This window comes from Diospyros lotus, chromosome 1 (genome assembly GCF_014633365.1).
Source record: "Diospyros lotus cultivar Yz01 chromosome 1, ASM1463336v1, whole genome shotgun sequence".
Classification (NCBI taxonomy): Eukaryota; Viridiplantae; Streptophyta; class Magnoliopsida; order Ericales; family Ebenaceae; genus Diospyros; species Diospyros lotus.
In genome coordinates, this window is record NC_068338.1 from 728,317 (window position 1) to 800,405 (window position 72,089).

Here is a 72,089-nt window from a genome sequence, read left to right on the forward strand (position 1 = left end):
TTAAAAAACCCAACGGAAAATGGCGCGTGTGTATAGACTTCACTGGCCTCAACAAGGCGTGTCCTAAAGATTCCTACCCATTACCTCGGATTGATCGTCTGGTGGATGAAACATCTGGGTATCATCTAATGAGCTTCTTAGATGCTTTCTCAGGGTATCATCAGATAATGATGTATCCTCCAGATCAGGAGAAAACATCATTCATTAAAGAAAAAGGGACATATTGTTACCGAGTTATGCCATTCGGGCTCAAGAACGCGGGGGCCACTTATCAACGCATGGTGAATAAAGTTTTTAAGGAATTATTGGGTGATACAATGGAAGCATATGTCGATGATATGATCGTGAAAAGTCGGGAGAAGGAATCGCATGTTAAAAAGCTGGCACGAGTGCTTGAAGTCTTTAGGCAATACAAAATGCGCCTAAACCCAGCAAAATGTGCATTTGGCGTTCAGTCTGGAAAATTCTTAGGATATATGATCACACAAAGGGGCATCGAGGCGAACCCCGAAAAGATACAAGCGATACTGGATATGGAACCCCCAACATCAATTAAGGAAGTGCAGCGGCTGACAGGTCGAATGGCGGCTCTTGGGCGTTTCCTCTCCAAATCGGCCGAAAGGGAACTCCCGTTTCTTCAGACGTTAAGGACAGGAAAAAAGTTTGAGTGGACGGAGCAATGCCAAAAGTCATTTGAGGCATTAAAAGAGTACTTAAAGGAAGTCCCTTTATTGACTCGACCTGAAACTGGGGAAATGTTATATTTGTACTTGGGTGTAAGTGACAAAGCAGTAAGTGCAGTACTGATTAAAAAAGAAGGGCAGGTGGATCGACCAGTGTACTACGTCAGTAAGGTTCTACAAGGGCCGGAAACGCGTTATCCCTTCACAGAAAAGGTGGCACTGGCCCTATTGAACGCCTCCAGAAAGTTGAGGCCATATTTCCAAGCTCACTCCATTAGCGTACTAACAGACCAACCATTACGGAGCATTTTACAAAAGCCTGAGTGTTCCAGTCGTCTCACCAAATGGTCCATTGAGTTGAGTGAATATGACATACAATATCATCCTAGGCAGGCTATAAAAGGGCAAGCATTGGCAGACTTTATTGTCGAATGTACACCCTCCAAGGAGGCCAAGGAAAAGAGCATAACAGAGTGGTTACTGTTTGTTGATGGGGCTGCCAGTTCCCAAGGGAGTGGAGCGGGAATAGTGCTTATCCCACCAGAAGGAGAATCCCTTGAATACTCTCTAAGATTCGCTTTTCCAAGTTCGAATAATGTGGCCGAGTATGAGGCACTAATCGCTGGTTTGAGGTTAGCCCGAAAACTTGAGGTAGCACAATTGATAGCCCACAGTGATTCTCAACTGATCGTTCAGCAATACTACGGGCAGTACGAGACTAGAGAGCCGGCCATGGGACAGTATCTCCAGAAAGTCAAGGCACTCGCACAGTTGTTCGAAAGTTTCCGGCTAGTACAGATCAACAGATCCCTTAATGGCCATGCAGACGCTTTATCCAAATTAGCATCCACTAAAGAAACTACTGGGAGAACAGTATATGTGGAAGTCCTTCAATAACCAAGTATCGAAGAATCTGAAGTAGCATGTATTGAGAATAGTAACGACTGGAGAACCCCTTTCTACAAATATTTGACCACGGGAGAATTACCGGCAGACCCAAGAGAGGCTAAGAAAATTAAGTTTAGAGGAGCTCGTTTCACAATAATAGATGGGATGCTATACAAGCGAGCGCACACTATGCCACTCCTCAAATGCTTAGGCCCTCGAGAAACCAATTATGCTTTGACTGAGGTTCACAGTGGAGTATGCGGTGAGCATCTGGGAGGAAGGGCCCTTGCGGCCAAAATCCTAAGAGCAGGCTTTTTCTGGCCCACATTACAACATGATGCTCAAGCAAAGGTCAAAGAGTGTGATAAATGTCAGAGGCACGCCCCGATTCATTCTGCTCCGATATCGCAACTACAACCCACATTCCAGCCCATTCCATTCGCTCAATGGGGCTTGGATATTCTCGGCCCATTTCCGCAAGCTACAGGGCAAAGGAAATTCCTTTTAGTGGCAACAGATTATTTTACCAAGTGGATTGAAGCCGAAGCCCTAGCCACCATCAGTGCGAGGAAAGTAGAGGCCATGGTATGGAAAGACATTGTATGCCGATTTGGAATCCCACGAGTCATTAACACCGATCATGGAAAGCAGTTTAACTGTGATTCTTTCCGAAATTTTTGCAAAGGCTTGGACATTCAGCTAAGGATTTCTTCAGTAGCATATCCCCAAGCTAACGGACAAGCAGAAGTCAGCAACAGAACAATTTTACATGGCTTGAAAACTCGGCTAGAAGGCGCAAAGGGAGCATGGGTGGATGAATTGCCTACCGTCTTGTGGGCCTACCGAACAACCAGTCGGGTCTCAACAGGTGAAACGCCATTTAACCTAGTGTATGGAACAGAAGCTTTGATCCCTGTGGAAATATCGTGCAGATCACCCCGATTGGATGCTTTTGATAAATGTGACGGTTCGAAAAACTCTGATTCATTAAAAGAGAGTCTTGATCTCATCGAGGAACAGAGAGACAGGGCGGCTGTACGAATCGCTGCCTATCATAAAAGGGTCGCCAACTATTACAACTCTCGTGTAAGGAGCCGACCTCTCAAGAAGGGAGATTTGATCCTCAGGAAATCAACCATCACCAATGCACACCGAGAGGATGGAAAATTTCGAGCAAATTGGGAAGGGCCGTACCGCATTCAAGAAATGATAGGTCCTAGTACCTGTATCCTCCAAACGCTCCAGGGTGAAACCATGGGTAAAACTTGGAGCACAAACCACCTGAAATTATATTCCCCTTCGGACATGTAACGCAATAATAATATGAACCCGAAGAGGGACCGTGGACGTAGGCACATTTTGCCGAACCACGTAAAATGCTTGTGTTTTCCCTTTCTTTATTATTCAAGGCAAAGGAAAGAGAACGACCCGCTATGGGTCCCTTCTCGCACCAAAAAAAAAAAAAAAAAAGGCCTTTTTTGTTGCTTCCCCGCAGAATAATAAGACAAGTCTTGCCCGGAGGTGAAAAAATCAAATGGCATTAGCAAGCAAATTAATGTCCCGCTAGTAAGATATTTTACTAAGCCCGATAATAATGCAAAAGGCCCTGCCGCATAATACGCTATGAGAAAAGCACGGCTCAATAGGCCCGACGACTACGATAGCCGTCCTGCCTCAAAGCCAAGTGGCCCGGTCTAGCGAAGTGACAAATATGTCCACAGCACCCCCTCAACATTGAAATCAAAAGGTTATCCCGCTAGCCTACTCAACTGGCCTGGCTCGATAACAGGAAAAAGGAATGGCCAAAGGACCACTATGGGCTGAAGCGCCCATAGTCCACCTTGTGGCATGAAGAGTCTAAAACCCTAAGGTCGGAACCAGACTTTCGATGGGAGATAATAGTAAAAATCAGCAAGCTGTAACTACTGTTTAAGAAAAAAGACGAATCTTATTCATACAAATAAAAGATACTTCACTCAACAGAGAAAAAGCTACTACACTTAAAAAAAAAAAAAAAAAAAAAAAAAAGGGGTCTATTCTAAGTCCGCTTCCTCCTGCCAGAACTGGGAGCACCGCTACTCGGAGCAGATGGGGCCTCCCCTTCTCCTTGGCCCGAGGATGCAATAACTGTGTCATCAGCTGTGGGTAGGGCATCTGTCATCTCCACTTCCTCTGAGGCGAAGGCATACGGCTCCCACGGCCCCGACAAGTTCTCCAGATTATCAACCAAACGAGCATTCAAATAAGCCCTGGGACTAGTGGGGTCAGGATCATTATATCTTCGCCAGTCAGGAACATCAGACTCCTCAACCTCATCAGTATAGACCAATTCAGGGAACTGTTCTCCGGGGCGTTTTAATTCCAGATACGAGCGTGCGAGATAGAATCCATACTTCGTAAAGCAGCCCCCATAACTGATCTTTCTCTCTTGACAGTCCGTTGAAAGGCGATAGTCCCTCACAGCCTTCTCCTGTGCTGCTAAAATCTCTTCCTTCCTTCGGTCCTTGAGCGACCTATATTGCTTCTTCTGACGAGCAAGCTCGTCTACCCTCAAAGAATGCTCTTGCAAAAGGTTTTCATGAGTTTCCTTAACTCCTAAAAGCTCTCTCGTCAGCGATTCTTTGCTATTCCGGAGATCCACTATCTCCCCATTTATGCTTGACGATTCACCATCAGCTTCCGCCAGCTTGGAACGCATGTCTTCTACCTCTCGGTTCAGCTTTCTGATATCGGCTTGATAGCAACGCTCGTGATCCCTCCACTTTATCGCGTTTTCTCTTGCCTCCGCTTTCTCCTGTTCTGCTCGATGATGATAAGCTCTCCCGATGGCGTTGGATATCACCAACCCCTGAACCCCCTGGGTGCAAGCAATGTATTAGAAGACCAACAACCAAGTCAGACGGCAAATACAACATATAGGCACAATAAAGGCATCCTACCTCAATAATCTTTTGCTCAGGAGAGTTGGCAACGCTAGGCCAATTGCCAAAAAAATTCTGCTCATCTTGAGGGAGCACGGTAGCATACATCATCCTGGCGCCCACCCCCGGGTCCCTTATAGAGTCTGAATCAATCAGCCCGGGCTGCACCTGGAAGTGGTCACCCCTCACTCTAGTGCTGTTAGGAATTGGCACGGAATTCCGTCTAGGGTCAGCGATGGGAGGAAGAATAGGCCTAAAGTCTGGGAGCTCAGCCTTTAGCTTTCGTCGTTCCCTACGAAAAGGGACAAAAGGTTGGCGACTCTCCTCCCTGATTCTATCAAGCTCGCTGCCAAAAGAAGAGCGAGAGCTGCCGGTCCCCTTCCTTCGTGAGCCAGAGGCATCGGTTAGATGTGGTTCCCCGAGGGCGACTTCGGGGACAGAAAGGTCTGACATGGAAAGGCCTGAAGTGGGAACCGAGGGTTCCGGACAAGAAAGGCTGGGCAAGACACTCACCTCGGACCTCTTCACTTTTAGACGCCTTCGAGACGAGCTAGGAACTGGCGGAGGAAGAAGGCTAGGATCGGGAATGTCAGACGGAGGCCCCTGCGACAAGTCATGGAGCGCTTGAGGAGGAGGTTGTTGATCTTGCTCACCAGCCTGTTGAGAATTCCTACCACGTCGTCTGAGCGTTTGTTCCTTGAATATGTTCATATCGTCTGCAAAACAAGAGATAAAAGTCAACCACTTGCATGGATAATCTCTACAATTTTGGGGGTCTACCATCAGAAGAAGAATAACCAAGAAAGACCATACTCCCTAGAGATCTTCCCTCTTCCTCGGGGCCCTCGTCCTCTTCCTCGCCGCCCTCTTCCTCCTCAACTTGTAAGGCGTCCTCGGGCATAGCCAGTGGTGGCACAAAAGCGAGAGTAGAGGTCCCGGGCATGTCTTCAAGCCGAACACCCCACCCTGCGGCAGCAATATTCTCTGAGGTAAGCATGTCGGGTAGATTACAAGTGCCAAGGGCACATAATCTCTCAATTACTCAGCGATAGACAGCCCGGGAAATCCCGATGTCATCAAGCTTCTCCGACCAAAAGTCCCGCTCGTTATCCCAACACCAACGAAGCGGTGCTTTCCAGCTAGGAGGAGGCTCGACCACAATCCATCGGGACTCGAAGTCCACCTTATTTTGGAGCTTTTGAAAGAGAGGAGATAAACCCACAATCCTTTGAAGTGTGAAAAAGACGCCCCTCCGTTCGACCCTCCTCAACCTATAGAAGCAACCGAACAACTCTACGGAATGAGGCACTTGGATCATATGGCAAAGGATGGTGAATCCAACTAACTGACCCCAACCGTTAGGATGAAGTTGAGCAGGGACAATGCAATGATAATCGAGCCACTCCATGCCAAAGCTAGACAAGGGGAAACGAAGACCTGCCCTTAAAGAAGCTAAATATACCCCAAAGCCATGTCCCCCTACCATAGCGGTACTTGTCTCCTCAGGCGTAGGAAGTCTAATATGATGATCAATTGGGATATGAAAGCGAGACTGTATCCCAGCTAATTCTCTCCCCTTCACCGAAGACCGTCGTCCCAAAGATATATATACATTGGGAGCAGGAGGTGGAGGTGGTAAAGCATTCTTAAAACGGCCCATGTTAAGTGCTTAAATCCTAAGGCGCGGCTGCGAAAAGCAAATTTTTTGAGCGAGTTATGACTCCTGGGGGTCACAAAAGACTAAGGGCAGGACCCATGGATGAGGGTCACGCTTAGATGGTAAAGAGACCCATGAGAAGACTCGCGCATGGTTAAGGCCAATAATTAAAACCTATGGGTGAGGTCACGAAAGACTAGTAGTTTTCCCATGGGTGAGGGTCACGCTTAGATGGTAAAGGGACCCATGAGAAGACTCGCGCATGGTTAAGGTCAATAATTAAACCTATGGGTGAGGTCACGAAAGGCTAAGGGCAAGACCCATGGATGAGGTCACATAAGACTAAAAGCAAGACCCATGGGTGAGGGTCACGCTTAGATAATGAAGAAAACCACGAATAGACTCACGCATGGATGAGATAAATAACAAGACCCATGGATGAGGGTTACAAGAGGCTACGACCAGCAATTGGACCCATGGATGAAGAAGTATACCGTGTCAAAACCTGGAATGCTGAGAGAATTCTCACGGAAGAGTGGTTGAGTAATAAAGAAATGAAAGGCCAAATCTCCCCTTTTTTATAGCGGTCATGGGAGACATTGTAGAAAGGATAAAGCACGAGAAACCTGAAGATGAAGGAGATAGATGCAGAAAGAAAACATTTCAGAATGAAAACGGCCTCAAGAAAATGGAGTTACAGCATAAACAAAATACTCTTCCTCCCGGTACTCCCGACAGAAAGAGTAGGGAGCAATTGTTATGTATAAAATAAATAAAAGCAGAGTGAGTGCCGAAGAAATTGGGTCAAGAAAGCGCCCCATGGCCCCCCGAGAGAGCGCCACGTGGCACCCCAAGAGAGCGCCACGTGGCAGCCCCTGGGTGGCCAAAGAAGGCCACACAGGGGGAACCACCCCCGAGTGAGGTCACTCGGGGGTGGCAGGCGCGGCCCCCATGGGCAGCCGCGTGCGCTGCCAGGCAGCACGCGGCTGCCTGGTGGGGGCCGCGCCCCTGTGCCAGGGGGGAGCGCCCCCTCCCCCGAGTGGACGTCACTCGGGGGAACAGTACCCCCGAGTGACCCCACTCGGGGGAAGGCAACCGCGCGCACGGCTGTTCCCGCGCAGCCACGCGCGCAAGGCCTCGCGCGCAGCTAGCCGCGCGCGCGGCTGGCAGCATATGGCTGCCCGCGTAAGGCCGCGGCCGCGCGCCTGGCTGCCAACACGCGGCCGCCCGTGCACGGCCCCTCACGCTCTTTTTTCCATGCTAACAGATACCCCCGAGTGAGGGTCACCCAGGGATCCACACTCGCCTCCGCGGGCCTCCCATTCTTACTCAACCGCCTCCAAGAAAGTCGGCCTAAGGCTATTCCCGCGAAACCCGGTCAAAGCCCCTCCGAGATTCTTGCCACAAAACTCGGAGTAAGCGACACATGGATGCCCATCTTGTTGCTATAAATAGGAGGTCACTTTCTCTCATTCGGTATGCAATCTCTGGCTCTCGCATTTACTCTCTTATTTTCGAATACTCAATTTCTACGGTGATCTAACTTAAGCATCGGAGGGTCCGCGCGGGGATTTTCGCCCGCGCTCCTAACCGATTCTTTCTCTAATAGGTCATCCATTGCTCGGAAACACCTCCGGAGACTCATCCATCGCTCAGAAACGCCCTACGAGACTCACCCATCGCTGCCACATTACCCCGGGAGACTCATCCATCGCTCAGATAAGCCATACGAGGGTCATCCATCGGTGGTTTCCCATTTTATAAATTTTATTGTTGTAATCGTGTAACAACAATACTATTATTAAAATGAGACATCATTTAGTTTTCAATATGACATTCAGATTTTCTAATAGTCACACATTTTGGTATAATTAGCTAGACAATTTCTATACAATTATATTAATTATTCACTATCATTATTAATTAGATAATTAATAATTAATATTTTAAATTCCTACACTTATCTTAATATATAAAGTTGTAGACTTCCCACACATAGTTTTCCTCCAAAAAGTTGCCTCCAAAATTTACATTAAATTTACATAGATTTTCCAATACTATTAATTAATCAAAAATAAATATTTTATGTCATATATTCTCATCAATTAATCTCTCAATCAATCAAAAATAAATATTATTTCTGATAAATATGAATAGATAATTTAAACTATTAATTAAGTCATAAAAAATCGTCCATTTGTATAAAATCTTATATTTTTTATATAATATATTAAATAAATTATAATTGTTTACAAATATTTTTTTCCTTCCAAAAATTAATCTGCTAAACTATTTTTTATGTCTAAAATTTGTATTAAATTTGCAAGGGTTTTTCAATACTATTAATTAATTAAAAATAAATATTTTCTATTATATTATCTTATCAACCAATCCCTCATTCAATCAAAAATAAATATTATTTATGTAAAATATGAATAGACAACTTAAACTATTAATTAAATCATAGAAAATCATTCATTCGTATAAAATGTTATCTTTAAATCCTATATATTCTATATAATATATTAAAGTAGGATAGTCAGCCAAAGTATTTTGTCAAGGGGCAATCAATAGTGAATTTTTTCTTTCAAAAACTTGTATCAAATCAAAGGTAGTGATTAATTAATTATTAATTTTAATTTAATAACTATATTATAGTTTTAAAAATATAATACCTTGAGTTTTTTTTAATGCTAATTAATTAATATTTAAGGTATCACATTTTCAAGACTATGGAAGAAATCAAAATCTATATATCATATTTTCAATACTAATGCATGGGTTTTTCGATACTAAGAGCCTGTTTAATTGACCATATTTTTCATGAAAAATAGTCATTTTCTATATAAATTCCAATTTTTGTGGTGTTTGATAGACCATATTTTCTAGGTAATTCAAATTCCCACTTTTGCTCACGTGATGCCCAATTCTAACTTTTGTTGGAAAATCAATTCTTAGGGGGGGTTGGAAAAGAAATTTCAGACATTTGGAGAAGAAGAAGAATAAGCACGAAGGAGAAGAAGTGGGGAAGCGCTTGCGAGCTCGCCACTTGCTGCAGTGCCAATCAACTCTCATCCCTCGCCTCTGCTTGAGAAATCTCCTACTTCAGCGCCAACAACTCCACCAGCTGTTACAGCTACACCTTTGGCTCCAGTTTCTTCTTATTCGACAGCTGTTCCTTCCTCGGCTCCAAAAAAGAAAAAGAAGAAGAAGAAGTCCAAGAAGCACAATTAGCCTTCACCGGCATCGTCTGTCGAGGTTCTCAACCCTTCCGTGCCACCAGGCAAAACCCCTATTCTAAGTCAGGATTCCACCTCCCCTGCACCATCTCTAGCCGTAGATGATCAGGTATGTATCACACATTCGCTTGGGTTTTTATTGATATCCTAATTTCGACTAACGTGCATCGAATCCATGTTCAGATTTATTTGGTTTATTTGAATATTTTGTATAATATATTTAGTTTATTTTTAAGTAATTTTTAGGTAGAAAATTAAACGAATCAAACGTTGTCAATTGATATTTTCTCTAGAATTTAATTATAGGTAATTTAATTCCTTAAAATTTATTTTCTTTCCACCCAAATTCTACCCTTGCAATCAAACACACCTTAATTAGGATGTAAGATATCACATTTTAAAGAGTGGAAAAAAATTAATGCATAGTAAAAGACAAATAAGTCAAAATCTATATTTTTAAAGTTTTGTTATCATTGCTAAAATTAAATTTTAAGATCAAAAATTAAAAATTTTAAGAGAATTTTTAATTAGATTGGAAAACCCAAGCTTCCTCACATTTAGGAGTTTTAATTTCTATTTATATTTATTATAAATTTATAAATAAATATATAATATAATAAATAGTTTTACTTTAATAATTAATTAATCATTACATTTAATTTAAGGCATGAGTTTTTAAATGCTAATTAAGATTTAAGATATCACATTTTCAAAAATAATGCATGAATTTTTCAATACTAATTAAGATTTAATATATCATATTTTCAATACCATGGAAGAAAATTAATGCATTGTGATAGAAAAATAAGTTAAAATTCATATTTTCAATGTTTTGTTATCATTGCATAAATTAAAAATTTTAAGAGAATTTTTAATTAGCATTGAAAAACTCATACTTCCTTATGTTTAGGAGTTTTAATTTATAATTATAATTATAATTATAATTATAATTTGTAAATAAATATATAATATAATAAATTATTTTACTTTAATAATTAATTAATCACTATATTTAATTTAATGTAAATATTTAATGATTTGCTGTTCAAATGTAATAGTTTTTGTGTATAAATAGAAAGTTCATGTCAAGATTTTTCATTTTATATAATGTTGTACAATTTAATAAAAGCATTTTTAAAGTATCTTTTCAAAATATGAATGTTAAATGTTCGAGTTGTGAGACTTTGGGAAATTTTATGCTTTGAAGATGGGTCAAAAACTTATAACATTTCCATTGAGATGATTTTCATAGATGAATATATTTTTTTCCTAATAAATTTATTGTTAATTATTTATATAGATTTTGCTATCAAATTCATAGGGTGAAATGATTCATGCAACAATCAAAGTTAGTTGGTTTGATCTTTCAAAATATTGATTTGTGATGGACAATTATGTTTTATGTCCAATTTTATACTTAGATACAACAATATGAAATGTAAGACTACAAGTCACAAGTACAAACTAAAGTTAATATCAAATACTATTGTTATAGATATTATGGATGAAAGTCTTTTAATACAAAATTTTATCTTTAGGTCATTTGCTAATATTTTGAGTGTAGTTGAACTTGACGAATATAAATTATTTGGTAAGTATAAAGTTGATTATATAATTATTTATGCCTTTATAACTAATAATTTTTTTTATTTTTATTAAAGATATAATTGGAGAGATCATTGATAAAGACAATGTTAAGTGCCAAGAATCTCGTGAAATGACAAGCAAAAAAATGTGATAATTTATTTAATGTGTTAATAATTCTTTAGTACATTTAATGGCGATATATTGATTTAAGAACATTCTCTATTAGTACATTAAATAGCGAATAATTAATTAAACTTAAATTTTGATAAAAAGTTGAGTATTAAAAAAAAAATACTGTATTTATCGATTCGGCTATGATTATTTAAAATAATAAATTTAATTTTTTATTTTTAAATTTATAAATCTATTTTAATTACATCTTTCGTCGCACGAGTTCGACACTAGTATATATAAACACAACAGCACGGGAAGAGCCCTAGGTGCCCATCTGCGTAACAATCAGAATAAGGGGGCAAGGGATTCTCGGCCAGAAGGAGGACGAACAGCAACACAGAGGGAATTTTTGGACAGCACAGTGCACTGGAGAGGACAGTGAGAACGAGCACTATGCACTGGAACGGATGAATAGAGGCTGGGGAGGCTGGGGCACTTTAGTGGGGGGCAAGGATTCTCGGCCAGAAGGAAGAAGGACGAACAGCAACACACAGGGAATTTCTGGACAGCACAGTGCACTGGAAAGGGCAGTGAAACGAGCACTGTGCACTGGAACGGAAGAATAGAGGCTGGGGAGGCTGGGGCGCTTTAGTGAACAGAGAGTGGGTTCGAGAAGAAGAACGAGCGCATGGTAGGCATCGCACAACACCTTTAATTTTTGCTCTTCCATTTGATTTTTGTTAAATTTCTAGCACTGTTCTTTTAATTTATGTTATTATGTTTTGTTCTGTCTTTAATTTCTTTAATGTCTTCAGCCATTCCATGTCATTTCAATTTAAGAACCTAAATTCTGTTTAATTTTCAGCATTTAGACTTAGTAGCTTATTCTGTTTATTTAATTTGTCTATTTTAATAATGTAATTTACATTTTGTATTTTTAATTTTAGCATTTTAAATTCTAGCATTTAATTTTTATATTTTAATTATTGTCATTTAATTTCCAGCAAATAAGTACCGGCGATTTTAATTTCCTATCATTTAAATACTATAATTTATTTTTTTGTATTTTATTTTACCCGCATCTTAATTTTCTGTATTAAATAATGAAGATGTGTAACTAATAATTCTCGCGTAAGGCAAGGATAGTGTCCAAAGCCAAAATTTCTCGAGTTAGCCAAACTTCATTATAAGTTGATGTGTTAACATTAATTTTTAGATTTTTGCCAATCACTTAAGTTTGGATTGAGATATATGCCTAATCTGGAACCTTCATGCCATGTATGTGGGTTGTCCAACCTGAAAACATCATCATCCCCAAACTTAAGTATACTATATATACATTTCGATTTATGGTGATTGTTTAAGTTAGAGTCGGCATGCCATGTATGTCAGTTACAAGAATTAGAACCATCATCATGCCGAAATGTAATCAATAGTAAAGATTATAAAATTAATTTAACTCGATAATACCATCATCATAAAATTAATTTAACGGGAGCGTGACGCGTCGGGTGGAGTTGTTGCAAAGCGAACGTGATGGCATGTGAGTGGTGCTTGGGTTGTGAGGGTCGATCATGTCCCTGATCGCGCAGCGATGTTCGCCCATCCACCCCTCTTCAGATGTTGCCTCGATAGCGCTTATTGCCTTTGACGCTTGGTGGCTTCCTATGCCGCATACCTAAAGCGAGGGAATTGATTCAAAAACGTGCCTCGTTTCATCGACGGGTCGTGCTAACGACTCGGGGCGAACCTCGAAGTGTCACCCGTGCTCAGGGTTCGCCTAGCTTGGTCTTGTCTCGCGCGTGGCTCATGGACGGCCACTCGTTCTCCGAGATGCCGAACACAAAAGGGGTGATGGGTCATCGACCTTGCTCTACCCACCAACCAATAGATGCGAACAACTATCATGCCTGTCTTGATCCCCTGGCCGCCGAGTTGGTAGGGTCACGCGGCACTGACGTAGAAGAATGTTACCTAGTTGATCCTGCCAATAGTCATATGCTTGTCTCAAAATAAACTAAAACCTGTGGATACAAGGTAAATGTAGCCCTGTATACACTGGTTTTAATCCTATGGATAATACAATCCGGACGAGCTGACAGGCCTTTAAAAATAATCCAATTACGGGTATACCAAATCTAGTAAATAGTGTAACCTAGCGCAATCTGCTTGGCTTTACTTTGCCATGAAGAGCCGCGAACTTCTTTCTTCAACCACTTGAGGGCACTAGTGAGGGTGGACATTAACCGAGTGAGCCCAATCCAAGCCTTGACATGGCTCCAAATCAGCAAACTTATCGAATATTGGAAATAAAGATACTGCAAGAATTCCTCTGTTGAGCCACATAACTAGCAGCAATATCCATGAAACTGAGCTTGTCTTTGGTGAGCATCCTCTCCGTAACACAGCCACGAAATGAAAGAATGCTTAGGCATCATGTTGGAAATCCACACAATTGAAGCCCATATTCGCTTTCAGCCCTTGGGTTTAAACAAATTATAAGCATCAGCAAAATTAATATTCTCAGCACTAGTCCATTTGGAAAGCAGCCTAACAGCAATTGAGGAAGAGCCTTGTGTAGCACATAGGCCATCCTGAATGGCAAAGATCTTTTTGATGAGGGGGCGAGTCATCTCTCTTAGCCCTCAGCTCCCAGATTGAAGCTGTAGCTAGATAACGCTGATGGACCCAACGGACCCATAAGGAGTCCTTCTTGCAATGAATGTCCTAGAGAACCTTGACTAGTAGAGCCGAGTTCGATCTCTAAACATCCTTAAGGCCGAGCCCCCCCTTCATTTTTGGGAAGGTTGCCAATAAACAAGAGCTGACTTGGAGTTCCATAGAAAGAACTTGCATAACCAGTAGACTTTTTCAATAACAGCAGCATACGTGGGAAGGATGGAGAGCCAAAAGCATTCTACACCTAGCAAAACTGCTCTAATAAGCTCATATCTGCTTGCATAAGAAAGAGAGGATGGTGTCCATGCCTTAATGCAATCAAAGATTTTATTCGTGAGGGGCCCATAGTGGATAACCTTAAGCTTCTCCGCAGCAAAGGGAATACCCAGGTATCGAAAGGGAAGGACGCCCCTGGAGAAATTAGTGACCGCAAGGATACCAGCAGGATAGATGTTGGACTTGAGGCCATTAGCACATAGGCCAGAGCAAGCTTCAAATATGTGAAGATCGTCCATGAGAATTTTGACAAAAATAATGTCGCTCCTAGCAAAAAGCATTAAATCATCTACAAAGACAAGGTGAGAGATGCCAAGGCTATTACATTTTGGATAAAAATTGAAATCAGAATCCCCAATGACCATTTTAAGAGATCTAGACAAATATTCAATGTAAAGAACAAATAAGAATGGTGAAAGGGGGTCTCCCTCCTTGAGGCCTTATTGGCCTTTGAAAAAATCATGCATACTATCATTAATCATAATGGAATAAGAGGCCGAGCAAACACATTCCAAAATCCATTTTGAGAAGGCTAAGGGAAATCCAAGCCCATCGAGAATATGTTAGAGGAAGGACTAATTAACAGAGTCAAAGGCTTTGCAGAGATCAAGTTTAATAAGACATCTCGGAGAGATCTGCTTCCGACTATAATTACGAAAAAGCTCCTAAGCCAAATTAACATTTTCCATTAAGCTCCTGCCTTTGACAAAGGTTGACTGGGCATAGTCGATAATGGAATCCAAAACAGCAGTAAGCCTTGAAGCTAAAATCTTGGATATGACTTTGTATACTACATTGCAGCAAGCAATAGGCCTAAACTCACCAACCGAGTTAGCATGCTTGAACTTCGACATAAGAATAATGGTAGAGTGATTAAGTTGCTTAAGAAAGGAGCCCGAACAGAAAAATTCTTGAATGGCGTTAGTGAATTGCTCTCCCACAATAGGCCAGGCCTTCTTGAAAAAGCATGAAGTGAAGCTATCAGGGCCCAGAGTGGTGTGTGATTTTATGCACAACTAATTCGGGCAAGTGTACCCTAGTCAAATATGCATATAGTGATGAAAAGATGTCGATCCCACGAGGACTAGATCACAATACCAAAACGATTCTAAATTAACCTAAGTTGAACCAATTAATTAATTAATGAATAAAAATGAAAATAAATGAAAAACTGGATTCTTTGTGAGAAAAATTAATTAATGAGTGCACTAGGGTTTAGATTTCATTTAATCTGAGTTATGTAATTATCTATTCAACCCGATTCAAAACCACAAACACCCTTACAGTATTTTATAATTATTTGCATGTGATGGTGGATTTCCCTCAATTAATTAAAAAACTTTCTCAAGTCATATTAATCCTTTATTAATTCAATTTCACTGTCAGATTTCTGAACAGATATCAACGAAATAAATGAGCATTAAGTTCTTTAGAAACCTCTAATCTCGAAAGGGGATTTGACTCACTAAGCTTCCTCGATTCCCATACATGAGCTAATCATCTTTCGATCTCATAGTCAAGCATGTGATTTATATTGCTTATGGATCTAATTTATAACAATCCTTTAGTTAGTCATGCATAAATCATTAAATCATTAAAAGGTGCCCAATCTTTTAAAGCATTAAACACAACAATATAAAATCCTCATGCAAATAATAATCGGGTTTTGAATCAAATTAAACAAATAATCACATAATTTCAGAATTAAAATCCATCCAAACCCTAGTTAAAATAAATTAACTAGACATTATTAACATAAAAATAAAAACAGAAATTAAATGAATGAAACAGAGAGGCTCCCTGTCCCAGATTTGAAACAGATCTGGGCGCGGTTGCTGGCTCTAGTCTTTGTATTGTTCGCGACTTCAATTTCCCCTTTTGTGTCCGCTACTTCTCTTCTTCAATCTCATTGTGCACGGCTTCCCAATTGCTTCGTTGTGCGCCGTTCCAAGCCTCTTTTGTTTTAATCTCCAACTAGTGGATCACCCGTGCGATGCACAGATATCGCAAGAAAAAAAAAATCATTAATACGGAAGTTATATAATTTACTAATTATAATAAATTAACATCATAATAAAGAAGTAGAAAATAATCATGTTACAATCATGAGAAATGAACAAACATACAACAAAATTAATTATTCAATTATTCTAGAATATGTATGTCTCTTTTTGTCTGACCTTTTTTTATTTTTTGACAATTTTTATGCTTTTATTATGGTCTTTTTACTAACACATATGTGTGCATTTAACTAAAGATTGTATCCAACGTCTATAGTATTCGTGACTTATTACAGTGAGATTAACGTCTACTATTTCTAACACACTATTTTCACTTTGATTCACAAAATACTAAAAATATGACATGTCTTATTTTGAACTCTCAGTAGCAAGGTAGTTGATTACTCAGTATAAATAGTGATTTCTCGATTCATTTTATTAATTATTTGATTGAAAATGTTTCTCGTTCGTTATGATTTTGATATTGTATGTGTTATTAAACTATAGCTCAATTATGATAAATTTTCGTGCAATATGCTACAAAGAATAATTTGTGCAGTGAAAAAAAAAGAAAAATAATGCATGTAAGAATGTAGGAACGTTAAACACCCACTATAAATTAGTGGACTAAAAAAAATATACAAATAAATAGAAGTGAAAGAATATAAAAAATGAGCAAATACATAAGTATGAATCAATAAAATAAATAAATAATAAAAGAAAACAAAAACATGTAGATCAAACAAATTGCCTAGATATAAATCCAGAAACAACCAAAATATTTAGAAATAAAAAATTAGCAAACCAAGTTTGCCTTGGGTAAGAAATTATAACAAAAGCCAACAAATAAAATTCAGTAGCAATTAACAAAACAACCTCAAAAGTTTTATAGGAATAGGTCATAACAAAAAAAAAAACATTGTAATTCGAAGCCAATCAAATAAATTTTTTTCAGTTATCCTCCTTCTTGATCATCAATTGAATTTTCTTAGTTACATTTGTCAAGAAATCGCTAAGGAGAGCTCTTTTGGCAAAACACCTTTCATAGTTTTTCAATGTATGTATAACTTACAACTCGACTTCAGCAACGTACTAACTTCATCATTAGATGAAGAAATTTAGAATATAATGTTATTAATTAGTACTTACATCATACATATTAGGAATCCCCAAACTTATTTTACAAATATAAATATTAAATTCTGAAAATTGATGAAGCATATTTTCCCACTCAATTTCGATCTTTTCAATCTTTCAATAAAGATCAGACTCTTGCTGTTGAGAAATGTGAGCATAACACGTTAGAACATGTTTTAGCACATAATCATTCTTAATACATTGCAAACATTAAAACCTTAAACACTATACTAATTTAACTTGCTCCTAGCATACACGTGCACTTAGAAATCAAATTAAGGTTAATTACCAACTTCATCACACTAAAAACTTCACTACGTTTGCAAATTAAATTATACATAAAATTAGAACATTTAAAATTATAAAAAATAAATTTAAATTAATTAAGCTATATATAAAATAAAGATAATTTAAATAATCAATTAATTATATAAATGATAATAATTAAATTTTTAAAGTTGATTATCCATATATGACTTCATATATTCCTCCTGTCAATCAATTACTACATTCAAGATATGTCAAATTTTTAAGAAAGTAATAAAAAAATAATGTTAAAATATAAAATTATAACATTTAGTTATATATAAAATGCTAACATTTAAAATTATAAAAAAAACCTTACTCCTAGCATACACGTGCACATAGAGATCAAATTAAGATTAATTACCAACTTCATCACACTAAAAACTTCACTACGTTTGTAAATAAAGTTAAAAATAAAATTATAACATTTAAGTTATACATAAAATTATAACATTTAAAATTATAAAAATAAATTTAAATTAATTAAGCTATATATAAAATAAAGATAATTTAAATCGTGTGCGCGACTGCTGGCTCCCTACCTCCATGTTCACATATTAATATATATATATATATATATGTATGACATGGGCTGCCCTAGCCAAGCCCAATTCAAGCCACTGCCTTTTATTTGTTTAATAATATATGTATGACATGGGCTGCCCCTGCCTTTTATTTGTTTAATAATATATATATATATATATATATAAACATGCACATGGCATTCACGCCACTGCCAATTAATATATATATATAATAGTTATGTTATTATAATATTATATATAAATAATATAAGATAAAATATAATATATATAAAATAATATATAGAATATTTAATATACTATTAAATATAATAACTTTAATTATATTATAATATTAGTTATTTAAAATATTTATTTATTTTTTAATTTATAATATTAATTATAAAATTAACTTTATAATATATATATTTTTTTCTTTTTATGCCCAAGTCTTCAAATTTATTTCCTGTGCTTGATTCCTACAAAACAAGATTAAAATAATATAAAATTCATATAAACACACATTTATGTAGGAAAAATAGCACAAGATTAAGATAAAAAATAAATAAAAATATGTATATAATTAAGCCCTATCAAATACTCCCACACTTAACCTTTTGCTTGTCCTCAAGCAAAGTAAAGAAGAAATACAAAATAAACATTTCATTTTCATGCTAGGCCAAAATCAATGATTCCAATAACATATCAACACATAATTAATCACAAAATTGATTACCATCCATATTATCAAATCAACTATAAATCCAAAGCATTAATTGAAAGAATTAATCATACAAAATCATCACTTTTGATGCCATGCATACTTCAAAATTAATTCATGAAATCTTGCAACTAACACAATTGAATCATGCAATAGCCTTCTTGCAATCACTTCTCTCCACTACCATAAACATAAGGAGTAACAGGGATGATTTTTTTTTTTTTGAATCAATCTTTTCTAAGTATTACTTGGCTTTTGACTCAAATGTCGACATTTTGTGATGAAAACACCCGATTATTCTCCTAAATAATTGCTTAGAATGCATTTGCATACTCATATTTTGAACTACTATTTGACGTGAAGGATGATGCAGGAGCACACTGTCAACCCCCAGTTACTACTAAGCAGCTCAAAACATAGGAATAGATAAATAGCAATAACTTCTTTTTTCTTTCTTTTTTTTTTTTTTGCTCTTTTTTTTTTTATCATCATCCCATTTTACTTCAACTCTGTTTAGGCCTAGTTTTGAGAAATAATCACAATATTATTCTCACATAATCAATCATGCATAATCACAAAATTCCATAAATTTTATCAAGAAGCATATATTTCAACAATCATAATAATCCAGTATAGTCAATTCCTTTTCCTTAACACTGTTAAATCTAAAATCAATAATCAAATAGAACAGTTCCCAATTTTGAATTAACTATGCATTGAACCAAAGTTAATACAGGAAATATGAAATCGGCCTAAACATGAAAATAAAACATTTTTCTAAAGAAAATCATCATTCATGCACATTATATATTTCTTTTCTCCTTTTTTTTTTTCAATCAAAAAAAATTTGAGAATTATTGAATTTCCCACCCCCACACTTAAATTAAACATTGTCCCCAATGTTTAAAAAATAAGAAAAGAAGAAAGGAAAAGCAATACTCCCCTGATGTAGGCCTTCTTGAAATGCTTGAAGATTGTTGGTCTCATTCTTTTGAGGAAGACGGGTTGGATTTCTTTATTCAACAAGTCCTAAAAAAAAAAAAAAGAAAAAAAAAATTGAAATAAGAAATCAATCCAAGAATATTCTAAAAATTAAGAGAAATAAAAAGAGAAAAAAATAATAATAATATTTCGAATGGGTTGCCTCCCATCAAGCACTTCTTTATAGTCATTAGCTTGACTAGGTTTCCGTCTTCAAGGATCCTTCAAGTGAATGGTGGATTTGGAGAAAGATATATGTCCACCATCGACATAAGACTTCAATCGTTGCCCATTAATTTTGAAAGTTCCCTTAGTTTCATGAGAGACTTCAATTGCACCATAAGAGAAAACTTGAGTTACTGTATATGGACCACTCCATCTTGACCTTAGCTTGCCTGGAAAAAGCTTCAATCTAGAATTATAGAGAAGAACCTTCTCTCCAATTTTGAACTCCTTTTTAATGTGAGCATCATGCCATACCTTGGTTCTTTCTTTATAAAGCCTAGAATTTTCATAAGCTTCATGCCGCCATTCTTCAAGCTCAAACACCCTTACAGTATTTTATAATTATTTGCATGTAATGGTGGATTTCCCTCAATTAATTAAAAAACTTTCTCAAGTCATATTAATCCTTTATTAATTCAATTTCACTGTCAGATTTCTGAACAGATATCAATGAAATAAATAAGCATTAAGTTCTTTAGAAACCTCTAATCTCGTAAGGGGATTTAACTCACTAAGCTTCCTCGATTCCCACACATGAGCTAATCATCTTTCGATCTCATAGTCAAGCATGTAATTTATATTGCTTATGGATCTAATTTATAACAATCCTTTAGTCAGTTATGCATAAATCATTAAATCATTAAAAGGTGGCCAATCTTTTAAAGCATTAAACACAACAATATAAAATCCTCATGCAAATAATAATCGGGTTTTGAATCAAATTAAACAAATAATTACATAATTTCAGAATTAAAATCCATCCAAACCCTAGTTAAAATAAATTAACTAGACATTATTAACATAAAAATAAAAACAAAAATTAAATGAATGAAACAGAGAGGCTCCCTGTCCCAGATCTAAAACAGATCTGGGCGCGGCTGCTGGCTCCAATCTTTGTATTGTTCCCGACTTCAATTTCTCCTTTTGTGTCCGCTACTTCTCTTCTTCAATCTCACTGTGCACGGCTTCCCAATTGCTTTGCTGTGCGCCGTTCCAATCCTCCTCTGTTTTAATCTCCAATTTCTTTCAATCGTGTGCGCGGCTGCTGGCTCCCTACCTCCATGTTCACATATTAATATATATATATATATATGTATGACATGGGCCGCCCTAGCCAAGCCCAATTCAAGCCACTACCTTTTATTTGTCATGGCCGCCCTAGCCAAGCCCAATCCACTGCCTTATATTTGTCATGGCCGCCCTAGCCAAGCCCAATTCAAGCCACTGCCTTTTATTTGTTTAATAATATATATATATAAACATGCACATGGCATTCACGCCACTGCCAATTAATGTATATATATATATAATAGTTATGTTATTATAATATTATATATAAATAATATAAGATAAAATATAATATATATAAAATAATATATAATATTTAATATACTATTAAATATAATAACTTTAATTATATTATAATATTAGTTATTTAAAATATTTATTTATTTTTTAATTTATAATATTAATTATAAAATTAACTTTATAATATATATATTTTTTTCTTTTTATGCCCAAGTCTTTGAATTTATTTCCTTTGCTTGATTCCTACAAAACAAGATTAAAACAATGTAAAATTCATATAAACACATTTATGTAGGAAAAATAGCACAAGGTTAAGATAAAAAATAAATAAAAATATGTATATAATTAAGTTCTATCACGGAGCCTTCTCATTGCCAATACTAAAAAAGAGCATATTTGATCTCCTCGCCAGAAATACTGCTCAAGAGAAAAGTTGCTTGATCCGTTGAAATGCAGGGCCTATATCTTAGGACATTAAGGTCAATGGGATCACAAGGCTTGGAGGAGCGTAGCAAGCCCTCGAAATAGTAAATAAACTCCCCAGCAACCTGATTCGAAGACTCTCTTACTGAACTATTCGCACGGGAGATGGTTACAAGAAAATTTCGCTTGGAGTTTAGCTTAACAATAGCGTGGAACAACTTTGTGCACCTGTCGCTAAGCTTCAAGTATGTGTACTTTGCCTGCTGATGGTAGAATGATCTTTCAGCTTCCTTTAAGAAAAGGGTTTGCTTCCGCGTCAAAGTGAGCCAAGATTGAAGGCTAAGGTCCTGTGGATGATCTTGAAGAGATAACTGGGCCTCTTCAAGCTCCTTGTCAGCTCTAGTAACTCTGGAGAGATATCACTGAAATGATTAAAATTTAAGAGCCTAAGGGAAGCCTTAAACTATCTAAGCTTCTTGCAAAAACTAAACTAGTTGGTTCCTGGAATATGCTGTTGGAAGACTGATCTTTCAATGCCTAGAACATCACCATGATTAGCTCACACGTTAAAGAACCGAAAAGGCTTTCTCGAATGGGAGCTTTACTGAAGAAAGGAGATAACACTTGGAGAGTGATCCGGCAAGCATCCCGCTAGTAAACATTTTGCATGGCCAAGAAGGCTACTCATTAACCAAGATTAGTTAATCATTACTTTGTCCAACTTAGAACAAACAGAGTTATTGGACTATGTAAAGAAATAGCCAGATGAAGCCATATTCGTGAGCCCAGCGGACTTAAACCTCTCCTGAAACAGTGTCCTAAAACAATGTTCGAAAACCACTTCCCAAAACAATGCCTTGAAAGTTGCAACCAAGCCTAGAATGTTTGAGGCCAACATGAAGTGTTTGAGGCTAAGCCTAGAATGTTTGAGGCAAACATAATTTTGGCAACAAAGTTTGCTTCCAAGGGTATGAGGTTTGCGACAAACATAATTTCAGCAACAGAGTCTGCAGCCAAGGGTATGTAGTTTGTAGCAAACATGTTTTTCGGCCAGAGAGTTTGTAACCACGATCCTCATGTTTGCGGCCAACGTGGGCCAAGGATCGTCTCACCATTTGGGCATTTGACAAGTGTTCATCAGTCACTTTGTAAATCGTGCCCTATAAAGATCTAGCTCAAAGACTTAGAAAATGACTTTTGATTCTTCCACTTTTGGTATAGTCTAACACTTATTGCGAATCAAGGAACTTCTTTTTAGATTGGAGTACTAACTTGATCATCAGAGGGTCTTTGTTGACAAACCATCCGCATGGACCTTCTAACTTCTCTTTGTTGAGATTTTTTAGGGAAATAAAGTGTTTTCACCAATCCAAAAGTTTTAAGACATCGTTTCAAGACATTATTTCAGGATATGGTTTTCGAGCATTGTTTCAGGATATGGTTTCTAGGCATTGTCTACACATACTGAACCTCTAGTCTATTCACAAGTTGTTAAGATTACCAAGTGAAGAGATGCTATGGCAACTGAAATTGTAGCCCTTGAAGCCAACCAAAGTTGGATGCTTGAGGATCTATCTCTTAGCAAGAAACCCATTGGGTGCAAATAGGCTTGTAAGATTAAACTTCAAAATAATTAGAACATTGAACGTTGTAAGACTCAGTTAGTGGCCAAAGGATAGCGCATAAGTTGAAGGGTTGGATTACGCCAAAACTTTTGCTTCCATTGAAATTTAATCATAGTTTATTGTTTATTATTTGTTGCTACAACTAAAAACTAAGAGCTAGACCAGTTGGATGTTAATGATGCTTTTCTTCATGAGAATCTTAGTGATGAGTTCTATATGACACCAGCTCTAGGTTTTCTTTCAGTACTGATGCAAGATTATGTTGTTTACAAAAATACTTGTATGACTTGGAACTTCCTTCACTTCAATGATTTAATAAATTCTCTATAGCCTTTATTGATTAGAGTTTTATTCAATCCAAGTTTGATAATTCCTACTTCACTCGAGTACAAGGTACTTCTTTTATGGTCATTACCATTTACGTTCTGATATGATCATGGCTGGTAATCATGCCCACCATTTCCTACTCGTTTGTTGAAACCAAATACCAGTTCTTTCTTCTACCATTTGCAAATTAGTTTGGCTTTGAAGTTTGAAGTTTGCTTCCTGATTTGACTATGTGACTCTCCACGTCAATCCCTTTGTTTTATGATAACAAGCTGGCTATCTATATTAAAAATAACCCAATTTTTCATGAACACACCAAGCACATCAAAATAGATTGTCATTTTATACTAGAAAAGCTTTTAGTTAACATCATCAATCATAGGCACATTTCTATTAAGTTTCAATTAGCTGATATCTTTACCAAGGCTATGGGACACGATCAATTTCATACTCTGTTATCCAAGTTGGGCCTTTGAAATCTTCAAGCTCTAATTTGAAAGAGGGTGTTGGCATATCACATATTTAGTTTCCTAAATTTCGATTTTTTAAACCAGGTAATTGTCTCATCAAATTGATATTTAGTTTTCTAATTGTTTTCAATATTTAGTTTCAGTAAAACTAAAAATTCAGAAAGTTCCAGCCATGCTTCGTGAGGTGGAGTCTAGTAACAATTGCTACGATCCCATGATAGTTGCGATTGGCCCTTATCACTAAGGAAATGACAAGCTAAAACGAATGGAAGCTTTCAAAATTCAATTTAGAGAATAGTATGCCTGTAAATGTGGAAAACTATCGGAGGAATTGTATAAAGAGATGAAGACGTCTTTGGTTGAAGCTAAGAACTACTATACCGGGGATGTAGTAGAAAATTTTAAAGACAAATATGAGAAGTTTGTAGATATGATGTTTCTCAACAGTTGTTTTGTCATCCAGTTCATGGATAATTGTGTAGACCCCAAGAAGGATGGTGCAAGGATCACAAATTTTGATTCACCATTCATTATGCGTGATATTATGTTATTGAAAAATCAACTCCCTTTTGATATCCTCAAAAAACTAATGAGCTTTAAAGGACATTCATCTAAATCCCTTAACGAGGATCCATTAGAGGGCAAGTCTGGTGCCAGCAGTAGCGGTAATTCCAACTCTAATAGCGTATATTTAAGTTGTTGTAGTTAAAAAACTCGTAGTTGGATTTTGGGTTGGGTCGACGGTCTGCCTCAAGTGTGCAACGGTCGTCTCATCCCTTCTGCCAGAGATGCGCTTTTGGCCTTAACTAGCCAGGTCGTGTCTCCGGCGCTGTTACTTTGAAGAAATTAGAGTGCTCAAAGCAAACTCAAGCTCTGGATACATTAGCATGGGATAACATCATATGATTTCGATCTTATTCTATTGGCCTTTGAGATCGAAGTAATGATTAACAAGGATAGTCGAGGGCATTCGTATTTCATAGTCAGAGGTGAAATTCTTGGATTTATGAAAGACAAACAACTGCGAATGTATTTGCAAATGATGTTTTCATTAATCAAGAATGAAAGTTGGGGGCTCGAAGACGATCAGATACCGTCCTAGTCTCAACCATAAACGATGTCGACCAAGGATTAGCGGATGTTACTTTTACAACTCCGCTGACACCTTATGAGAAATCAAAGTTTTTGGGTTTCGGGGAAAGTATGGTTGCAAGGATGAAACTTAAATGAATTGACGGAAAGGCACCACCAGGAGTGGATCCTGCGACTTAATTTGACTCAACACAGGGAAACATACGAAGTCCAGACATAGTAGGGATTGACAGACTGAGCGCTCCTTTTTTTTTTATCGAACAGTAAATATATAGATAAAAAATGTACAATGTACACCGGGCATTCCTGGGAACCAAGGCAATAGCCAAACAATTAACGATCACTGGCAAGCGCCTCAAAATGAACTAAAACCTGAGGATACATGGTAAACATTACTCTGTATACAAAAGTTTTAATCCTACAAACAAGGCCCTCAACAGTAGGCAATGCATTTTCAAAAATAAATCTATTTCTAGCTGGCCAAATCTGATAGACCGAACAAGCTAGAGTAATTTTCTTCACCTTATAGATCCAAGAAGAACCCCTGGTTGCTCTAAATAGTCATCTGATGGCACTCGGTATGGAAGACATGGCTCTGAATAAGCCAATACACGATCTAATTTGGCCCCAAATAGCCGCACTAAAGGGGCAAAGGAAGAATAAGTGGGTCGTAGACTCCTCAGCCCTATTGCAGAAAGGGCATGACCGATCAATCTCTAAAAATAGAAGCTTTTCACGAGTTAGAATGCTAGTCCTAACCCCAAGCCAAAGCATGAAGCTATGCTTGGGGACAAGAAATGGATCCCAAATAATTTTCGCCCAACCTTTACACTGACCCTTCACTCAAAAGAAATCATAAGCTGCCTGCAAATCGAGCGAGTCCTCATTAGACCAGCTTTCAAGCTGGCAAACGGTAACCTCCAAAGACCCGCACATGTCACACAAGCTGTCCCTAATAAGCAGCAATCTTTTCATTAGTGGAGAGTCATCCCTCCTCACCTGACGCTGCCAGATAGAAACCGAGAGTAAGAACTCTTGGTAAATCCACTTGACCCACAGGGTGTCTTTCTTCCGATGAATGTCCCATAGATTTTTTACAAGGAGGCAAGAATTCCAACACTTTAAATCCTTTAAGTCCAGCCCTTCCTCACATTTCGACAGGCAGATTTCCTTCCAGGCAACTAATGATGTCTTGGAATTCCATAGGAACTGGCTGCGTAATCTGTAGACTTGCTCAATAACAGCCACTGGAGCAGGGAGGATGCTAAGCGAAAAACAAACCACACCTTGGAGCACACCACGAATAAGCTCCAGATGCCCTGGATAAGATAGGGAAACAACCAACAATGGTGGCGACCTAGTTAAGGGATGCCTTTCGACTATAGGCCAACAGTGTTTTTGGCTTACACATGTTAAAGATTAAGCCATACATGGTGTCGCCAACAGCCGGAGGGCACCCCTTAACGAGGCCCAGCACATCACGACATCGTCCGTTCAACCTATACAGGACTGTAAGCAACCCATGGCAGCCTTTGGCACGTCTTGCAATATCCCTTCCGATATTGTGATACGATAGGCCAAGCTCGAGCATGCCCAATTGCCCATGATATCGCTGGAAGAGCGATTGAAAACGATCGCGACATCCATCCTGGTGACTTTCACGAGAGAGTAACAGGGCTGTCCAACCAAGTCGCAAGCACGCCCACGCGAGGCCCAACACATCACGACGTCGCATGTTCAACCTATACACGGCCGCAAGCAACCCATGGCAACCTTTGGCAATGTCTTGTGGCATCCCTTCCAACGTCGTGATACGATTGGCCAAAGCACGAGCGACGATGGTACGCAAGGCCAACCAACTCCCATGCATGTCTTTGCTCGCCACGAGCACCAAGATGAATGATCAAAAGTAATCAATCCCCCTCCCTGCTGCCTTGCATGGACAGCCCAAAGGCCTTTGAGCCGAGCCCAAAGCACGCCCATGCTAGGCCCAACGCATCACAGCATCATCCATTCTGCTTCACGTGGTCTTGCAGAATCCCTTTCAGCATCGTGATACGATCGACCATGCACAGGCACGCCAACAGGAAAAACCTTACCTACCCCTAAGCACATCACCTGCTAGGCAACAGCGAGGTTGTTTCACTCAATAGCCCCCATTATTAGCCAACGGCAGTGGCGACACCGTTGGCCTAGCACACCACTTCGGGACCCAACCTGTCAGTTTGTTGCCCAACGGCGTCGCACCACCCTCGGGCATTGTGGCATCATTCATTTCGAAGGACACCCACCACCTCCGGCAACACACATGCCATGGCAACACACAAAGCGATTGCTTGGCACAGAAGAACCCTTTAAATTTAAGAGATTGAGCACTTAGTCGGGGGGTCGGCGGAGGCGGTAGGGGGCTAGGGGCGACAGCCGACGGTGGCAACCAGGGGAGAGGCAACCACCGTGAATGCCAAGTGCACCTAGGCATGCTTGCTGGCCTAAGAGCATGCGCATGGCATGCCTTGGGTGCTACTTGCTCACATGCCCAAGCGCCCCTTGGTGCTGACTACCTGCCCCCCTATGGGACATTCATCGAAAAAAAGATACCCTGTGGGTGAAGTGGATTCACCAAAAATTCTTACTCTCGGTTTCTATCTGGCAACATCAGGTCAGGAGGGATGACTCTCCACTAATGAAAAGATTATTGCTTATTAGGGACAATTTGTGTCACATGTACGGGTCCATGGAGGTTGTTCGCCAGCTTGAAAGCTAATCTAATGGGGTCTCGCTCGATTTGTAGGTAGCTTATGATTTCTTTCGAGTGAAGGGTCAGTGTATAGGTTGGGTGAAGATTGTTTGAGATCCATGTCTTGTCCTCAAGCATAGCTTCACGCTTTGGCTTGGGGTTAGGGCTAGCATTCTAACATGTGATAGGCTTCTATTTTTAGAGATTGATCGGTTATACCCTTTCTACAATAGGGCTGAGGGGTCTACGACCCACTTATTCTTCATTTTCCCCTTTAGTGCGACTGTTTGGGGCCAAATTAGATCGTTGATTGGCTTATCCAAAGCCATGTCTTCCATACCGAGTGCCATCAGATGGCTATTAGAGCGGTTAGGGGTTTTTCTTGGATTTGCAAGGTGAAGAAAATTGCTCTAGCTTGTTCAGTCTATCAGATTTGGGCAGCTAGAAATAGACTTATTTTTGAAACTACACAGCTTACTGTTGAGGGCCTTGTTTGTAGGATTAAAACTTTTGTATACAAAGTAAAGTATACTATGTATCCTCAGATTTTAGTTCATTTTGAGGCGCTTGCTAGTGATCGTTAATTGTTTGGCTATTACCTTGGTTCTCGGGTATACCCAGTGTACATTGTACATTTTTTATCTAGATATTTACTGTTCGATCAAAAAAAAAAAAAGAACGAGCTCTTAGTTTGTCAATCCTTACAATGTTTGGACCTGGTAAGCTTCCTCGTGTTGAGTCAAATTAAGCCGCAAGCTCCACTCCTGATGGTGCCCTTCCGTCAATTCCTTTAAGTTTCAGCCTTGTGATCATACTCCCCCCGAAACTCAAAAACTATGATTTCTCATAAGATGCCAGCGGAGTCCTTAAAGTAACATCCGTTGATCCTTGGTCGGTATCGTTTATGGTTAAGACTAGGACGATATTTGATCATCTTCGAGCCCCCAACTTTTATTCTTGATTAATGAAAACATCCTTGGCAAATGCATTCGCAGTTGTTCGTCTTTCATAAATCCAAGAATTTCACCTCTAACTATGAAATACGAATGCCCCCGACTGTCCCTATTAATCATTACTCCGATCTCGAAGGCCAATAGAATAGGATCGAAATCTTATGATGTTATCCCATGCTAATGTATCCAGATCTTGAGTTTGCTTTGAGCACTCTAATTTCTTCAAAGTAACAGCGCCGGAGGCACAACCGTGCCAGTTAAGGCCAGGAACGCATCACCAGTAGAAGGGACAAGACGACCGATGAACACCTGAGGCGGACCGATCGACCCAACCCAAAATCCAACTATGACCTTTTTAACTGCAACAATTTAAATATACGCTATTGGAGCTGGAATTATCGCGGCTATTGGCACCAGACTTGCCCTCCAATGGATCCTCGTTAAGGGATTTAGATGAATGTCCTTTGAAACTCATTAGTTTTTTGAGAATATCAAAAGGGAGTTGATTTTCCAATAACATAATATCATGCATAATGAATGGTGAATCAAAATTTGTGATCCTTGCACCGTCCTTCTTAGGGTCTACACAATTATTCATGAATCGGATGACAAAACAACTGTCGAGAAACATCATCTCTGCAAACTTCTCGTCTTTGTTTTTAAAATTTTTTGCTACATCTCAGTATAGTACTTCTTAGTTTCAATCAAAGACGTCTTCATCTCTTTATACAATTCCTCCGATGATTTTCCACATTCACAGGCATATTGTTCTTTAAATTGAATTTTGAAAGCTTTCATTCGTTTTAGCTTGTCATTTCCATGGTGACAAGGGCCAATTGCAACTATCGTGGGATCGTAACAATTGTTACTAGACTCCACCTCACGAAGTATGACTGGAACTTTATGAATTTTTATTTTGACTGAAACTGAATATTAAAAACAATTAGGAAACTAAAGATCAATTTGATGAGACAATTACCTGGTTTACGAAACCGAAATTTAGGTAACTAAATATGTGATATGCAACACATTCTATTAATGATAAATTGATATGATTATAATAATGATGTAAAATTTGATAATTTTATGTTAAATAATATTTTTATAAAATTATGAATAATTTTGTTAATGTTTTTGTTGTGGACAAAATACAACAATTGAGATTTATAATGTGGGATGGGTAGATGGAGATGAAACTTGGTATTTAGAATCGATTGAGTGACCGGAAATAATACCCAGAAACTTTATCCTGAAACAATACCCAGAAACGACATCTTGAAACAATGCTCGAAGACTACATCTTGAAACAATGCCTGAAAACAGTGTCCTAAAACATTGTCCTAAGTCCATGTCCTCATCCTAAAACCTCCTTCTAAAACAGTGTCCAAAAACCATGTCCTAAAATAGTATCTTGAAACAACGTCTTGAAACTTTGTCTTGAAACCATGCCTTGAAACAATATCCGGAAATCACTTCCCAAAACAATACCTCGAAAGTTGTAGCCAAGCCTAGAATGTTCGAGGCCAACATGAAGTGTTTGAGGCCAAGCCTAGAATGTTTCAGGCAAACATAATTTTGGCAACAAAGTTTGCTTTCAAATGTATGAGGTTTGTGACAAACATAATTTCGACAACAGAGTCTACAGCCAAGGGTATATAGTTTGTAGCAAACGTATTTTCCTGCCAGAGAGTTTGTACCCAAAGTCCTTATGTTTGCGGCCAACGTGGGCCAAGGATCATCTCACCCCTTGGGCATTTGACACGTGCCCATCACCCGTTTTATAAATCGTTCCCTATAAAGATCTAGCTCAAAGACTTAGAAAATGACTTTTGATTCTTCCACTTTTGCTAAACTCTAACACTTATAGCGAATCAAGGAACTATTTCTTTTCAGATTGGAGTACTAACTTGATCATCGGAGGGTCTTTGTTGACAAACCATACCCGCAGGCCTTCTAACTTCTCTTTGTTGAGATTTTTTAGGGAAATAAAGTGTTTTCAGCAATGCAAAAGTTTCAAGACATCGTTTCAAGGCATTATTTCAGGATATCGTTTTCGAGTATTGTTTCGGGACATGGTTTCTAGGCTTTGTCTACACATACTGAACCTCCCGTATATTCACAAGTTTTTAAGATTACCAGGTGAAGAGATGTTATGGCAACTGAAATTGTAACCCTTGAAGCCAACCAAAGTTGGATACTTGAGGATCTATCTCTAAGCAAGAAATCGATTGGGTGCAAATGGGTTTGTAAGATTAAACTTCAAGACAATTAAAGCATTGAACGCAGGTAAGACACAATGGCTAATGGATAACACATAAATTAAAGTTTTGGATTACACCAAAACTTTTGCTTCCATTGAAAATTAACCATAATTCATTATTTATTATTTGTTGCTGTAACTAAAAACTAGGAGCTAGACCAGTTGAATGTTAATAATGTTTTTCTTCATGGGAATCTTAGTCATGAGGTCTATATGACACCACCTCTAGATTTTCTTTCAGTACTGATGCAAGATTATGCTATTTACAAAGATACTTGTATGGCTTGGAACTTGTTTCACTTTAGTGGTTTGATAAATTCTCTATAGCCCTTATTGATTTTGATTTTATTCAATCCAAATCTGATAATTTCTCCTTCACTCGAGTACAAGGTACTTCTTTTATGGCCATTACCATTTACGTTCTGGTATGATCATGACTGGTAATCATGCCATACCAGTGATTGAACTTAAGAACTACTCACATTGAAGGTTCAAGCTCAATGACGTTGGACCCTACCATTATTTTTTGGGTCTTGAAGTGACTCACTTTTCGAAGATATTTTTTTGTGTCAATAAAAATATTGTCTAGACATTTTGTGAGGAAATTGGCATGCTTGACCGTTAACTTTCTACTTTTCCTCTTAACAACATCATTTATCTCATGATGTTCGTACTTCTAATTTAGATATCGAGTAATATCAATGTCTACTTAGCTACCCCATTTACTTCACTATAACTCACCAGGATATCTCATACTCGATTCAGCTTTTGAATCAGTTCACACCGAAGCCTATGCAGCCATTTCTTGATCTGCGATATAATGACTTCATTGTCTTCAATCTACTCCATGTCAAGGACTATTCTTTCCTTCTCGCAATACCATGCAATTTACAACTTTTTGCGATATAGATTGGGCGAGTTTTCTCACTACTTATCGCTTTATCACAGCTTTGTTGTTTTTCTCAGTGATTCTGCAATTTCTTGAAAATAAAAAATAGCCCACCCTTTCCTACTCGTCTGTTGAAATCAAATACCAGTTCTTTCTTCTACCATTTGCAAATTAGTTTGGTTTTGAAGTTTGAAGTTAGCTTCTTGATTTGACCATGTGACTCTCCACGTCGATCTCTTTGTTTTATGATAACAAGATAGCTCTCTATATTAAAAATAACCCAATTTTTCATGAACACACCAAGCACATCAAAATAGATTGTCATTTTATACTAGAAAAGCTTTTAGTTAACATTATCAATCCTAGGTATATTTCTATCAAGTTTCAATTAGCTAATATCTTTACCAGCGCTATGGGACACAATCAATTTCATACCTTGTTATCCAACTTGGGCCTTTGAAATCTTCAAGCTCCAATTTGAAAGAGGGTGTTGGCATATCACATATTTAATTTCCTAAATTTCGGTATCTTAAACTAGGTAATTATCTCATCAAATTGATATTTAGTTTCCTAATTGTTCTCAATATTCAGTTTCAGGCAAACAAAAAATCTAAAAGTTTTAACTATACTTCGTGAGGTGGAGTCTAATAACAATTACTACGATCCCATGATAGTTGCAATCGACCCTTACCACCATGGAAATGACAAGCTAAAACGAATAGAAGCTTTTAAAATTTAATTTAGAGAACAATATGCTTATGAATGTGGAAAACTATCAGATGAATTGTATAAAGAGATGAAGATGTCTTTGGTTGAAGGTAAGAACTACTATACTGGGATGTAGCAAAAAATTTTAAAGACAAAGACGAGAAGTTTGCAGAGATGATATTTCTCAACAGTTGCTTTGTCATCCAGTTCATGGATAATTGTGTAGACCCCAAGAAGGACGGTGTAAGGATCACAAATTTTGATTAACTATTCATTATGTGTGATATTATGTTATTGGAAAATCAACTCCCTTTTGATATTCTCAAAACTAATGAGCTTCAAATGACATAAATGATAGACAAGTTCAAAGCCATGATCATCAATGATCATTGTATTGAAAAAGCAAAAGGGACTAACGAAGCAGAGGAAAAGCCCGTTTGACATCTTCTTGAGCTTGTTTAGACTAGACTTGTTGATGATCAAGAAATTAGTAAGAGGATTGAAGAATACGAAGGTGCTAAAAAAGAAGCACAAAGATGGAAGACTTGTTTTCGACTTCACCTGCCAAGTTCTAATAAAAAAATTAAAAATGAGCATGTTGAGATTGGAATTGTTCATGATCGTGGGAGAGTTAAAGAACACAAAGGTGCTAAAAAAGAAGAACAAAGATGGAAGACTTGTTTTGGGTTTCACCTGCCAAGTTCTAATAAAGAAATTAAAAATGAGCTTAGCATCAAATCATCTCCCATGGGGTGGAAATATCGTTCAGTTTAAGAGTTGATGTCCATCGAAATACATTTTCGGCCAAGCAAGACTTGTTAAAAAAAACTAAGACTCTTCTAAGGTTTAGTAATTGTGCGGGGCAAGGGGAGAAAGAGAGAAAGAGAGAGAGAGAGAGAGAGAGAGAGCCAAGGTGATATTTCACATTAGTTTATGACGACGTTGAATGAACTATAAAAATTGACAAAATTTAACCCTAAAGAAAAATTTAAAATTTTAATACCTTGATAATTAAAAGTTTGAGTTACTAAATATTGACAAACTAAACATTGCTTACCATTTTCGGTTCATGATGTGTTCGTGTATGTTCATTCATCAATATCCATGGCATGGTAGCAAAGCAATTTTTTCATTACTATACAAATTAAGCATGTTGCATTTTTTTTTAATAAGCTATGTATCCGAGTTTTGCCTAATTAATTCGGGAGGGAAGCAGACTTCTCCCCTGATTGCCCTTTTAATAAATTCAGATGCGCTTACATCTTATACAAATATAGAGCTAGACATTCAGAATACTCTACAGGGAACTTATCTTTTAAAAAGTCATCACACTAAATTAAACCCTAATACTTCATGTGCAATGTAATAGCCGAAAATTTAAGGAGGTTTAAGTGAAATTTTTTTATAAGACAAAGTGTAATTTTTTGACACTTTGGGTTAAAATGGAATTTTTCAAAATAGTGAGGCCAAGTGAAGTCTTGGGAACTTAGGGACTTGTAGGCAAGGGTCAAAGAGTAAAAAGGAAGAAAAAGTTGGAAAAAAAATACAATTTCAGAAAACTTATAGCAAGTCATCGGCCATACTAGCATCAAATCGCCAGCTAGGGTATGGCCCAACTTATCCTATCCTAAAGAAGACTATTGGGGCACGTAATCTAACGTGATTGGTTGAAGAATAGAATGGTCAAAAATCGACTATAAATAAGGAGCTTCCATGGCTGAAAATTTCACAAGTTTCAATCATTTAATCGGAGTGATAGAAAGGGATTTGAGAGTTTTTGTTCCCTCGGTCTTGGAGATAATTTCTATGACATTTGAACAAGTTTAGTGTCATTTCGAGTGAGATTCGAGTGGTTATGAGATTCGAGAGGTCATTAGAATCATGAAGCTCATTGGAGCCGGAGATTTAAACGGCCATTTGGCTGTGATTTGGCTGGATTTTCAAACTAGGGGTGCGCAAAAAGACCAGCACACTGCGAAAATCGCCCGGACCGAATCATATCAAGCGGTTTAGGAAATTATCAAACCGTGGTTCGTGCGGTTTGAGTGGTTCACGGTTCGGTTTAAAATTGAGCCGCCCGCATAATATGTATTTAAAAAAAATTAAAAATATAATACATAAATATAAAATGGGATGGAAGGGAGCCCTAATTCATTTGATCATTTCTCTCCTACTCGTTGAGTTGCGATCACATAGGGTTCCAGTTCCCCCTTCCATTCCAAGTGCAACTCACTCGATCTCACCGCACCAAGGAGATCGTCGGCCACCATAGCACTTCACCTGAGATAGGTTTTCTTTTTCCCTCTTCCTCTTTTCCATTTCTCCTTCAATCAACTGAGATCTGGATGTGTGTGTGTTGGAGGGGTGTGCAAACAAATCTGGGCAAAAGAGAGAAAGGAGTTGGCAAGGTAGGATGACCGGTTTGAGATTTTAGAAGGAAATCTCAAAATTTTATCGAGCTCAACTAGCAAATTTTCCAGGACTCCACTCATCAATCCCCTCAAATAATCAATAGCCTAAGAAAGAAAGATGATGTTAACACCTTAAACCAATGAATCATTGGATTAAGCTGGGACAACCATGAATGCATGGCACCCACGTCTTTCCCAAGCATCCTAGTAAAAACCAGAAGCTCACAAAAATCCAAAACCCTTCTAAAATCTCAAAGTCATTTGGGAGCGGGGGGAAAAAGAGAAATGGAAAAGGGCATATTTGTTTGCACACCCCCCCTAACACACACACACCCAGATCTTAGTCGATTGAAGGAGAAATGGAAAAGGGGAAGAAGGAAAAAGAAAACCTATCTCCAGTGACGTGCTCCGGTGGCCGAAGATCTCCTTGGCACGGTGAGATCGAGTGAGTTGCACTAGGAATGGAAGGGGAAACTGGAACCCTACGCGACTGCAGCTCAACGAGTAGGAGACAAATGATCAAAAGAATTAGGGCTCCCTTCCATCTCATTTTATATTTATGTATTATATCATCAATTTTTTTTAATTACATATTATGCGAGCAGCTCAATTTTAAATCGAACCACGAACCACTCAAATTGCACGAATCGAGGTTTGATAATTTTCTAACCGTTTCGAACTGTCATCCAAAAAAATCGTCCAGTTTAACCCGATTCGATTCAGTTCAGGCAGTTTTCGTGGTGTGTTGGTCCTTTTGCACACCCCTAATTGAAAATCCAGCCAAATCACATCTAAATGGCGGTTTAAATCTCCGGCTCCAACGAGCTTCACGATTCCAATGACCTCTCGAATCTCACTCGAAACGACACCAAACTTGCTCAAATGTCACATAAATTATCTTCAAAACCGAGGGAACAAAAACCCTCAAATCCCTTTCTGTCACTCAAATTAAATGATTTAAACTTATGAAATTTTTGGCCATGGGAGCTCCTTATTTATAGCTGATTTTTTACCATTCCATTCTTCAACCAATCACGTTAGATTACGTGCCCTGGTGGTCTTCTTCAAGACATGATAAGTTGGGTCATACCCTACCTAGCGATTTGATACTAGTATGGCCCATGACTTGCTACAGGTTTTCTAAAATTGCATTTTTCCCAACTTCTTCTTCCTTTTTACTCTTTAACCCTTGCCTACAAGTCCCTAAATTCCCAAAACTTCACTTGGCCTCACCATTTTGAAAATTTTCATTTTGACCCAAAGCTTTGAAAAATCACACTTTGCCTTATAAAAAAATTTCACTTAAACCCCCTTAAATTTTCGGGTTTTACATTGTACATGAAGTATTAGGATTTAATTCAGTGTGGTGACTTTCTAAAAGATAAGTTTCACGTAGAGTATCCTGAATGTCTAGCTCTATATTTGTATAAGATGTAAGCGCATCTGAATTTATTAAGAAAGCAATCAGGAAAGAAGTTTGTTTTCCTCTAGAATTAATTAGGCAAAACTCGGATACATAGCTTATTAAAAAAAATGCAACATGCTTAATTTGTATAGTAATGAAAAAGTTGCTTTGCTAGCATGCCATGGATATTGATGAACGAACATACACGGACACATCATCAACCGAAAATGATAAGTAACGTTTAGTTCGACAATATTTAGGAACTCAAACTCTTAATTATTGAGGCATTAAAATTTTAAATTTTACTTTATGGTTAAATTTTGTAAATTTTTACAGTTCATTCAACGTTGTCATAGACTAATGTGAAACATCACCTTGCTTCCTCTCTCTCTCTCTCTCTCTCTCTCTCTCCCCTCGCCTCGCACCACTACTAGACCTTAGAAGAGTCTTAACTTTTTTTAACAAGTATCCATTTGCCGAAAATGTATTCCCATGGACTTAAACTCTTGAACTGAATGATACTTCCATCCCATGCGAGATGATTTGATACTAAGCTCATTTTTAATTTCTTTATTAGAACTTGGCAGGTGAAACCCAAAACAAGTTTTCCATCTTTGTGCTTCTTTTTGAGCACCTTCGTGTTCTTCAACCCTCTTACGATCATCAACAATTCCAATCTCAATCTGCTCATTTTTAATTTCTTTATTAAAACTTGGCAGATAAAGCCGAAAACAAGTCTTCCCTCTTTGTGCTTCTTTTTTAGCACCTTCGTATTCTTCAACCCTCCCACTAATTTCTTGATCATCAACAAGTCCAGTCTAAAGAAGCTCAAGAAGATGTCGAACCGGCTTTTCCTCTGCTTCATTCGTCTCTTTTATTTTTTTAGTACGATGACTAGTAACGATCATGGCGATGAACTTGTCTATCATCTTCTCTCATTTATGTCATTTGAAACTCATTAGTTTTTTGAAGATATCAAAATGGAGTTGATTTTCCAATAACATAATGGGCCTGTTTGTTGCAGCTTAAAAGTTGCAACTTTTAGCTTCTAGCTTCAAAAAAGTTGGGATGTAGTGTTTGTTTTAACTTATAGGATTCTAACTTATAGCTTTTACTAGCTTTTAGAAAGGGTAGAAGCTGGCTTTTTCAAAGTTGGGGTACCCCAGCTTTTACAATTTCTACTTAAATGATTATATTTTTGTGACAATTTTGCCCTTGTTTTTAACAAAGAATTACTCTCTTGTCTACACAATCATGGATTTTTCTTCTCCACCGCCATCTCCATTTTCAAATCTCTTCCTCTCTCTCGCCATCTTCCTCTCTCTCTCTACATTCTAATTAATTTTTTTATAATACTTGAAATTTATACATATACACTATTAATTTTTAAATTATCATTCTATAACTACTAAGGGTACTATGGACAATTATACAAAAATAAGTTATTTTACAGCTTATGGTATCAAACAACACAATTAATTAACTATAACTTCTAAGAAGTTGCAGCAAACAGGTTCACAACTTATTCTAAGTTTTAGAAGCTGTAATCTAAGAAGCTAGAAGCTATAATTTATTTAATTAAGCTACAACAAACGGGGCCAATATCATGCATAATGAATGGTGAATCAAAATTTGTGATCCTTATACCGTCCTTTTTGGGGTCTACACAACTATCCATGAACTGGATGACAAAACAACTGTCGAGAAACATTATCTTTGCAAACTTCTCGTCTTTGTCTTTAAAATTTTCTGCTACATCCCCAGTATAGTAGTTCTTAACTTTAACTAAAGACGTCTTCATCTCTTTATACAATTCCTCTGATAGTTTTCCATATTCACAGGCATACTATTCTCTAAATTGAATTTTGAAAGCTTCCATTCGTTTTAACTTGTCATTTCCATGGTGATAAGGGTTAATTGCAACTATCATGGGATCGTAGCAATTATTACTAGACTGCACCTCGGGAAGTATCGCTAGAACCTTCTAGATTTTTAGTTTGCGTGAAACTGAATATTGAGAACAATTAGGAAACTAAATATCAATTTGATGAGACAATTACCTGGTTTAAGAAGCCGAAATTTATGAAACTAAATATGTGATATGACAATACTCCCTTTCAAATTGGAGCTTCAAGATTTGAAAGGTCCAACTTGAATAACAAGGTATGAAATTGATCGTGTCCCATAGCGTTGGTAAAGATATCAGCTAATTGAAAGTTGATAGAAATGTGCCTAGGATTGATAATGTTAACTAAAAGCTTTTCTAGTATGAAATTACAATCTATTTTGATGTGCCTGGTGTATTCATGAAAAATTGGGTTACTTTTAATATAAAGAGCCATCTTGTTATCATAAACAAAGGGATTGACGTGGAGAGTCATATGGTCAAATCAGGAATCTAACTTCAAATTTCAAAGCCAAACTAATTTGCAAATGGTAGAAAAAGAACTAGTATTTGGTTTCAACGAGTAGGAAACGGTGGGCTATTTTTTGATTTTCAAGAAATTGCAGAATCACTGAGAAAAATAACAAAGTTGTGATAGAGCGATAAGTAGTGGGAAAACTCGTCCAATCTATATTGCAAAAAATCCCACCGTTTTTGAATCAGTTCACACCGAAGCCTATGCAGCCCTTTCTTGATGTGAGATAGAGTGACTTCATTGTCTTCAATCTACTCCATGTCAAGGATTATTCTTTCCTTCTCATAATACCATGCAAGTTACAACGTATATTTGATAAATTACATATATTTGTTGATTATCAAGCTGATATTTGTTAATATTTTTATTGTACATCAATTTGTTAGGTTTTTTAAAATAAAAATTTGATAAATTTAAAACCGAGCCTCAAATCTGAGCTTAAGGCAAGCCTCAACTTAGGCTCAGCTCGAGCTCGCGTATGGTTTCCAAGTTTGACCGGAGCTCGAGCTCGACTTAAACTTTGTCGGGTTGAGCCGAGCTAATGGAAGCTCAACTCAACTCAACTTGGCACGTTTGCAACACTACCCCTAAATATCTATATATGAACTAACTTAAATGGTGAGAAAATAATGTGAAAATTCACCGGCTATCTTGATATGGTTAGATGTCTTCCTAAGCTTAGGGTTGGTTGGTAAAATAGAGACGTCTTATGATTCACATGAAGACATGATTCAATTGAAGAGTTTTTGAGGATCTAAACTTTCTTTGCTCTCAATGCTTTGAAACCATCTAAACAAATTGATATTTAGAAATAAATTCTTCTTTTATGTGTTCTTTTGACGATAAGAGGTTTATATACAATACTAAAGATCTCTAATTTATGAGATTTACAAGGAGACAAATATATAACTAGGAAATTGAATAGTTAATGAGATAATTACTAAATTTGAGTTTAGGAAACTAAATAAATAAATATATGAACTTGTGGATTTTCCATGTTGATAGCTCGATTCCACCTCAGGCAATCCTTGGGACTTTAATCTAAGACTGAGATTCAATGCAAATAATGTTCTCGACAAAAATTCATACTTTTGGACTCTCTTGTTTAACCCAGAAAAAAGTTTGTTGGGTGATTGTGGTGGGTGTGATTCAAACTTAGATTAGATTCTTTATAAAAAGTGGAAATTTGGGAGAAGAGGCAAAATATGCTACATCGATTTTTCTTAAGTTTGATCCCCGTTATTGATCTCAACTACCAAATTTTCCCAAACTCCACCCATCAATACCCAACCCCCCACCCAAAACAATCAATCAACCACCCAAGAAAGAAAGAGGACGTCAGCACCTCAAACAACCAATGAATCATCAGATTAAGCTGGGACAACTGTGAATGCATAGCGCCCAACACTTAAGAGCTTATTACCTTAATAGCTTACAAGCTCGTCACATAGCGCCCTGAAAAAGCTGGTACCCCTATCTTTTCCAAATAAACTGTTGGCAACTTATTTGAATTGTTTGCGAAATGACAAATTTACCCTCGTAAATTTAAGTTATTTACAACTATACCCATTTTCTTCCTCACCTTCAACCCCAATCTCCACCATCACCATCCAACTCTGCTCGCCGCTGCAACTTTGACCATCTGTTACCTCTAGCTCGTCTGTCATTGTCGTTGTCGCTGTCACCATCACCTCCAACCTCGTTGGCTATCGTCTGCATTCACCATTGGCTGATTCCTCCTACTCCGCCACCAGTCGCTTCCTCCTCTACCGTCGACTGCATCTTTCATTGCAAATTCTTTCGTCGTCGCTTGCAGTGTCGACCTCTTACTCCACCATCAACCAATTTCTCCTCCATCCACGCCATGAAAACCCATGTAGATATGGGTCTGTATGTATATGTATGTATATATATATGTATATATATTTAAGGTATATATTTAACAAATATATATTGTATTAATAATTTTTAAAAATTATATATAATTTATCAGATAAAATTTTATCATTAAACTTTAATTTATAATTAAATTTTATTAAAATAAGTATTTTATTTTTTTAATTTATATTCTTTAACATGTCTATTTCCGTCTTTTTATCAAGTTATGTTAACTTAGCAACTCTTTCAATCTAAATACATAATTTTTAACAAATAGCTTATAAGTACATCTATCTAAACATGTTATTAGGTTATACGCTACACATCTTAAAAGCTTTATATTACGTATAAGTTAACCAACTTATAAGCTATAAAAAAATAAGTTAAACCAAACAGGCCCTTAAAAAAAGTTAAGACTCTTTTAAGGTCTAGTAGTGGTGTGGGGCAAGGGAGAAAGAGAGAGAGAGAAAGAGAGAGCCAATGTGATGTTTCACATTAGTCTATGACAACATTAAATGAACTGTAAAAATTGACAAAATTTAATCATAAAGCAAAATTTAAAATTTTAATGTCTCAATAATTAAAAGTTTGAGTTTCTAAATATTGCTAAACTAAACGTTCCTTACCATTTTCAGTTGATGATGTGTCCGTGTATGTCCGTTCATCAATATCCATGACATGCTAATAAAGCAATTTTTTCATTACCATACAAATTAAGCATGTTGCATTTTTTTTAATAAGTTATGTATCCAAGTTTTGCTTAATTAATTCTAGAGGAAATCAGACTTCTCCCCTGATTACCCTCATAATAAATTCAGATGTTCTTACATCTTATACAAATATAGAGCTAGACATTCGGGATAGTCTATGTGAAACTTATCTTTTAGAAAGTCACCACACTGAATTAAACCCTGATACTTCATGTGTAATGTAATACCCGAATATTTAAACAAGTTTAAGTAAAAAAAATTTTATAAGGCAAAGTGTGATTTTTCAAAACTTTGGACCAAAATGAAATTTTTCAAAATGGTGAGGCCAAGTGAAGTCTTGGAAAGTTAGGAACTTGTAGGCAAGGGTCAAAGAGAAAAATGGAAGAAGAAGTTGGGCAAAAATACAATTTCAGAAAACCTATAGCAAGTTATCGGCCATACTAGCATCAAATCATCAGTAGGGTATGATCGAGCTCATCATGTCCTGAAGAAGACCACCAGGAGACATAATATAACGTGATTGGTTAAAGAATGCAATGGTCAAAAATCGGCTATAAATAGGGAGCTTCCATGGTAAAAAATTTCACAAATTTCAATCATTTAATCCGAGTGATAGAAAGGGATTTTGTTCCCTCAGTTTTTGAGATAATTTCTGTGACATTTGAGCAAGTTTGGTGTCATTTCGAGTGAGATTCAAGAGGTCGTTGGAATCGTGAAACTCGTTGGAGCCGAAGATTTAAACGGCTATTCGGCTGTAATTTGGCTGGATTTTCAAACTAGAGGTGTGCAAAAAGACTGGCACACCACAAAAACCACTCGAAACGAATCGAATCCGGCCGAATCAGATGATTTTTTTAGATGACGGTTCGAAACGGTTTAGGAAATTATCAAACCGCGGTTCGATTTAAATGTGATGCCACAGCTCGAGGGCTATAGTTTTTGTTTCTGCCTTCATTTTGAACCGGCCTTATATCTGAATTAAAATTTCTTATCAAATGCTAAAGTTAATTTGTATTTGGTACTGACATCTACGTAACTATTTTCCTCAATAACTATGTTGATTTATCATTCTAGCATGTTTTGTCTCGTCACTTCTGCTTTTTATTTCTATGTTTATTTGTTTTAATTTAGTTGACATTGTTATGAATTTTAATTTATTTGGTGTTATTTATTTTTAGTTGTTTTTTTTTTTTTGCAGTAATATAGTTATAGGATACAACAATTTAACCTTTAATATTTTGCATGATGATTTTATTGTGGCAAGGAACTGTTGATAAATTGGAACTATACCTTCTTATTGGAAAAGTTGACTTTCCTGTGTCTTATTTGGAGTTTTATGGGATAGATAGGACCATTATTACTCCTCTTCTGATAGTCTTGTTGCATTTGTGTCTTCTTGCTTTTGGGATGGATAGAACCATTTCTCCATAAGCACTTCACTTCATTATGGTGTTCTCTGTTTAATTAACTTGTTATTTGTCAAAAAAGAATAATGTAGGATAAAGCATAGAATTGTGGTCGCATGTGCACGTGTGCCATTTCTATTCTTACTATATTCCGCAGCCATGCCTAGTTCATTTTTTATGAGATTACATGCATACATTTCATTCATTTGTTGGAATATAGGGATTTGGCCCCTATAAACTAATATAAAGTGTTTATGTGTGCTTGTCATCTTTTGTCTCTGTGCACCATGCTCATAACCTTTGTATGGGAGGTTTTAAGATTTGAATTATTTAATTGGTTATTGTTGTTAGCATAATTATTTGATTGGTTATTGTAGTGTTGGAATTGCATTTGAATTATTTGATTGGTTATTGTTGTTAGCATAATTATTTGATTGGTTATTACAGGTGCTAGAACTGCATTTGAATGATTTGATTGGTTATTGTTGTTAGCATAATTACTTGATTGGTTAATAGATTTGAATCATTTAACAGTAGGTACCAAATTTTGGAAACCAAACCGCAAAAACCAACCAGCACTAGGTTCTGCCAAAACGCAAAAACCGCACCAAACCGCACTGCAAAATGCAGTGCGATTTGGTGTTGTTTTCCTCACCAAAATAGACCGCACAATCTAATTTTAAGGAAAACTGCAAGTGCGGTTTGGCATGTTGGTTCGGTCAAACCAAACCGTGCACACCCCTATTTCAAACCGAGACCTATCCCATCGTGATCGGAATGAGGCGAGAAAGGTGTTGAGAAAGCCAAAAAAATAAAAAATCAAGCCAGGCAATGGCCGACGACGATTGGATCGTCAAGGAAGACTATCGAAAAATGGCGCGTCATGAACGCGCCATGTGCGTGGCTAAGGGCATGGAGGCACGCTAGAGGAAAGGAAAAATAGAGGGGGAAAAAAAAAGAAGGAAGGAAGACAAAAATAAAAAGAAAAAGAAAATATAATAATAATAATATAGAATAAATAAGAAAAAATAAAGAAAATAGAAAAAAAATTCAAAAAAATTATGCAATATTAGGAAATTAAGTTGTATTGATTTTCTTGAAATTTTGAAATTTTGGTATGAAAAAAATATTTGAACACATGTTTCAAGATTAAGGCACGCATATCGAGAAAACTCAAAAAGTAATAATCAATGTGAGTGGTCCTGCCAAAATCCTTCTAAGGTCTCATTTTTGCATAAGTCTTTAACGAGGTTGGCTATATTTTTCTTGCATCATATTAACCCCTTATGCACATATGACGTGGTCTCAAAAAACGTGCAATTTTCAACTCAGCATGATGATTTGCATCTTCATACTTGTGACATATCCTAATTGGTCATTATGGGGCAGGGATTTGACCTAGGGGCATGGGGACCATGTCACCCCACGGGTGTTTGTCAGAATGTCTATAGAAATATCTCGTGCTGGGGATGAATTTCTCCAAAGATATTTGCAGGATAATTACTTGGGGTTTTGTGTCGAGATTGATGTTTTGTCAAAGATTGCCCTAGGTCGACAGTTGCATCATGTCACCTGTACCATGCATTTACGAAGTTTTTTTCTTTATACCCTTATTTAAAAGTTTCATCTTCTAATCTAGATTATATCTCTAAAATATTCAACGTTCAGGTTAATTAAGCAATGGGAAGACCAAGGATATAGCCAAGTTTTAATGTGTATTTTGTGAAGAATTGAACTCTACCTTATTAGAGCCCTACCATCTCATTTTTAGGATGTCGAGAAAGATCAGATGGCTTGTAAGATAATTTTGTAATTAGAAGTTACGATAGCCTCTCAAGATTCGATATTGTACCCGAACTATTTATGATTGACTGATGTGATTCCTATAAATTATGATTTATGAAGCAAGTCATATACCCTCTGTCTGTCAACTGGAAATGATGATTGTTACGGTTCCTGAGAAGTATATATATAGGTGGATGAGTGGTAGGGTGGAGTTAAATTTGTTCTGAAGTAAGTAGTTTATGTTTATTGTGTTCCTCCCCTCATTGCAATTTTTTTCATTCTTAAAAGTGGATATGTTACCTACAGACTTCAGCATTGGGTTGGACTTGCTAGAATTGCTAGATATCAATTGAATGAATGCCTCATATTGTTCATCAATTAACATGTTACTAGCATGGGTGCTTAAAGTTCCAGTCACTATTATTTGTTGGGTAGTCACAATATTATTTGTTGGGTTTACACAAGTTTGACCTACAAACTTTGACACCTCCTTGGCCTTTGCCCCTACCGTAGCCATCAGAGGAATTCCACTACCTAGCGAGCTCATGGTATTGATCCCGATTACCCAACCTTTGGGCAGTAATTATATATTGGTCAAGTGGACTGCTTGGTCTAGCCGTAATTTGGTTGACTATTAAGAGTTTATATACAACACTAAATATCTCTAATTTATGAGAATTTACAAGAGACGAATATACAACTTGGAAATTAAATATTGAGACCAATTTAAAAATTATTGTTGCATTGTTGTCTCGAGTATAGCAAATAGAAGCAATTTTACTATGCGTCTAAAATGGGGTTATAGTCAGTGGCCTTACGTACTTAGATAATTTAGATTTAAGTTGGGAGAGAAAACCATTAATTCTAATGCCCAATTAGTCTAGGCTGAGATCTAGTCCAAAGGGTTTTCTCCACTAAAATAAGTATTTTCTAACTCTCTTTGTTTAACCTAGAATCGAGAAAAGTTTGTTGGGTGACTGTCATTCAAATTTGGATTAGGTTCTTTAAAAAATGGAAATTAGGGTGAAGAGACAAAATATGCAACACCAATCTTTCTTGGGTTCGATCCCCATTATTGAGCTCAACTAGCAAATTTTTATTGAGCTCAACTAGCAAATTTTCCAAAACTTCACTCATCAATCCCCTCAAATAATCAACAGCCCAAGAAAAAAAAAAAGAAAACAAAGTTAGCACGTTAAACCAATGAATCGTCGGATTAAGTTGGGACAACCATGAATGCATGGCACTCACGTCTTTCCCAGGCATATCTTAGCAAAAACCAGAAGCTCACAAAAATCCAAGACCTTTCTAAAATCTCAAAGTCGTGTAGGGGCAGGGAGAGAGAGAGAGATGGTGATGTTTCCACATTAGCCTATGAGTTATTGAATGAACGGTAAAATTGACAAAATTTGACTATAAATCTATAGCTAAAGTAAAATTAAACATTTTGATACCTCAATAATCAAGAATGGAGTTTAGAGATACTATCGAGCTAAATGTTGCTTACCATTTTCAGTTGATGATATGCCCGACAAACCATCACTCTGGTGGAGCGGTACCTATTGCATTTCCAATACTGCACAAATTAAGCATGTTACATCTTTAATGTATAGTCCATATTGAAATTTCATGAAAACTATAAATTTAAGCCGTGTTTGTTAAGTATTGATTGAAAAATATGAAATATTAAAAATATTTCAAATAAAAGTATTTCTTATTGTGGTTGTTAAATATTTCTAACAAGTTTTTAGAAAAGAAAATAACAGAACTTGTTATTTTAAATTTTTGAAATAAATTTATCTCTTTTCTTTTAAAATGAGTTATTTTGAATTTTTAAAATAAGTTGTATTAACATAGCCCTTCTTAATCATTTTATCATACACTATCTTTAGACTAGATAGTTCATTTAACTAACGTAGTCCACGTCCAGCTATCAGCTATCATTTCCAAATCAAAGTATTAATCATGACCAATGACCATATTCTTACCACGGTCCCCTGATGGTGTCTCGGTTCGAGACGACCTCAAGACCGCTTTTTTATTTTTTAAATTAAAATTAAAATTTAAAAATTAATTGTTATTTTTTATTTTTTATTTTAATTGTTAATTTTTAATTTTTAAATTTTAATTCTTAATTTTTACTTTTTAATTTTTTTTAAATTAAAAATTAAAAATGGGGGGACCCCACAATGTATGGGGCGCGTCCCCCCACGCATCTCGGGTCGATATATTGATCTGGTTCATGTTACTCACCAATTTCTGGTGCTCCTCTTGAATCCATGTGTCCTAATAGTACTTCACCATTTGGTTCCTTCGATATAGAGTCGTCTGCAAAAATATGACATTTACGAAGTATTTATATTTTTGCTTTGTACGAACCATCATTCACAATATACAGAAAAAAAATGCCAAAAAAGAAAATTAATAAAAAAAAAAATCCTTGTTAATTTTTTAGATGGTCTGATGGATAGGAGTGATAATAAACAGAACCTGAGACGACATCATTCGTCTGAGAGTCTCCAACAATATCAGTCTCCCCTTCTTCTTCTTTCTTCATTTTGCTAATTGAGAGTCCGGTACTGCGGTCTGAAAGCAGAATACATAACCAAAAATCAACTGTAGAAATAATGTATCTAACATTTTCTTATTCCCTGTGTTAATAAACTTGAGAACAACCACTCGGCGAAGAGCATGAGCAATACCAAGAACAAGAAAAACAACAAGAACGAAAAGAAAATAAATACAACCCCACACAACACACGCACACAAGAGACAAGTCATATATGTTAAGAATTTTTCATTATGTGTGAAATATTAATTGAATCTTGTTTTTGAAAAAAAGTCAATTGAGATATAACTTAACAGCTAAGGCCCAAATAGATTATATACTATCATAATTGGAGAGGGAGTTGGTGCACTTTGATGGACTTAGGCCATTTGTATATATATGATTTGTGGAATAAGTGTAGACTTAATAAGATTTTATGATGGGTAAAACCTTATTAGCTTTATATATATATGGCTAGATTCACTTTTCTCTCTAATTAATCTATTACACTATTTTCTTTTCATTAATAAAAGATTAAGGCATAATAACATAGAAAAAGAGAAAAATCTAATCTGATGTAGTGAACTTGTGCTTGTCATTTCAATCAAGCTTTTCCATCTACACTTATGAATTATAAAGGTAATCTTCTATTGAATAATATTAGTTTTATATGATATGTGCATTTAATATATATATTGTGAAACATTTATTTATAACGAGTGGTATCAGAGTACACACATATTCATATTGGACCTGACTAGACATACTGTCAGTTTTCAATACATATATTGTAAATCTTTTCTATGCATTCTCCATGAACATATTCATATTGGACCTGACTACACATACTGTCAGTTTTCAATACATATATTGTAAATCTTTTCTATGCAATCTCCATGAACATATTCATAGTGGACCTGACTACACATACTGTCAGTTTTCAATACATATATTGTAAATCTTTTCTATGCAATCTCCATGAACTGAAGACTACTTCGCCTCTGCAACTCAACATATATATATATGCTGCTATGCAAGTCATATATATATCTGCCATATCCCATTTTTCTTCTCTAAGCTCTCTGCAACTAAACAAATATATACATATATACATATATTCTACAATCTGTTCGCTGTTACGGATATAAGAGAGAGAGAGAGATGATACCGCTGGGTCGATGGCGATGAACGGAGAAGGGAGAAGGCGGTGGCAGCGACGACCGTGGCGTCGCTCGTCGTCCCCGATGGCGCGCGTCTCTGGTTGCTGTTTTCGCCGTGTTCGCTGGGTTCGCCATGGCCGATCGATTCAAGCTTTCGCCCGTCGCCGGAAGCCATAGTCGCAGCCACCGTCTTCTGCCTGCTCTGGTCGCCCTCTCGCCGTCCGTCTATTAATGCCATGGCCGATCGAATGAGTTGCTTTTCTCAGCCATGGTGTTGGTTCGCAGTGGGCCGATTGAAGATGAGGATGGTGGCGGCGGCAGCGGAGCACAGAGAAGACATGAAGGGGAATCCTAGCTAAGGGAGGAAGAAGATACGTTTTTATAAGAGGGGTGTTGAGTTAGCAAAATCTGGGTCGGATCTGAACCGTCTGACCCGATCCGTTGAGATCCGTTAGAGGATCTGGATCAGCAGATCCAGGCCAATAATTTTCTCTTGGGCTTGGGCTTGGGCAATTCCTTTTGTCAAGTGGGCCAATTTTAATTCTTGGGCCTATTTTGTTATGGGCTCTAGTTTTATTATTTGGACCTATTTCATTAACTTAGCATGTCTATTGGGCTGAATATATATATATATTATGGATTTTATTTATTCAATTATTTAAACTATATTTTTGGTCATAAATTAAAACTTTATTTTTTAGCCTAAAATTAATAATTAAATGATAAATCCATTATTAAAAAAAGGGAAAATTTAAGATTTTAAATTTTAAATTTCTCTTAATTATTTTAGGATATTTATTGTCTGAATTGAGGTGCATAATTTTATATCCAAATGTGTTAATTGTGTATTTTAATTTAGAAGACATAATGTAAATGTGAAAATACATTGTTTCTTGAAACTTTTATCCCAAAGGAGATTGTTTCTAAATTACTTGTTTTCCATATTTGAAAATTTAACTTGTATATTATATTTTTTGTTCAAAGGTGATTCTATAATATGCATTTTAAATTCTTGTAAGAATAATGCCATTAAGGTTTAGGCTTATTCTTGTTTATCCTTTGCCCTTGATTTATTTATTTGAGAATTTAAGTTGTATATTATATTTTCTACCCAAAGGTGATTTTATGATGTACATCTTAAGTTCTTGTGAGAATAATGCTATAAAGATCTTAGGTTTATTTTTGTTTTTCTTTTGCCTATATTTAATTGCGATATTTCTTTTATTATAGGTGTTGGAATTGCATTTGAATTATTTGATTGGTTATTGCAAGTGCTAGAATTGCAATTGAATTATTTGATTGGGTATTGTTGTTAGCATAATTACTTGATTGGTTATTACAGGTGCTGGAATTGCATTTGAATTATTTGATTGGTTAGTGTTGTTAGCATAATTATTTGATTGGTTAATAGATTTCAATCATTTAACAATAGGTACCAAACCATGCACACCTCTATTTCAAATCGAGACCTATTCCTTCGTGATCGGAATAAGGAGGCGAGAAAGGTGTCGAGAAAGCCAAAAAAAAAAAAAAATCAAGCCAGGCAATGATCGACGACGACTGCATCGTTGGGGAATACAATTAAAAAATGGCACGTCATGCATGTGCCATGCATGTGGCTAAGGGGCGTGGGAGGCATGCAAGAGGAAGGGAAAATAGAAAAGAAAAAAAAAAGAAAAGGAGAAAGAAAGGGAAGGAAAGGGAAAAAAAAAAAAAAAAGAAGAAGAAAATAGAAAGAAAGAGAAAAAAATATGAAAAAATAGAGAAAATAGAAAAAAAAATTAAAAAATTATGGAATATTAAGAAATTAAGTTTTATTGATTTTCTCAAAATTTTGGTCAGAAAAAATATTTGAGCACGTGTTTCAAGATCAATGTATGTATACCGAGAAAGCTCTAAAACCAATCAAAGTAAGTCGTCTTACCAAAATCCTTCTAAGGTCTCATTTTTGCATAAGTCTTTAACGTGGTTTGGCTATGTTTTTCTTGCATCATGTTAACCCCCTTATGCATATTTGACATGTGATCTCGAAAAATGTGCAATTTTCAACTCGATCTGTGTCATGTTCTGATTAATCATTGCGGGGTGGGGATTTGACCTAGGGGCATGGCAGGATTTATCAAAGTTTGGATCACTTTTACATCAGTGCAAGAGTATTCTGGCCATTTGCCCTTTTTATTGTGTTAATTTTGTTTGGAGACGAGCAAACGAGATAGCTCAAACCTTAGCAAAAGCTTCACGTTTATATGCTAGTCCGTTTGTGTGGTATGAACCATCAACTTTTATTATTTCTTTGTTGAGCAAAATTTGTAATGAGCTTGATCATTAATATATGATGGATCTGTTTCTTCAAAAAATATATATATTTTTTATTTTATTTATTTAAACTGTTCGAGCAGTTCAGTCCAAAATCGAATTGCCACTTGAATAAACCGCAAACCATGCAATCTTATCAAACCATTTTAAACCGCTAAGCTTAAAAAATTGATCGATTTGGTCTGATCCGATTCAATTGGATCAATTTTCATGGTACACCGATTGTTTTAAACATCCTTAGGCAGTGGAGAAAGTTTGGGCAGATAGTGAATTTAGCAAAAACAGTCCATGGATCAAGAACCAATTGATTCACATATGACTGTTTAATGTTTGCTTCCAGCTCATCCTCATAGGCGGGCTTGGCTTGTATGATTAAGAGGTCTTTGCCATGCCTAGTGGCTCGAGTAACAAACTTGAGAAATTATTAATCCAAGTCGTGCCTAATCATGTCATGTCATCTTGTGTTCTTTTCGGAGAGTTTTCCTACAACACAGAAGTATTAAGAGTGTGTTTGCTAGTATTTAGATGGAAAGAAAAGTGTTTTTCAACTTACATGAAAAACAAAAACCATCTCCCCCTAGATGGAATTTTCCATAGAAAAGAGCAAAAAATAAGCTCTAATGGTTGTACTATGAAATTCAATTCCATGAAAAATGTAGTGTATCAAACACCCAAGATGGAATTCAATTCCTTAGATGGGACATTTTTCATGCATTTTCCATACTATCAAACACACCCTAATTGTACTGTGTAATAATATTTTTACGTGAAGGAAAAAATAGAAAATTAATTATATTAATAATCAATAAATTTTACATTTCATTACTTTTAATTATTAAATTTTAAAATATTATTTATTAATCACTAATATTTTAAATATATTACTATTTAATTACTTAACTTTAAAATAATAGCCATTAATTACTAATATTTCAAATATATTAATATAACAGCTATTATAGTTATAGATTTAAAATTAATGAGTAACAGCTAATATTTTATTTTTTATGATTAAAAATTAGTGATTAAATAATAATAATTTTAAAATATTAATGATTAATATGTAATTAACATATAATGACTAAGTAATAATAATTTTTAAAATATTAATGACTAATAAATAATATTTTAAAATTTAATAATTAAACTTCAATAATTATTAATGTAATTAAACTGACAAATAGACATACTTGAATGTGCGGAAGAGTTGCGTTCTACACAAATCTTTTACATTAGTCTTAATATTTAATGATAAAATGTTTGATAATGTTACACGGCCAATTTGGCCGATAACTTGGTTGACAATGGTGCTCTAATGACAAATTTACCCTCTACTTTAATTACAAATTTACCCTCAAATTAGCTAAAAAAATTGAAATCTTGCGCAAGACCTTCTTCATCACCTTCTCTCTCTCTCTGTACCTGCCCAGCATCTACTTCTTCCTCACCCACTCTCTATCTTTTCGACGTCATTCTGTACACTGGCGGCGACATCAAGAGGTCTGGCGAGCTCGGCAAGATGTTCGACATCTCTATCGCCGACCCCACCCAACATACGCTCAAGCCCTCACGCCCCTCCACCTCCTTTTCTCATCACAACAGCGGATCCATCAGATCCGGCTCCAACTCCGCCCAAGTGCGTGACCAGCGACTACGCCTCCTCCACCACCTACCGTTTGGCATCCCTTGGATCTCGTCTCTTTCGTCTTCATCATCGTCTCCTGACTTCATGGCTAGAGTTAGTTTCTAGGCTGGTTCTGTTTCACCGCCCGCTAATGGTGGTGCCAGGTAGTTTTGTTTCACCCATTTCCCTTTATCTTTGATATTTCTTAAGTACTAATAGCCTTGTGATTTGTTGCGTTGGTTGCCTGTATTTGATCTTCCTTATGCCCGCTAATAGTGGTTTTCTTATGCAGCGTTTCATCTTTCTCGCATTGTTCTTTGATGGGGAAATTCTTAGGATTACCTGGCTCCTCGTTCTCGGTCATATTTCAAATGGGTTTGACAAATTAACATACTTATAGCTTTTAACTATTTGATTATGGACCTCATAGGCTGATTAATTTTACATCTGATTTCAGTTTGCTATCTTTTCCCTATTTGTTTTTGGGTTTATATTAGATTTCCAACTGTTCTATGCGTAGTTGTTTTCTGTATTTTGACTTGCTCAAAGGAAGGCTGTTGCCCGGAGAGAACATATCCAATTTGTGGAAGTTGTTGATTGATACAATTTTGACTCATTTCATACTGATACAATTTCTTCCATGATTAGTATTTGTGTGTGAGTTTACATTCTTAGATGTGCAGATCCATTTGGTATTGATTTGCTTGAATAGAAAATTGAACTTGTAGATTTAATTTTTCATCAATTACATATTTACATTGCTGGAAAAACAACAACTGTGGTTGTTGCCGTGGTCACATGTACAAAGTTTTTTGTTGTTTGAGTGTCCTGTTCATGACTATTTGTGCCATGCTTATGCAATTGAACATCAAGTTCTATAAGTTTCTTTTCTTCTTGTTGATTTATTTCTACTTGTTGATTTATATATCTGTATCTGTCTTTGTTTTCCAATCGCACAAATTTTTTCCCTGTAGCTATGTGCAAAGCCCTGTTTTCTTAGTTCTCTATTGTATATATTGCATTTTGAGGAATTTGATTTCACAAATAAAATGCACATTTTGTTTTTTTTTCTCTTAGTTCTTTTTCTTTAGTCTTTGTTCTACTTGATACTTTGCATTGGAATATCAGAATGCAACCCATAATCTTTATCTTTTCTTTTTTTTTTAAAGAAAAAGAAGTGTAAGTAACTCAAAGAAACTAGTGTCAAATAGACCCTAAGAGTGACCTTACAAGAAGCATGTCATATATCTAATAATTGAGTTCATTTTTGTAATTTAGGTCAAGTATGAATATTCATATGTGCACTGATGAACAAAGAACCAATTCTTTCTTTTCATTTGTAAGGGATGGATGGGGGTTGGGGAGAAGGGATGACTTTGCTTGACAGTGCTGCAAATTCAAAATATTTTATGTACTTGCATTTACGTGTAATAGAAATGTTTGCTTTGCAGGTTATACACTCAGCCATAGCAAATGCAATACACAATCATGGGTTTGATCCGGATTGTGGCATATCAGGTGGTATAGCTGCCTGATCAAGTATTTGTAGTAGAGGGCAAAAACCTTGTGCATCAAGTAGAGGCTATTGTGATTTAAAGAGACTTGAGTGGAAAATGATACTGAAATCATTTCAATTTAGATGTATTTAATTAAGAGAATAGTTCTAGATTTGATACATGTTATACACCATTTTTTTATTGTATTAGTTTAACTGGTCAGTTAGAATGATTAATCAACCTGGCCTAGAATAATTTTCCAAGCAAGAAAATCATATTGATTGTTTATGTAGATGTTTCTAGCTATTAACTAATTTTGATGGTTGTGTCTTAATGTTAAAACATGAACATAATTTTTGATAATTTGGACAATATAAGTCAATAGATGTGTCAATTGAGAAACATCTTTAAAATTTCATGTGTTGCAGAAGAATGCAATGCAATGGTTGGAGGCTCCTTGACTAGGGCCTTGGTATCTACTGCCAGCAACAATAAGGGAGACAAGATTTTAGACTAACTCTATAATGTTCTAAACAGAATGTCCAAAAGAAAAAAAATGGTCTAATTTTCAACGAAGGGAACATATGGAGTTGAGTGATATATGAACAAGAAATTTTCAACAAATGCTCTCATTTAATCACTGAATTTTCCACGTTCAAGTATTGAATTTGTCTCCACTCAGTTCCTAAGATAAATTGAAAGTTCACCAAATATTATCATTTGTGATCAGACTTTTCAATACGTGCAAACATAAATCTGTCATTCGAAATGAAATCTCTATTTTGGTAAGTATAAAACTGTAAAATCTCATGTAGAGTAGTGACCTTAAATTCAACATCTCAGAAAACCCTGCTAATGAGTAAAAGTAGGATCAAATTGGCGTCGGTTACAGCAACTCAGCAACAGCTTACAGCTATAATTTTTGCAAAACACGAAACTGATAGCAGTAACTATGATAGATCCTCCCATGTTCATTGTCTTCGAATTTATACATAAAATACAAGCATGGTTAAGAGAAAAATTGAAACCCATAAATTTCTTAAAGGGGCATTTGGTAAAATGAGTAAGATAAGGTGGTATCAAGATAAGAATTGAATGCTTTCCGGACCAAGATATAGAATGGTCAAGATAAGGGCGGGAAGCATTCAAAGATTTCTATCAGACTGTTTGTTAAATTTTTTAAAATCCACTGGTGACTGTACTTTTTCTTTCCATGTGTTTGTTAATACATATGATAAGTACCAAGATAAATGTTTTTTTACCAAAATATCCCTATTACCAAATTTATGATTAAAATAGTATTTTATGATTAATATGAATTGTCAAAAAAATTAAGATTAAAATTAAAAATAATATTTTATTTTCTAAATTCATGTTCAAAAATAAATTTAAAAAGAGTTGAAAAGTATAAATCATAATTGTTAGAATTACAATAATTCCACCTAGATAATTAAAAATGCCAAAACATATTTTCATAATAGATAATAAAATATAAAATTAAATAAAATAATTTAAAAATGGATGAAAGGAATTATATTAGTTAATAAAATATATATAGAGACAGAAATTTAAATTTTAAAAATCGATGAAATGAATAATGTTATTTAAATTTTAAAAAGTGTCAAAACATATAATAATTTAAAAATATATTAAATAATATTAATTATAAGAGTTAAATAAATAAGTTTTTTTTAATAAATTTAAATCTTTAAAATGCATTAAATGACATTAACTATCTTACAAGGGGCAGATAAGTAATTGAGCCTTATCTTGAAATAGCCAGATAAATTTATTCTAGGAGGGAGGTCGGATAAATTTATCTTAAAAGGGGGAGATAAGAACTCATGTGAGACATTTTCGAGAAACGGTCAAATAAACTTAACAAACATATTGAAAAGACCAAACATCCAGAATGCTTCCCATATCTGACATTTTTCCCCTCTTATCTTGATTAACAAACAATCTAAACATAAAATACAATCACAGCATCTTGATTAACAAACAATCTAAACATAAAATACAATCACAACATTTTCTGCCATTTCTTTATACAACTTAGTTGCTTTAGTTTCAACCTTTGCTCTAACTTCATCTCTAACCAAAGTTGTTCAGCATGACTTAGAACCCCAATCCTGCCAAATGCCTCTCCCTGATCACCCATTCCATCACTTGTAAAAGGTTGTAGGTAGATAGTAAACCTCAGACTCAATCAAATGCTTATTCTTGTTTCTTCATCCTACTGACGTGAACTTATTCGTTATTAGAATGCTATTTCATGCTCAAATTATGCTTACTAAAATAACTATGAACATACAACATTTAAACATAATCTAATATAAAGATCATACTTAACGGATTGGCAGTGGCAATGAAATTAGTCGATACATTTCGGTACATTATAGCCTACGGTATTAATTCAATGGAGCAGTTGAAAAAAAATTGGATAGATAAGTTCAACATTCCCTGCATTTACCTAATTGTGCAATTGGCACAATTCTTTTCAACACATTTACAAACAGGTGGTGAACTTTGTGTAGCTATGGAAGGGAAGAGAAAATCTTTTCACCTCGAGTGCGCGTTTGTTCAGTCAAAGCTTTCGTAAACGGTTGATGGCGTGAAAGATGTTACCTGTGTGGACGGGAAAGTCATTGCCCATCCAACTCTAGAATGCAGCCCCAACAGGTTCTCCCTTGGAGAGCCTCTATATCCTCCAACATAAGCTCTTGGTCTCTTCTTCTCTCTCGTGACTAGAAACTAGACGCTTCTTCTCAAACAACTGATGAGGTGTCGGGTTATAGGAGGAGGATAAACACAAATGAATTTGGTTGGGAGAAGAAGAGAGGTCAAGTGTTGGACATTTTGGGCCAAAGAAGCTCCTAGAACACAGAAGGGCAACTGCTTTCATGCTTGACCATTACCAAACTCAATCATATGATCGTCGTCTTCACAAAGCGGATCAATCAGCAATGTGTTCCAGTACGAGGAGGATTAGATCGACTCAGCCTCAAGAGAGAGAAGGAGAGACCGAGGCCGGGAGGTGAAGGGGACGTCGCCAGAGCGTTGGAGGGGACGCCAGAGGACTACTGCTACTGCAAGAGGAGACGCCGAAAATCTCAAAGATCGAGGAGGCATCGGATTTTGGGGCAGGTGGATGGGTTCTTGCTTTAGTGCGGGCGAGTGAGGTGAAGGAAGAAGCTCAAATTTTTGGAGAAAGAGAGAGAGAGACAGAGAGGGGATTGGGAGAGGAAGAAGCACAGGAAGACGTTGTGGAGAAAGAGAGAGAAAAAGAAAGTGAGGAGGAAGCTCTGATTTTGGAGGGGGGAATATGTGGGTCTCTCAATTTGGGAAGGGATTCAAAATAATTGGCAGAGAATTGGCCTTCAATTTCTTGAGAGAATTTGGTTAAAATCTCGCAACTAATTAGATTGTCAACTGCATTAACAGCCAAATTGGCCATGTAGCATTATCCAAAAAAGTAACCTTCCTCCTTGATTCGTCATTTTAATAAATTCAGATATTTTAATAAATTCAGATATGATTATAGTTTACACATATATAGAATTGAACATTTATGACAATCTATGTAAATTTTATCTTTTAACAAATTAACATATTAATTTAAATCTTAATACTTTGTGTAAGACTCTAAATGTTTTACGTTCACTAGGCTATAATTAATATATTTTGGTGCATATAATGATGAATACACGTGACAAAAATCTATACTAGAATGGATGAAGCAATCTAGATTGGATAATGCTACATGGTCAATTTGGCCGACAACTTTGTTGACAACCCCAGTTTATCACGAGATTTTGAAGCCAAATTATCGAGATAATTTAGAGATGATATAATTTGAATCCCCGCCCACCCACTTATTAGTCTCTCTCTCTCTCTCTCGCTCTCTCTCTCTTTAGATCCAGATTGTTCCCCCCTCTCTCCGAAACTTTGTCTCTCCACTGTTGGCCCTTCATCGTTTGACGGAGCATCGCCTTGTCCAGCAGCCATCGGATCCTTATCTCGTCCTCTGTCGCGTCGTCTTGTCCAACAACCACTGAATCCCTATCGCCTTCTCCAGCAACCGCTAGCAACGAATCCCTATCGACTTCCCTCTCTCTCTCTCCACCTTCGGCGTGACGTCGTGGTGATGCCATCGGACATTAATGCTTTAGCAGGAGATGATGCTCAATCTTGCTGCTGCAATGTATTGGATTATAGGAGCACCATTGAGTTTAGTGATGATCTAGGGCGTGCCCATGGTGAAAATTGTCATGTTGTTGTTGTTGATGATGATGATGATGATATGAAGGAAGGTATTCACAATCTAGATGATGATGATGTCGATGATGTGGTACTGAGTAGGATTGCGAAGGCAGACGGGTAGGATAGGAAGTCCAAGGTTTGTGTTGATTGGGCCATGGCATTGAAGAATGAAATGGAAAATAGTAGACTTTTCTGGGAGGCCTGCTTGGCTTTTTAATTTAAACATGTATCTTCTCATTTAATTTGGTTTCATGAGTTTGTTTGTTTGTTTCCTAGAGTTGTGGATCAAACAAATAATCCACCTCTTGTTATTCTCTAGCAATTTTAATCCTTCCTCTTGTTAGCTACTTTTTAATCCTTCCTTTTCTTCTCCGAGCATAAGTTGCACAAAAGAATGGGAAAAGATCTGTATTGCCTTCTCTCCCTCCATTTTGAATGCAATTGTGGGTATTTTAGACACATTTTATGCTAGACATTGGCTACCTGATTCAACTCTTTTCTTTTCCTTTATCTAAGTTTGTAAACATTAATGATTTGTGACCTCTACAGCTAAATGTAAACATTAATGTTTTGTAAGCAAGATGGAACTTGTTTCTTGTCGACAACTTCATAGAGGATTGAGCTTTAATAAACAGTACGAAGTAACTTAGTGGGTGCTTCAATATCCTCTAATCATGAAGCATACAACTCTCTTTTTCAATTTGGACTCAAAGGTGAATGACATTTACGGCTTTGATGATTATGAATTCTTAAGATTTTCTTAAGGGATAGATGTCCAATTAGTCTATTAGATGTCATATTGTATAATTGAAAGATAATTAATTGAATTGTCTTGACTAGAGGAAAAAAATTAGTGGGCAAAAACTTGTTTGAAATCTGGGTTTTCTTAGCTGCTTGACCATGTAGAAATACAAACAAAAAATAGGCCATCTTTTTGAAAGAGTCCTAATAAATCCTTGAAGTAAGGATTTTTTAGCCAAACAACACAGAGACCAATTCCAATATGAATCTGTCAAATGTCAGATCTCCTAATCTAATTTACAGAAGCAACGAATGGATGGCTATGGAGATAAACCCAGAATCAACAAATGATGTGCCTACACAAATGAGTTTAAATGATAGTTTACTATTACAATTCCCCTAAAACTGAGCAAAGGAACTGGAAAAACATGTGGATCCACCGCTTTGTCCACCATCTCCACATCGTTGGTGCTGGATCGCTTTGATGGGTTCTGCAAGTCATCATCTCCAAGAACAATTACACTTGTTTGGGTATTTTCCTTATCGCTTAAGCTCAAAATAACAATAGGCAATGGCACTGGAAAAGCAGGATCCACCAATTTGTCTACCATCTTCACATCATAGGTGCTAGATCTTTTGGATGGGTTCTCGTCGAGAACAACCACGCTTGTCTCTGAATCTTTCTCATCACTTGAGATCAAAACAGAACTTCCAACTTTGCCTTCTCACATCCTCCTCGTGGCTGTTTTCTAGGTTTACTCGAAAAATTTCTTTTGCCTATGAAAAAAAAAAAGCCATTCAAAGAAAACCCACATAAAGAAGCTATAAACAAAGAATGATGAACTTCCAACTTTGCCTCCTAACGACATAAGACTTGCTAATTTCTAAACATCACTGTGAATGGCCATAGGAGAGGAGAAGCCGCGGGCAAAAATGAGAAGACCCATAGAGAGAGAGAGAGAAGATGGAGGCGTCTGTGTCAGTTGGTACGGCGGAGGCAAACAGCGATGGAGGCGGATGTAACGATGGCCAATGATGACCAGAAAGAGGGTAGCAAATGCGAGAGAGAGAGAAAGAGAGAGAGAGAGAGAGAGAAGCTGGGTGGTCAGAGAGAGTAGGTGAGGAAGATGAAGCTGGGCGGGGTATTAATTTTGAGTTGAAAAATTAAGGGTAAATTTGTAATTTAGAAAGATGATAGATATGTAATTTTAACTAGGATTGTCAACAAAATTGTCGGCCAAATTGGCCATCTAGCATTATCCATCTAGGCAAATCTCGACCATCTAGTCTAGGTTATAAAAAAATGGATAAAATATATAAAACCCCATCTTCTAGTTTTAATTACATCAAAATGCCCCATCTTGCACTTTTAATTTGTTACAGTTAACAAGCAACTGTTAATTGAAACTTAACTCTGTTAATATGATTGGCATATGTCTCTCATGTGCCACTGCTTTTAACTCCAAATCAACCTCAGTTGAATAAACAAAACCCATCCAAACTCAACCTGTCAATATGCTCCCTCCGCCACTTCCTCGTGCGATAAGAATCTTCATGATGAAGGAATTCGGCAGTAGGCACATCACCGGAAAAATGTTCGATGATCTGTTCATTCCAAGGTTGGCTGCCTGTAGTACGAGAAGTGAAGTTAGCGGATTTAGGGCTGGCTTGGTTTATGTGTTTTTGTGGTGAGTGGTGATGTAACCAGAAGGCGACTGTGGTTGGGGTATGATTGGCTAATGCATTAAGCTGCGTATTGTGTAAAAATATAACGTACAATGGATAGGCCAATTTTGTGGCTAGTTGGTTAAGAAGCCAGAAACTATAATTTTTTTTTTTTTTCAAACTATTTGTCCGCCATTGATGCCTCCTCCTCCTCCTCCTTATGGACCCTAAACCTAAGTTGGAGGTTTGTGTTATGTGTATCTGAATATCAGTAAAGTGGCGTTATTCAAATAAAGAAATGGGATTATTATTACTGATGATTTTTGGTGTGTGTGAAGACATTTGTATTAGATTAGTTTATGTACTTAGGTTCAATTTCTTGTATAAATCTGTTAGTAAAAAGTTCTTCCATTGTAATGTTTTTCCTCTTCTGTTTTATTTTTAGCCGGCCATTAAATTAATGGGTTTCCGGTCAGTTAGGGTAGTCAGTTGTAACTGCCTTGCCCGCCTTTATCCTTTATAAATAGAGGCTGGGAAAACTCGATCTTGTAAGGGTGAAATCTCGGGATATCTTGTAAGGGTGTGCGGGTGAGCTAGGCTGAGAGTTTTGTATTTCTCTTGGGGTGTTCTTCTCTTGGCAGTCTAGGGTTTTAGACTCGGGAAGAAGAGAAGACTTTTCTAGTTCATGTAATTGCTGTAAAGATTGTCAAGATAGTGGAGATTTCATAGGCCTAAGGCAGTCTGGATGTAGGTCTCATTTATGAGACTGAACCAGGATAAATTTTGTGTGTTTACTGCTATTTTTCTATTCCTAGTCTCTGTATTACTATCGGGTGATTGTGTGTGTTCTAATCAAGAGATATGGCAGTGAGATCTTGAGGGCTAGATTGCTGAGAGTGTGTGAGTGTGTGTCGGTCTTAAAAAGACTACAATTTGGTATTAGAGCTACAGGGATAAACTCCAGCAAATCTATCAAGATTTTTCAAGATTCTCAAGAAACCAGAATCAGTTCTGGTAGGCGATCATGGCACCCTCATCAGTCACTTGATATGATGTGGAGAAGTTTGACGGCAGCAACGATTTTGGTCTCTGGCGGATCAAAATGGAAGCCCTGCTGTGCAGTCTAGGGTTGGAAAAAGCAATCGAACAAGAGGTAACTACCGAGGGAAGCTCTGAAGGTAAGGATCGTAAAACCATATCTTTAGAGGATAAGGAAATAAACAAGAAAGCATACAGCATGCTTATCTTGAGTCTTGGAGACAAAGTTCTCCGAGAAGTTTCAAAATTAAAAACAGCCACTGAAATCTAGAAGAAATTGGAGTCTCTTTATTTAAAGAAGACTTTATCCAGTAGGCTGTATTTAAAGGCCAAATTCTTCACATATAAGATGCAAGAAAATCAGAAACTTCAAAAGCATCTAGATGAATTCAATAAGCTATGTCTTGACTTAGAGAATATAGGAGTAAACTATGAGGACGAAGATAGAGCCCTAGTTCTTCTTTATTCTCTGCCTAAGTCTTATGAAAACTTTGTAGACATCCTGCAACACGGTAGGGACAAACTATCATTAGAAGATGTAATAGGATCCCTAAACTCAAAGGAATTGAGAATAAAAATGGAAATAAAAACCACCCCCAGTGATGCCCTAACTATAAGGTCTAGGAGTACTAAAAAGGACTCAAAAGGAAAAAGGGGAAAGTCTAGATCAAAGTCTAGAAATGGAAAGGGTCCTATTAAGTGTTACTACTGCCAGGAGGAAGGGCATATCAAGAGATACTGCCCTAAAAGAAAGAAAGACATGGCTGAAAAGAAAACATCCGATGGTGGAGCAAACTTAGCTGACCTTGGATATGACAGTTCAGAGGCTTTGACTGTCACAGAAATAGCTGGAAGTAACAGTTGGGTGATGGATTCGGGTTGTTCATTTCACATAACCCCTAGGAGGCATTGGCTGCAAAATTATAGAGAAATTAATGGGGGTAAGGTCTTGCTGGGCAATGACCATGAGTGCAGGGTTATAGGAGTGGGAGATGTGAGGTTAAGGATGAATGATGGCTCGGTTTTGACTCTCTCAGCAGTTAGGCATGTGCCTGATCTCAAGAGGAACTTGGTTTCCCTTGGAGAATTAGACAGAAATGGCCTAAAATTCAAAGGAGAGACAGGAGCCATAACAGTGGCCAAAGGGTCACTGGTCTGCATGAAAGCAAAATTGCAAAATGGCATTTATATCCTGCAAGCCTCCACCTTAAATGGTGAGGCTGCAGCAGCAAGTAGCAAATCCCAAGATTTGGCTAAATTGTGGCATCTAAGGATGTCACATATAAGTGAGTAAGGGCTCAAGGAGTTAGCTAAACAAGGGATCTTAGAAAATAACCAAGTCTCAGTTTTATCCAAATGTGAGTCTTGCATCTATGGAAAGGCAGCAAAACTTAGGTTTAATAAGACTTCCATCCACTCATCTAAGTCCACTTTAGATTACATACACTCGGATCTGTGGGGACCAGCCCAAACCCCAACCCATGGAGGATCTAGATACTTCCTTTCTATTATAGATGATTATTCTAGAATGTTGTGGGTTTATGTGCTAAAATCTAAAGATTAAACTTATGGGACCTTTAGAAACTGGAAGACAATGGTAGAAACTCAAATGGGCAAGAAAATTAAAACCATTAGGACAGATAATGGATTGGAATTCTGCAATAAGGAATTTAATGAAATGTGCAAAGAAAATGGCATAATTAGGCACCTAACAGCCCCTGGAAACCCCCAGCAAAACGGGGTGGCTGAGAGGATGAATCGGACAATATTAGAAAGGGTAAGATGCATGTTATTCCATGCACACCTTCCAAAAACTTTCTGGGGGGAAGCAGTTTCTACTGCAGCCCATATACTAAACAGAACCCCATCTAAAGCCATAGACTTGCAAACTCCCTATGAGAAATGGACAGGCCATAAGCCAAACCTTGCCCACCTTAGGGTGTTTGGGTGTTTAGCCTATGCTCATGTGAAGCAAGGCAAACTTGAACCTAGGGCTAGGAAATGTCTCCTTATAGGTTATCCAACTGGTGTGAAGGGATACAAACTATGGAACCTTGAACAAGAAGGACCTAGGACAATAATCTCTAGGGATGTAACTTTTGATGAGTCATCTACCATAAGTCTAAGCTCAAATGAAACCCAGAAGCATCTAGATGAGAAGAACGACTCTATGAAAGCAGACATTCAAGGTATAGAGCCTGAAATGAATGACACAGAACCTGAACCAGCTCTGGACCTAAATGATCAGGTTCAAGAGGAAGATCAGGGTGCTAAAACATCTCAATATGAGGAAGAAGAAGCTGACAGTGATGCTGATTCCAGCATTGGTGATCAACCAAATCCAAATAGGTATAGTGTGGCTAGAGATAGGCAACCTAGAGTCCACAGGCCACCCCTTAGGTTTGGTTACTCAGATTTAGTAGCCTATGCTTTATATAGTGCCTCCAAAATTTCTGATGAAGAGCCCCAGTCCTATGACCAAGCTATAGTTTCTAAGCATTCCCAAAAATGGATAGAAGCCATGAAATCAGAAATATCTTCTCTTATGAAAAATCAAACCTGGGAACTGGTAGAAAAACCGAAAGGGAAGAGGATTGTAAGCTGCAAATGGCTTTACAAAATAAAAGAAGGAGCGGATGTAAATTCTAAGCCTAGATTCAAAGCTAGGCTAGTTGCTAGAGGATTTACCCAAGTCCAAGGGGTTGATTACAATGAAGTTTTCTCCCCAGTTGTAAGGCATACATCAATTAGGGTTCTACTGGCCATCACTGCGCAACTAGACTTGAAATTGGAGCAGATGGATGTTACCACAGCTTTCCTACATGGAGAGTTGGAAGAAAAGATATATATGAACCAACCTAGAGGTTTTGAAGTCAAGGATAAGGTGGATGAAGGATCATGAACGAGGATCAAAAGCATGCAACGGAAGCGTTTTAAAAATAAAACGATCCTCGTATTGGTTAGAGTCTAGGAGACTTACTTTTTCGGCGGATTACCGGACGGAATGGAGCGATGGGTGCTTCTTCGTGTGGAGGAGACGACGGCTGCCCTGCTAGCCTTCGGCTCCGTCGCATCAGAACACAAACGCCCCCTTTCGATCTTCCGGAGTATAACTCGAACTCGTGGCCTCTCTTCGGTGAAGAAGAATGAAAAACGACTTAGGATTAAAAAACAACTAAAGAGAGATATATATAGGGAGAACCCTAGGGTTAAAAACCCTAGTGGGCCAAACCCTAATGGGCCAAATCTTTTAATTAATTTCCTAATTGGGTTAGCCCAATTAATTAATTAAAACCCTTATGAACTATTATTTTATTTTAGCCCAATGGACCATTCTAAATAAAATAATTCTCTCTTAATGTAATTCATCCAACAAGCCAAATGTATTAAAAATACATGAGTTACATCGAGCTACCCCGGGGACCAAAAGACAAATTATTCACGGCTACTAAAATGACCAAAATATCCCTGCTACCTAGTAGCTATATTTTGTCATTCTAAGTGTTCCAACTATCACCATATGGTAACACTGACCCCACGAATAATTTTGCATATGCCATGTCTTTGACCTACTAGTGTAATGACGAAAATACCCCTCTGTGTAACACCCATCATTTAGAAAGGAATAATGTACTAACACCTTTCTAAATGACTTCTACCATCCTTAGATCACTAGTCCAATAATCCGTGACTACTCGAATGTACTTGCTTATCATTGGGAGCTACCCAGAAGCACACACTCATAAGTCACGTTCCCAGGGCCCTGGATTATTCGATTATTCTTGGACAATCACAAGGGGGTGAATCACAGAAACTATCTTGTATTAGTCTGTCTTAGCTAATTAGAAACCATACTCCCAACTCAAAAGGATATTGATCTTTGATAGACCTCACCTACAATGAATCTAAGAATATAGCTCTAGGTTCACCAGACCACCAACTAATACTCAAGTATTAGAGTACTCGTCCACGTAGTAGCAGTGATAGACTAGCTCCATGATAATTAGTACTTTGTCATTAGCTTCTATCACAGGTCCACTCTACGCATTCCAAATGCGCTTGTACAATTAGAGTAAACGGACTGTTTACTGGCTAAGGCAAGCCATCCTCCATTAGGATCTATTGCACAATGATCTTATCATGATAGAATGCCCAGTTCTATCAAAAGATCAAGAGTTATATTTTCTTGCTTATTAAGTACCCATGATTCATGCCTAACTGTGAAGAACGACCCATCACATGAATCACTTACTTAATAGCATGGACACCTTTCCAACAATTAAATGCAAATAATATATGTGCCATAAACTGAATAAAAGAAACATCATTACCATAAATTAAACAAAACGTGTCTTTAGGGCATACATTTCCAACAGTGGAGAAAGTTTGTTTGCTCAAAAAGTCTCTCTATGGGCTCAAACAATCTCCTAGACAGTGGTATCGCCGATTTGATACTGTTATGATAAGCCAAGGATATTCAAGATGCTCCTATGATTGTTGTGTGTATCTTAAGCACATATCCCCTAGCATTTCAATATACCTACTACTCTATGTGGATGACATGCTTATTGCAAGTCAATCCCATAAAGAAATCCAGCATCTAAAGCAGAAATTAAAGGCTGAATTTGAAATGAAGGAGCTAGGTGAGGCTAGGAAGATTCTAGGGATGGAAATCTCTAGGGATAGGCAGCATAGAAAATTATTTCTATCTCAAAAATCATATATAGAAAAGTTGCTATCTAGGTTTGGTATGGCTGTTTCAAAACCAATAAGTGTGCCATTTGCCCCTCACTTCAAATTAACCTCAAAATAGTCCCCTAAAAATGAGGAGGAAAGGAGAGAAATGGAGAAGATTCCATACTCAAATGCTGTAGGCAGCCTGATGTATGGAATGGTTTGCACCCGGCCCGACCTAGCTCATGCAATGAGTGTAGTTAGCCGCTTCATGGCAAACCCAGGTAGATCCCATTGGATGGCTGTAAAATGGATGCTTAGATACCTAAGGGGCACCAGCAAAAATGTGTTGTCCTATGGTGGAGCCAAAATAGGAGAAAAACCTAGTATTCTAGGCTTCTCAGATGCAGATTACGCTGCAGACCTTGATAAACGTAGGTCCACAACCGGTTACATTTTTAAGTTGTGGAATTCCTCTATTAGTTGGAAGTCAAGCCTCCAACATGTGGTAGCTTTATCCACTACCGAGGCAGAATACATAGCTGTTGCTGATGCAATTAAAGAGGCTATATGGCTTAAGGGGCTAGTAGGAGAGCTTCTAGGTTTAGAGGTTAAAGTCACTTTGATGTGTGATAGTCAAAGTGCTATACATTTATCAAAGAACCAGGCTCACCATGAGAGGACAAAATACATAGACATTAGATATCATTTCATTAGGGATATCATTGAAAATAAACTTGTGAATCTAATCAAAGTTGCATGAGAATATAATGCTGCAGATATATTCACCAAAGCTGTTCCAGTTTCAAAGCTTCAGCAACATATCAAGCAGCTGGATCTTATTCCAGATCAGATTGAAGATGGAGCAGCTGTACAGGAAGCTAAAGTACAGAAAATCTAATCCAAATGGGTGGAGAATTGTGAAGACATTTGTGTTAGATTAGTTTATGTACTTAGGTTCAATTTCTTGTATAAATCTGTTAGTAAAAAGTTCTTCCATTGTAATGTTTTTCCTCTTCTGTTTTATTTTTAGCCGGCCATTAAATTAATGGGTTTCCGGTCAGTTAGGGTAGTCAGTTGTAACTGCCTTGCCCGCCTCTATCCTTTATAAATAGAGGCTGGGAAAACTCGGTCTTGTAAGGGTGAAATCTCGAGATATCTTGTAAGGGTGTGCAGGTGAGCTAGGCTGAGAGTTTTGTATTTCTCTTGGGGTGTTCTTCTCTTGGCAGTCTAGGGTTTTAGACTCGGGAAGAAGAGAAGACTTTTCTAGTTCATGTAATTGCTGTAAAGATTGTCAAGATAGTGGAGATTTCATAGGCCTAAGGCAGTCTGGATGTAGGTCTCATTTATGAGACTGAACCAGGATAAATTTTGTGTGTTTATTGCTATTTTTCTATTCCTAGTCTCTGTATTACTATCGGGTGATTGTGTGTGTTCTAATCAAGAGATATGGCAGTGAGATCTTGAGGGCTAGATTGCTGAGAGCGTGTGAGTGTGTGTCGGTCTTAAAAAGACTACAGTGTGTTCTCTTGGGCTGGATTTTATAGGTATCGTCCATAAAGGGGTGATGAAGAATCAAGATAAAGCTGCATCAATTAAAGACTTGAGGATGAATTCTTTGAAATTATCATATATGTCATATATATATATATATGTATATGCTCTCACATATTATCCTTCTAAGCAGACCTATAAACTAGTTTCACTTTCAATTCTTCAAACTTTATTTTCTAGGTGTTAACATCTCTGCAACACCGATTGTTAACATCCTCTGATCCCGATTGCAAACTTTATTTTCTTGTGACAAAATATTATATCACAAGAAGCCTAATTTTCACCTATTTAATTCCAAACTATGTTCATTTGAGGGGGAGTTAATTGAGAATCCTACTGTGTGTAGAAGACTCATTGGCCATCTCCTATACTTGACCATCTCTAAGGTAGATATCACATTTGTTGTGCACAAGCTTAGCTAGTCTATTTCCCAACCTAGACAGCCCCACTTAGATGCAACTCATTATCTTCTTCAATATTTGAAGCCATCTCCAGGTCAAGGGTTATTCCTTTTAGCATCTTTTTCCATTCCAGTTTGTACTTTTTTCTGATGTTGATTGGGGGGACTCATGTCTAGACTCAAGGAAATCTGTTATAGGCTTTTGTATTTTTTTAGGCGACTCCTTGGTGTCTTGGAGAGCAAAGAAGTAGAACACTTTCCAGATCCTCTGTTAAAGCTAAGTATCGGGTCCTTGCTTCCACTGTCAGTGAGATTATATAGATCACTCAGCTTCTCTTGAATTCTCGAGTCTCATCTCCTACTCCTGCTCTTCTACTTTTTGATAATCAAGCAGCTATACACATAGCTACTAATTCAGTTTTTCATGGGCGTACAAAGCACATCAATCTTGATTGTCTTTTTGTTCAAGACAAGCTTATAAGTGATGGTGTTCTTAAACTTCTCCCTATTAATAGTTAGCATCAACGCTGATGTCTTCACTAAGCCTCTACCACATTCTCGGTTGTTTCCATTATTAGCCAAGATGGTTATTCTTGATATACATGGTCCATCTTGAGGGAGATAGTAATAGGTGTTATTGATATATTTTCTTGTTTTGTATTTGTTGTTCTTTATACTGCACAGTTAGTTGGGTAAGAGGTTAGAATGTTATGTGGTTGTTAGTAACTAACAATTAGCAATTGGAAGAGTTAATTAGAGCAAAGTAGATATGTAGAATGTATTTAACTACTGCAAGCAGCAGCTTATTCTTTGATGAATGAGAATTAACGTACGTACAAGGTATTCTTTTCCCTCTCTTTGTCTCAATAATAAATATTTGATCACTTGAATTATACAAAATGAGGCACATGTAACCCTATTTAGGCTGGTTCATTTTAATACGGATGATTAGGATCACTAACGATCATGTAATTACTTTCAAGATTATTCTTTTGAGTAAGTAGTTGTCCATTTTAATATATAATTATTCACAACGCCCTTAGATTTTTTTCTTGTAATTTGAGTTAAAAGACCAAAATATTCTACTTAAAATTTAACTTATAATTTCCTGTAATTTGAGTTAACCAAACACCCTCAAATTAAGATAGTTAATGTGAATTGATGATAAAATTAACCCAAACTTTGACCAAATGGAAGCATGGCAACCATATTAATTAATCTACAAGAAGTCAGACATACGTAATGCTTGCGTAACATATGGATAATGCAAGTATATTTATTTTTGTTAAATTTGTTTGGAATCACTTGAAAATTGAAAAATTTATATACTTTTTACACTATGAACTTGTTTTACTATTTAATTTTTAAAAGTCTACACTCGATGTCTTAGTTTTTTTATTCTCTTTAACACTCTCTCTCTCTCTCTCTCTCTCTCTGCGCAATTTTTTTCTTCTTCCATTCTCTTAATCATCCCCACTTTTTTAATCCTACAACTTCACCAAACTAAGATATGGTTGCAAAGTAAGATGCCAAGTTGTTTTTCTTTTCATAACTTATAATTTAATTCTCTAAAGGTTTTTGCAACTTCGACATTGCCACCACCCCCTCTCTCTCTCTCCCTTATATTTTGATTCAATGACTTTTGAATAAAGAGAGTTGAGCGTTGAGCGACATCTCAATATATATTAAAGTAGCAAGGATCGTATATACAATTTTTCTCCAAAAAATTACCTTTAAAATTTGCATTAAATTTACATAAATTTTTCAATGCTATTAATTAATCAAAAATAAATATTTTATGTCATATATTCTCATCAATTAATTCCTCAATCAATCAAAAATAAGTATTATTTCTTATAAATATGAATAGACAACTTAAACTATTAATTAACTCATAAAAAATCGTTCATTTGCATAAAATCTTATCTTTTTTTATATAATATATCAAATAAATTATAATAGTTTACAAATATTTTTTCCTCCAAAAATTAATCTGCCAAATTATTTTTTGTTTCTAAAATTTGTATTAAATTTGCAAGGATTTTTCAATACTATTAATTAATCAAAAATAAATGTTTTTTGTTATATCATCTCATCAATCAATCAAAAATAAATATTATTTATGTGAAATATGAATAGACAACTTAAATTATTAATTAAATCATAGAAAATCCTTCATTCGTATAAAATCTTATCTCTAAATCTTATATATTCTATATAATATATTAAAGTATGATAGTCAGCCAAAATATTTTGTCAAGAGGTAATCAATAGTGAATTTTTTCCTTTAAAAACTTGCATCAAATCAAATGTAGTGATTAATTAATTATTAATTTTAATTTAATAACTATATTATAATCTTAAAAATATGATACATTGGGTTTTTCAATACTAATTAATATTTAAGGTATCACATTTTCAAGACTATGGAAGAAATCAAAATCCATATATCATATTTTCAATACTAATGCATGGATTTTTTTATACTAATTAGGATATAAGATATCATATTTTCAAGACTATGCAAGAAAATTAATGCATAATATAAGAAAAATATGTCAAAATCTATATTTTTAAAGTTTTGTTATCATTGCAAAAATTAAATTTTAAGATCAAAAATTAAAATTTTTAAGAGAATTTTTAATTAACATTGGAAAACTCCATGCTTCCTCACATTTAGGAGTTTTAATTTATATTTATATTTATTATAAATTTATAAATAAATATATAATATAATAAATAGTTTTACTTTAATAACTAATTAATCATTACCTTTAATTTAATGCAAGACTAATACATAAGTTTTTCAATACTAATTAAGATTTAAGATATCACATTTTCAAGCGTGCATTGGTTTGATCTTTCAAAATATTGATTTGTGATGAACAATTATGTTTTATATCTAATTTTATATTTAGATACAATAATATGAAATATAAGACTACAAGTCATAAGTACAAACTAAACTTAATATCAAATACTATTGTTGTAAATGTTATGGATGAAAGTTTTTTAATACAAAATTTTATTTTTAGGTTATTTGCTAATATTTTGAATATAGTTGAACTTAACGAACATGAATTATTTGATAAGCATAAAGTTGATTATACAATTATTTATACTTTTATAACTAATAATTTTTTTTATTATAGATATAATTAGAGACGTCATTGATAAAAAAAATGTTAAGTGTCAAGAATCTTGTGAAATGACAATCTACTTAATAAGTTAATTATTCTTTAACACATTGAATGACGGTATATTGAATTAAGAACGTTCTCTATTAGCACAAATAATTAATTAAACTTAAATTTTGATAAAAGATTGAGTATTAAAAGAAAAAAAAAACTATATTTATCGATTCTGTTATACTTATTTAAAATAACAAGTTTAATTTTTTATTTTAAATTTATAATTATATTTTAATTACATTTTTCGTGCATCGGCTTTAACACTAATTTCTTACATTATAATTTAATTCTCTAAAAGTTTCTACAGCTTCGACATTGTCAGTCTCTCTCTCTCTCTCTCTCTCATATTTGGACTACAACCTTATTAGTAATGATGTTTTGAAAAAAAAAAAAAAAAGAACTTGTGAAAGTTGTAACACCACGATGAAAATATATATATATGTGCAAATATGAAAATTTGGGGAAGAAAGGCAAATTGGAAGAGGGCTCTTGTGGGTTTCTTCTCTCTTAAATTTCAGCTCTCTTCCATCAATTTCCCAAGCAAGATTAAGCATCAATAATTCATAAGAAGGCAAGTTCTTTGATTCTCTTTCTTTTTTCTTGCAAGATCTCTTTTTCCCTCTTATATTTTGAGCCAATAGTCTTCCTCTTATGTTTATCTTTAAGAGGTTAAGATA

General features: G+C 36.3%; 1 protein-coding gene across 6 annotated transcripts; it reads right to left on the minus strand.

Moving 5' to 3' along the window:
• Positions 1-13,944: 13,944 nt before the first annotated feature.
• On the minus strand, positions 13,945-48,793 carry LOC127811079 (uncharacterized). 6 transcript variants are annotated; one of them, XR_008025628.1, is made up of 5 exons: positions 48,459-48,793; positions 47,233-47,328; positions 46,996-47,070; positions 46,250-46,318; positions 13,945-14,333 (listed from the first exon to the last, which is right to left on the minus strand). XR_008025628.1 is itself a non-coding variant. In XM_052350799.1 (5 exons), exons 1-4 carry the CDS (start codon positions 48,583-48,585, stop codon positions 46,282-46,284), a joined length of 318 nt encoding a protein of 105 aa, XP_052206759.1. In that variant the 5' UTR covers positions 48,586-48,793; the 3' UTR covers positions 18,298-19,758; positions 46,250-46,281. The 6 variants fall into 6 exon arrangements, 3 of the variants coding, with proteins under 3 accessions (XP_052206759.1, XP_052206754.1, XP_052206766.1); XM_052350799.1 differs by lacking the exon at positions 13,945-14,333 and adding an exon at positions 18,298-19,758 and having other exon boundaries at positions 46,250-46,301; XR_008025627.1 differs by lacking the exon at positions 13,945-14,333 and adding an exon at positions 18,304-19,758.
• Positions 48,794-72,089: the final 23,296 nt, after the last annotated feature.

Bases quoted from the DNA above. Each gene is read 5' to 3' on its own strand.
- LOC127811079 (XM_052350799.1), bottom strand. From the start codon at position 48,585: ATGGCGAACCCAGCGAACACGGCGAAAACAGCAACCAGAGACGCGCGC. The intron at 47,071-47,232 runs GTTCTGTTTATT...ATATTTTTGCAG, and splicing joins GACGAATGATGTCGTCTCAG to ACGACTCTATATCGAAGGAA. The intron at 46,302-46,995 runs GTGAGTAACATG...GAAATGCAATAG, and splicing joins AAGAGGAGCACCAGAAATTG to GTACCGCTCCACCAGAGTGA.